At 38.7% G+C, this 72089-nt stretch overlaps 1 pseudogene; it reads left to right on the forward strand.

The window, feature by feature from the left end:
- The first annotated feature begins 24503 nt into the window (after positions 1-24503).
- Positions 24504-25427, forward strand: LOC114698315 (annotated as a pseudogene).
- The last annotated feature ends 46662 nt before the right edge of the window (positions 25428-72089 follow it).

Consider the following 72089-nt stretch of genomic DNA (forward strand, 5'->3'; position numbering starts at 1 on the left):
TGTCCTCCTCAATTTGTTTCTTTAGTGTTTTGAGGATTTTACGATTGAGATCTTCTGCTTCTTTCACTAAATTTATTCAAAGACTTTTTTGAAACATTTATGAACAGAATTGTTTCTCTGATTTCTTTTTCAGTAGGTGTGTCACTGGTACATAGAAAGGCTACATTAATTTTGTTTTGTTTTTTTTTTTTCTTTGAATTTTATGTACATGGGTGTTTTGTCTGTGTGCATATCTATGCAGGATCTCTCTCTCTTTGTGTGTGTGTGTGTGTGTGTGTGTGTGTGTGTGTGTGTGTGTGTGTGTGTGTGCAGTGCTCACAGAAGCCAAAAGGGCACATCAGATGCCCTGGGACTGGAATTACAGATGGTTTTGTGGATTCTGGGAATAGAACATGGGACCTTTGGAAGAACAGTCAGAAATCCTAATTGACTTACCATCTCTCCAGCCTTGTATGTTGATTTTGTATTCTGCCACTTTGCTGAAAGTGTTTATCATCTTGAAGACTTTCCTTTAGGAGGCCTTTGCAGTGGTTCTTGACCTTCCTAATGCTATAACCCTTTAAGACAGTTTCTCATGTTGTGGTGACCCCCAACCAAAAAATTATTTCATTGCTACTTCAAAACTGTAATTTCACACTGTTATGAATTGTAATATTAATATCTGATATGCAGGATATCTGACATATGGCCCACAAAGGGGTCATGACCCACAGGTTCAGAAGCACTGCTTTAGAATCTCCTACAGAGACTCATATCTAACAATGAGGATGATACCATCTAAAAATAAGAATATTTTCACTTTTTCCTTTCCTAATTGTGTATTTGTTTTTCTCTTGTGTTAATGCTCTACCTAAAATGTCAAGTACTATATTGAATGAGCACAGAGCAAGTAGACAGGAATTTTTCTTTCGTGATCTTTATGGAACTATTTATGGATTTTCTCCATTTAGTATGATATTGACTATCACCTTGTCATACAGAAACTTTAATTTGTTCAGATATGTTTCCTCTGTTCCTACTTGCTTCAAGGCTTTTATCACAAAATTATGCTGGATTTTGTCAAAGACCCTTTCTGTGTCTATTGAGGTGATCACATGATTTCTGCCTACTATTCAGGGATTGCTATGGTAAGGTTGTCGGGCTCTAGTGGAGACATTGTCTTGGCTCTTACTGATTTTAATTTTACACTGGCATCTAGGCATCTGCATTTGGGATGATCATAATTCTAGGTGCTGATATCTGGTTTGGTCTTTGTTTGGGTAGATACTTTGTTCTTTGGTTTCTGTTGCCCTCTCTGGTGTTTAGGAAAGTGTGATGGAAGGAAGTTCTTCTGGAATTCTGACAGGTGTCTTCACTTGGGATTTCAGGTAGGATATTTTTCTAGATATTGGGAGCTGACTCTTAGGAACAAGAATGGGCTCAAAGCCATAAGGGGACTGATGGAGTCCACAAAAGGATAGCAGGGTGTTCCACCAGGATTTGCTTAGTTCCTTTAGAATGGGTTAGAGACTGTGGAGGGGCCACTAAATGTAGTCTTTTAAAAAGCTGCGCATGAAACTCTGGGATTGGACTTGAAGAAGAGGAGAAGGGGTAAAATCTGAAGCTGGCCTACCTGATTCACTGGCCTTCTTGCATCTCAGGCAGGCTTTGCAGGTGGGTTCCTTGGGTATGCCTGTGGCAGTTGGAGGCTGGGGCAATGTGGTGAGTTGTGAAGGAAGGTTATAGGAGAAGATCTGCATATTGCACTGGAAATGGGTACAGGGAGGGAGGGTGAGACTCATAGATTGGAGGAGGGGAGGGAGAGGTGAAGATCTGCATTAGCTGACTGATCGTGAGGGGGGTAGGGGAAGTGCTTTGCCTCTGCCTTTACCAAATACTGAAGTTCTTTTTGGTGGTATTTTCTTCTGTGCTGTTTAATGATATATATTCTTGGACATGAGCATAAATATCAAGTGGGTTTAAGCCTTCACCAGTTCTTCAGAATCATTCCCTGAAGGAATATTCCTCCTACTGACACATACTGTGCCCCATCTGAGGACAGCAAAGTCAGTCTCTTTCCACAGGACTGCCATCTCAACCCACAGTGAATAGTAACACTTCCAAAAGGCAGCATCATTTCCACGGTGGGGAGAGTTTGTTTCCTAATGGAGGAAGATTATAGGTTTACCTCCATGAAGTTGCCTGTCAGGAGTTCTGCAAAGATACCACCTCAGGGTGGCATGCTTTTTACCAAGAAAACACGTGTTCTTGAGTCTCCCTATACCTCTGCCAGTAGTTCCCCAGTAAGAAATAAGAGAGGTAGTAGTCACTGAACTAGAGGAACTAGAGGCCAGGTGGAATACAGAGTACCGGGGAGCAGAGAAATCCTTCCTATGGAGTTAGAAAAATCAAAAGAATAAAAAACCACATAACCCAAAACACATAACCCACTATAGCTTCACCGTCCCATCAGAGTCATTTATGAAACACAAGTTCAGTAATTAAGAACTGTAAGATCTAGAACTCGTGATGCTCCTGCCTCTGCCCTTTCAGCAAATCCTACCAGTGTGTGTCACACTGACTCCCCATGGGATGCATTACCTTCTTGTAGGAGGGAATGGTGGGTGGATGGTGGTGGGGAGGCTGAAGGGGCTGGAGAAGGAAGGAGGGGAATCTGTGATGTATGTAAAATGAATAAAAACTTCTTAATAATAATAAAAAAGAACTGTAAGACATCCACTCGTTATTAAGTGTAAAGCAGGGGCCCCTTCATAGTATTCTTTGAGAATGTACTGGCACATCACAGTGCCAGCCTTACTGGCCCTGCATCCAATGGATATCTGTGCTCAAGAAAACCTCCAGTAAAACTCTTCCCAACCTCATCCAGTGATGTTTCGTCACCTAACTTTTGTAAGGCCATTTTTATTTGTAGTGTCTTTTACTTCTCAGTGTTATAAATCAGAGCAGGAGGCACAGAAATATCAGCATGTGGCAAGTGCTTTCTTTGATTCTTCTGAAAGTTCTTAGTTTTATTTAATTGCTTTGCCTTAAAAATCACTGATAACTCATAGAATCTCACTACGTTTTCTAACAAGAGAAAATAAAATAGTGGTCAAGGAAGAATCTTGTCACAGAATGCTTGTCTTGTTGCCCCCAATTCTAAAAATGTCCTTTTGTCAGAATTTACTGAAATCTAGGTAAATCTTTTAGGTAATTGCCCATATTAAACTTTGTCACTCATTAATCCCATGTGATTCTTATGTGGATGGCAGTTTCCTAAGAGGGCAGATGTCACACAAAGGAACACAGAGATACTTTAATTATACAAGTGTCTGTTACCACAATTATGGTGATCTTTTTGCTATACACTTAGATATGAATGTGAGGTATATCTCAGCAAAGCTAGGCTCTGGTTTTTCTTTTTGCTATGAAGTGCTGAGTGTTAAACACAGGACCATGTGCATGCTAGGCAAGCACTCTATCTTTGTGATAATTCTCCATCCCAATAACATTTTAAAGCATCCATTTTTATATTATACAAACAAATGTTAACTAAATACACATTTAAAGTAAAAGCACATTGAAAGGGAAGTGCATTCCCTTGCTTTAGATTGGGTAGCAGCCAGGCAAAAGGCATGCAAAGAGCAGGCAGGATCTGGGGGAAATCAATTTTCTTAGGTTTTGCTATTTTGCCTTGAGTACTCAAGAAGCTAACCTTTAATCAGGATCTCAGATTTTTGTGCTGATTGCTGTTGAACTGACAAGGGTTTTATCCTGCCCCACAGCCATATCTCACTGGTAGAAGTGCCTATTACAGCTATCCTCCCGAGGACAGTGTTAAATAAATCAGTGAAAGTAGCCATGTCCAGACATGATGAAAGTCCTGTACAGTGGTGTTTTATAAATATAAACAATTACATTTCCAAACCACAGTGAATTATTCCCAGGCTACATAGCAGGCCCTCAGTCCAATCCAATGTTGAATCAGGAAAAATGGATTCCAGCTGTAGAACGCCATTCTTATTCTTTTTTTTTTCTGAGAAAGATTGAAAATCTGTACTGTTGCATATCCTATAGATGTGAATTTAAGTACCATTCTGGAAATTTAAAACTGTTGAGACAAACACTTTAGAAGTACCACCGTAGTTGACAATTCCTTTCTCCACATAAAAATATATGTAACTATACAGGTGGAGATTTTGGTAGTTACTCATTATTTGCACAATTAATTTTATATAGCCCCAAGACTGCTACACATGTTATGTATGTCAGTGTCTATTTTGATATATGGTCTTGATTCACATTCAGATGCTTTGGGATACAGGCAATGGAGAGTGTAAGGTAAGTTGGAGCTTGACATCAATGTCATGGGCTCCATTTAAGAAGATGCAATTCAAACAATTAATATATCTTGAGAGTCTCTTTATATGGGGCAGGCAAAGAGTGGATGCAAAAATGGGTAAGAGATAGCCATTGCTTTGAAAAGGCTTTATAATGGCAGGGAATACAAGTTGTCTGATGATAATAATGAGAATAACAATAGGTCCCTTTAACTCAGTGTTTACTGTTTTCCCAGCACTGTGCTTAGTCTTTTGTGGGAATTGTCTCTTGTATTCTGTCTAAAGACCTTATATTCTATATACTGTTGTGACCATTTTGCAGCTGCAGAAATCGTGGGCTACAGTGCTAGGATTCACACTCAGATATCCTTGACTCAAAATATTTCACTTCAATACTTAAGAGTATGCCCCAGGCCCAGCTCAGTAATATTTTGGAGAATTTTTCATCCCATATTACTCTGTTTGGGCATTTTCTGCCTTATTAGTATTTTTCTTGTATATTACGACTTCTGATTTTTGTTTTTATGGTGTGTGTGTGTGTGTGTGTGTGTGTGTGTGTGTGTGTGTGTGTGATTACTTTTCTTTGTTTTGGGCCTGTTTTCTAAAGAGAAGAAAATGGAGGCACAGAGTTGGATAGGTGGGGAGGTGGGGAGGGTCTGGAAGGAAATAAGGAAGGGATACTGTGATCAGAATAAGTTGTATGAAAATTATTGTTTTAAAATTCAAAAAATAGAATAAATTTTAGCTTTAAACCACTGTGCTATGATTTGGGTATAAAACATCCTCAAAAAGGCTCATTTGTTAAATGAAGGCCTTGTTCTCAATGCAGCAGTGTTCACAGGTGGGATTCTTAGGAAGCAATTGGGTCATAAGGACTCTAGCAGTGAATTAATCAATTGGTAGATTCATAATTTGATGGCATTATTGGAAAGTAGTGAAAATTAAGAAGAAACTTCATTTTTCTCCGTCTATCTCTATCTCTATCTCTTTCTCCTACACATTCTCTATGCCTGTCTTTTCCAGCCATCTTGAGCTACACAGCTTTGTTTGGCTGCAGTCTGCTAAAATCTTCTGCCTTACAACACCCCCAAAACAATGGAGGCAACTGATCAACAGAAGCCACTGAAACCTTGAGCTGAAATCAATCTTTCTTCTGTCTTAAATGTTTCTCTCAGGTAGTTTTTATTCTGACAGAAATAACTGAATCATGAAACAGCTAAGTAAGAGGAGGCAGGATACAACATGAATGTAAAATATGCAAGAGATCTCCAAAAATCACCCAGTTCATTTTTTCAAACTAAATGGACTTGAATACGAGGAAAGCCAATTAAAGATCCTAAAACTGCACTATTCCAGATGGCTGTGGCAAGGAAGCTGGCACAGGGCTCTGACAGTCAACACAGGGAACAAAGCTAGCTAGCATCCATGACTTCATATGTTCTCTATTTGTCTTCTCTTAACCAGTTAAGGAGACTGAGATTCTTTAAAAACCATTTAATGTCAGTGCTACTGAAAAAATAAAGAAATAAAAAAAAAACTTCAAACACTCTCTTTTTTATTTCTGTCTATTTTTTGAACAATTTCTTAACAACAGTAAACAAAGTATGGTACATGGTGCGTGTAGGAAATTGAGAGATGTATATAACATGATCCTATACCTAGGTTATTTTCTAAGACCCAGGTCAACACATTTTTTTCTCTACAACTATTCAGATGGCAAATGATGTTGAGCTCCAGTCATATAATTAGTTTGTATGTGGTACTTACAAAGACAAATGACAGTTTGTTCTGATATAAGGTATCTGCTACTGGCTGTTCAACTCTGATATTATAGGATAAAAATTAACCACACATAAATATAAATGAAGTCAATTTGACCAATAGCACCTTATTTATAAAAACAAAGAATTGAATTTGACTTTTCAACCAGAGTTTCCCAACTTCTGCACTAAGGCCTAACATTGGCTGTACATAAAAATCACCAGGAGAACCTAAAATGCTGATCCCTATATCTCAACATTAGAGGTTTCATTTAATTGCTACAGCAAAAAGCTTAGATTGGAACTTTTAAGGTTCCCAGCTGACTTTAGTGTGCTCATAATATTAAGATCCACTACTTTAAAAGCAAACAAGCTTATTTTTAGCATGAAAACAGGCTAGAATGCAGATATGGATAGGTGTTGTGGGAATGTAGAGAAAATTAAGAATTGACAAAAAACAACTGACTAAATGTAATATCCTAGATGAGATGCTCATAATTTCAGAAAGAGAGAAGAAGACAGCCGAGGAAGCACAAGGATATTACTACTACAAGCACAATACTACTGTTCATCTTCCAAGTGTTTCTTTAGGTGCTATATATACAGCAAAGCACATGAGCCTCAAAATATGCTCTGGGATAAGTATCATTGTTGTTATTTAATAGAAGACATAGGTAAGGTCCAGAGACATTAAGAAAATTTTTTTTTATTTTTAGCTTTTTTGTATTGATTCTGTGTGAATTTCACATCATGCATCTTGATCCCACTCTTCTCCCCATCCCTTTGCATCTGCCTTCTGCCCTTGCAACCTGTCCCCCAGTATAAAACGAAATAAAATTTAAAAGAAAATAATCTCATTGTGGAAGCTATAGTGTGACACAGTGAGTCACACAGTAAACCCCTTTGTCCATATATCTTTACTTGCAAGTGTAAGTGCAATGAGTCATTGGTCTGGTTCGAGGTCTCTGGTTTCTACTACACCATCATTGGGACTTCTCTTGGATATCCTGTTGTTGTTTTGTGTCTTGGAGATCCTGCAATCTTTGGGAATGCAGGACCAGGCCCTTCACATGCTCCAGCAGATCATAGATGGGGTGAATGTTGGGGTGGGCCTGGTTGTGTGTCTAGGTGGTTGCTGAATTGGTCTGCACACCCACTCCCCCTCATCCTCAACACCAGGGTGAGCTCTCCAGCACCACCCTGACTAGCTCAACCTATGTGGTAAACAGCAAGGGACAAGGCGGTTCTCCTGCTTTCACACCCTTGGGGGCTGGTTCACCTACACCTGTACCATCAGGGCCAGCTCTACTGTGCCTCCCAGGTGAGATGCAGGGCCTGCTCTCCCAAGCATGCAGCTGGGGAGGGGCAGGATGTGCTCTCTGGCCTGTCACAGGTGCAAGGGGTGAGGGGGGCATCTTTCCCTCGTCCTTACCACAACATGGCTTACGAGGAGTGGGGGCCAGCACTCCCACTCTCAACTTAGGGCAGGCTCGGCACTACTGCGCTGCCCAGGCAAGGTGCAGGGCCTGCTCTTCTGAGTGATGGAGCCAGTGAGGTTCCAGGCCAGCTCACTGGTTCTCAAAAGAAATTTCCTTTTGATAATGGGCCAAAGTGCTCATACACACACACACACACACACACACACACACACACACACACACACACAGAGAGAGAGAGAGAGAGAGAGAGAGAGAGAGAGAGAGAGAGAGAGAGAGATGGGGGGTTAAATAAGTAAATCATGGGGTCAACAAATACATAATACCAGACAGGAGTTACTTTTCTGGTAACAGGAAAGAGGGTGCAAGGATAACTCAAAGAAGGAGTGCATGGGTAGATTTAAGTTTTGGTAATGTAATCTTTCTTACTAGGTGGTAGTTTCCTAGTTGTTTATCATATTTGGTTTATATACATTTAAATATGGTTGTGAGTCAGTCACGATAGTATGCCATGAGGGTGTAAATAATCCAAATGTTTGCAGCAGTACATGTGGAAAGGGGAAAAAAGGCAGAGAGAAGAGGGGAGAGAGACAAGGAATGCAGAGCAAGGGCTGGAGTGTTTGACAAGTGCTATCTATTCATCTTGGGCCCCAATGGCTCTATATCAAGCTTCTTTGTCATACACAATCAACCCAACAATAGTAGTATGGGGACTCACTTGGGCTTCATGTTCAGGAGGATCTTTGTGCCTTGAAGAATTGGCATTAACTAGGCAGCTGTAACCATGGGGACAGAAAGATGAATAACAGTGGGTGATGGACTGCTCTGATTTACGTGTACTTCCTATTTCCCACTAGCATCATCCAGAGCAGGTCCAGGAAATGTGGATAGCAGCATGGTGCCACAAGATATCCAATTACTGGCTTTCTGCATGCTAGTTTGCCGTAAATGATTGGAGTTATCTGATTTCTTGGGAGAAAAACAGATACACTGTGGTGGATCGTGACAAATTAACACAGACCCCCTACTCTACCTGCTAATCGGATCCCTATTTCTTTTCATTATTTCTCTTTTACCCTGACACCAGAGCTATAACCAAGGGCTTTGAAACAAAAACTTTAAAGAAATTGCAGTTACTCACAGCTACATTTCCTTTTTGTTTGTTTTTGTCTCATTTAAAAACTGTATTGAGAATTTCATGCATGAATATAATGTGTTTTGATCAAGTCCACCCCAAGCTTTTTTCCCCCCAATTCCTCTCATACCCCATACCCCACTTTATGTACTTTTTTCTAAATTTAGTGTTGCTGTTGTGTTCATGTGTGTAAGGGAACATGGGCAGCCTATCAAGGGCCATATATCATGAAAACTGACACTCTTTTCCCTAGCAGACATCAATTGCCAATAGCTCCTCACCTGGGGGCTATGAAACAGTTGTTTTCTGGATGTTGGCAGGGCTGTTACACACATGAGCTCAAATGACTGTGACTACATGCACAAGACTATCATAAGTTTAAGATGGCCCAAATTCCAACACAGATGGAAGGAAGGTCTCACAGAGTCCCACCTCTAGCTGAGGAGCTATTGGCAAGAGATGGCTGTAGACAAACAAAAACAAAAAAACAAAAAAAACCAAACAAAACGAGTACAATAGAGATAATACATGGAATTATTAGAAGGGTTTGGAGATAGAGGTAGGGTAACAGTGTGTGTGGGCGGGACATCATATGACAATGGAAGACTGATGATCAAAATACATTGTATAATTATATGAAATAGTGTAATGAAACCAATCGTTTAGTAAAACTAGAAAGGGTAAAAAAGTGGGCTTAAAAAACAGACCATGTGAGTATCAAAAATATTTTTGGAAACATGAAATTGAAATTACAAATTGACCTTCATATAGGATTGTTTGGTATAATATAGTAGACTGGGATTCAAAACTATTGCAATATATAAAAACACTACTGTTATATATAAAAACAGATCACATTTGAAGTAACAGCTACCTTTCTTATTTCTTCATTTGATTCAGTACCCATAACAAACATAAAGGGAGGCAAGCTGACTCTTTGCCTGACAGCACTCCAGAAACTGAGTTGGGGTAACAGAGAGGAAGTCTCTCCCAATTCTTGGGACTCAAAACTTCCAGGGCTCACTGCAGTTCCTGTCTCAGCAAGTTGGGCCATTGTCCTTTCATGCCAGGTGTCTAAGTTGTTTGGATCCCAAACCCTGCCATCCACACACAAAACCTTGACTCCTGGATTGTCAGCTTCCTACTTACCCACTGCTACATGAGAGTCTAAAAGGTTTATTTTTGTTATAACATTAGTTGTTTTATTCTTCTTTGTGTCTGTGCAGCTGATTTTGTCTTTCTTTTCACTTTTTATCTCCTGAGATTTAGGATCTCTCTCTCTCTCTCTCTCTCTCTCTCTCTCTCTCTCTCTCTCTCTCTCTCTCTCTCTCTCTCTCTCCTATATTTCCTCTCCTTTTCTAACATCAACCTGAGAAGACTATTTAATAGTAAGATATTATTGAAAATAGCATTCATGCAAACCCAACCTCATAGAACTGGGGGATTTATAGCAATCAGCCTAGAATTTACCTCTACTGAAATCCCAATGGGAATATTTTTGCAAAAGTACATGAATATATATAGTGTCACGGTCACATTGTATATGGAGAATATTGGCTTTCTTGGGGTTCCTATGCTTGTCGTATCACCAGGCCTCAAATGATGGCTCCAAGTCTGTTTCTGGCCAAACATGGCCATTAAACAGATGTCCCTGAGATAGAGACATCTAGCAAGCCAAATCAAAGGGTAAAGTAATTCCCCCTAGGAAATCATGGCAGAGAAAATTATCTTTATGGCAGGGTTAGAGCAGGTCAGCTAGCTTAGCCGAAGAAAGAAATTGGCAGAGACAGAATACAGGTGGCCTCTGTTTCTCTGCAGAGCAAGTGAGTGCCAGGTGTGAAACCAGCTTAGGTTTAAAACCCATGGGCATACATCTCTCACAGAGATGCCTACAGACAGCCAAGAAAACAGCAGGGAAGCACGTTTGTGCTCAAGGGATGTGGAAGGTAAGAGTAAGAGAAGCAATCATTTACCTTACCGATTCTGAAAATAAACTTAATATTAAGAACCACTGCTCACTGAGGGTTAAGAAACAGATACTCTTCAGAAAAGAAAATTGAGGCTCAAGGAAGTCAATTTGATTCTGGTGACATCAAATTGGTTGCTAAACAAATGATCAGAAGTGGTCTGGGGCTGAAGAGATGGCTCAGTAGATAAAGTGTTTGCTGCACAAGCTTGTGGACCTGAGTTCAGATTCCCCAGTGGCCACCTTCAACATCTGATCGCCTCAGAGTTCACCTTTCATCCTAGCATTGGGAAATGAAGACAGGAGGATACTGGTGTTTTCTGGCTAAATCAGTGAGCTCCAGGTATCACTAAAATAAGGTGGAAATCAATTGAGGAAGACACTCAATATTAACCTCTGATCTCTGTGTGTATTTGCATTTATACACACAAGTGCTTGAGCATAGAAGTACACACACACACACACACACACACACACACACACACACACACACATTCCCCCACCCCCAAATTACCTAGTTTAGTATTACTATCAAATAAGGCAGAGAACAGAGTGGCATTACCCTCAAGGTCCTGGCATGCAGGAATAAGATGCATGAAGTAGGGAACCAAGTTTGTGGAGGCTCCCTTCCTGGGGTAGGCCAGCACTAGCATAAGGCTAAGAGTGACTGTGTCATAAAACTGCAACCTCACTGGCCTCATCCTAGCCATTTGGGTTTGCCAGTTTCTACAAAACGAGAGAAAAAGCCCTAGGTTTGAAAGGAACTTTATACTTGAATGGGTGCATTTCAGCTGATTTCCCTTCTAATTTTAACTGACTAAGCGTTGAAGACACAAATTCAATAATTATATCATTCTTAAAGGTTAATTGCTTTTCAGAAAACAACCCCAACTTGTTAGAGACGTAATATAGTAAAAAAGTTAATTTCTCACTTACAATATAGTCCAACTAAGTGTTTAATAGGCAGCTTTTCCTACGATGACCCTTAGACTAAACCCTCTTCCATCGTTTTCTAGGGGTTCCTGTCTTCTGAATATAAGCATAAGGTGAGTAAACTGGAATAGAAGGAGAAACCAAAGGAGAGATTTTACAGGAAATATCTGAAAATTAAGCATATTTTTATCCACGTTGAAGTTACCAGGATGCAGCTAGTTATTTGGTCCTGCCTAACCACAATGCAGTCTAATAGTTATACAAAAGACAACATACTGGTTCCAGATGGTCATAAAAAATTAGTTGGTTTTCAGTTCACATTCCAATGTAGATGGGGAAATCTCACAAGTCTCCACCTCTAAATAAGATCTGCAGAAAATTAGGTCTGTTCAAAGAGGAATAATCCATCTACTCCAGGAGCAATTCTCTGATAGGTTATACAATCCCAAGTGGCCAATCCTAAAAAATATATCCATATGGGCAACACTAAGTGGACTCAGTTTGTCTTTTGTGTGTGTGTGAACATATAAATACATATATGTTTTTATTTGGGAGGGATTGAAGTGGGACATGGGAGGATTTGGACAGGGAGAAGTGGGATGGAAATGATGTAAATACAGCTTTCATGTATGAAATTCTTAAAAAAGTAGAATAAATATTAAAAATATTAATCATAATCATACATATGTATATATACATATATACATATATATTCCTAAATATAATCTGCTCAGTGTGAAAAACTCATAGTATGTCTTCAGAGCTGACCATTTATTATTAGATAATCAATTGCTGTGCTCTTCCCTGGGGAAGACTATTTCTCCCATTCTCGGAGTTCTTTAGTTGCCTTTGTGTATGATTGAGGCCTCATGGGCCTACCTTCATCCATCCACTTTGGCATGTTGATTAGTGTCATCCTTTTTTCAGTTCATGTTTAGGCATCTGGTGATACTTTATGTGTGTAGTTTCTGAAATTACTAGGAGAGGCAGTCTTACAACAAACCTCCTGATCCTCTGGCTCTTGCAATCTTTCTGCCCTCTCTTGTGCACAGGGTCTTAGGTATGGGATTTCTTTTGTCAATTTATCCACTGTGATTGGGCTCCAGAATTCTGCATTTGTGGTTTCCTGTAATACTTTCCATATGTTGGAGGAAGAAGGTTCCTTGATGAGGGGTAAGGACTACACTTATCTGTGGGTATAAGGACAAGTATTTAGAATGTAGTTATGAATTACGCTGGTCTAGCAAAGTAGTAGTTGTATGTTCTCCTCCAAGATCTATGACTTAATTATCCCCAAGGAGTTGGCTAGGTTTTCATGTAACAACAATTAAAAAATTTTAGAAAAAAAATGCCATGAATTTGAAAGATAGCAAGGAGGAATATATGGGAGGGTTTGAAGGGAGGAAAGTGAAGAGAAATGTGATAGATTTGTATTATAATGTCAAGACTGAAAGAAAAAGTATTAATCAGCTTTGTTACAATGATACAACACAGGCGTCTGCCATGTCAGTACAAATGTGTTGTAAGAATCAAATTTATTCTGAATCCAAATGGAGCAATAGCAACAGGAAGTTAATAATAGAGCTGAGATTGCTTCTTGGCCTTTTGGCTAAGATCAAGTGTACTGATAGAGCTGAGATATTTTTAAATGTACATCATAGTGCATGTATAAGGTATAAAGCATGGTTTTGTTGGATTATTATGTTTTCTTTAAGGTTTGAGTGTATCCCATGAACTTTCACAGACTGGAAGGTTGGTTGTCAGGGTGGCATTGTTGAGAAGTAGCAGAGCATCTAGAGAGATTTGGATTGAACTAAGGAATACTAGCAGTAAGAGAAATAGTATTCCTCAGGGATGAACACCCTAATTGGCTATCTAATATCACATGGTCAGCTCTGACATCAATATAAGAAAGCTAGGTCTGGATATATGTAACACTAAATGGACCAAATATAACGTTTAAAGAAAATGAGGCCGTGAATTAAGAGGTAACAAAAACAATAAGAGTACATGAGAGGCATTAGAAGGAAGAAAGGGAGGTGGGAATGAATAGTTTTTTAAAATAAAATAAAAGTGAGACCTGGGTCCAAGTGATTTGGTCACCAGTGGTAAAGTATAACCCTCCAAAGATATTACCCATGGTCTTGCACAGTGACTTACTTCTCATGGAACCAAGTTGTTATAAAGGCGCCGGCTCAACCCCCAATCCCAGATTCCTGACTCTTGCACTCAGCTACTTGCTTGTGTATTTCATTTCATATATGGTGTGGTTTCTTCACCAAAGGCCAAGCGGAAGAGAACTTGAGCTATAAACTCTTTTCCCCAAAATACTCAGTTTTAACTATTTTATTATAGCAATTAAACATGCCTACACACATGCACACACAGATATGCATGAATACACACATGAACATTAAGGTTAATGATATAGTTTACTTAATAGAGCACTTGCCTCACCTATCTTAAGTCCTCTGTTTCCTTCCTAGCATCACATAAAACTGGCATGGTTATGTATTCTATAATTAAAGCACTTGGGAGGCAAAAGCTGGAGAATCAGAAATAAATAATAAATAATGAGTTCAAGGCCAACTTGGGATACAAGGCCCTATAACAAAATAAATAAAACACTAATATGAGGATAGATATAGAGAGTAAAGAAGTTACTATTGGGAAGTAAATGAATACATCAACTTCTCACATTACTCACTTCTTAAACATGTTTATTTTTATTATGTGTGTATGATTGTTTTGCCTGGGTGGAGCTGGACATTTTTTTGGGGGGCACCAACCAGCTCCCAAACAAAGACAGAGAGACTTATTATTAATTTTGAATGTTCACCCTTTGCTAGGGCTTGTCCTACTAGTTCTTTTAACTTAATTTAACCTGTTCCTATTTATGTACATTTTCCTACTTCTTTCATGTCTGGTTGGCTGGTCCCTGTCATCTCCCTGTCGTCTCCCTGTCATCTCCTTTTCTTTCGTCCCTGAGCCTAAATTCCTCTTCCTACTTAATCTCCCTCACTATTGGCCATTCAGCTTTTATTAGCCCAATCAGATGCTAAGCTTATGCAGGCAAGGTGAAACAGCAGCACTTCTTTGCATAGTTAAGCAAATATTCTGCTAAATGTCCCCCTTTTTGTCTAAATAAAAAGAAAGGTTTAAGCTTTAACTAGTAAGACTATATACAATAAGAACAATTATCAAGTAGTAATTAAATTTACAATATGCAGTCCATTAGCATTTGAAAAATTCAGAGAAAATACTCCATTATCCTATCTTGTTGAGTCCAAAGTTGTTTATCTAATTTACATTCTATCCTAACTTGTATTTCCAACCCAAAATAATCATTTTAGACCTCAAAACATTTTCTCAGATAAACAAATAAAGCTTTTATGTTTCTCAACTTTATAAACTTTATAGCTCTTATGTAAGTTTCTTTTCTGAATTTTGTAACAAGGAAAACTATAACTATCTCATCTTCAACTCCATCAGAGACCCAAGAAGGATATAATCCTGAGTAAACAGGAAATGCAGAGCAAGCAACTTCAAAAACTATAGAAATGACAGATGCAGCTGGCTGCCTAGACAGTCACCAAGCTTCCTCTGCACCATTGGGGTATCCATCTTTGGCCTACAGGCCTAGAATATCTGACAGACTTTTCTATGAAACAGGAATTTCCAAGGACTGTCCTATTTGTCTTGGCAAAGTTCCCCAGTCTTTTTCCTTTGTGTCCTGCTTGCACAGTATACTGTCAGCAGACAAGGCAAGGACAGTTTCTTGCCCAAATGGCTAGCTTTGCCACAATGAAAGTGAATACCATATGGATGTTTTTTGATGCCCATCATCCTTTTGTGAAGTAGGTTGGTGCTGTCAGGAGCTGGCATGTCTTTATCATGAGAAGCTTTTTTTTTTTTTTTTTTTTAATCAAAATGCCATAGTCTCAGTCAGATCTCTGAAGCATTTGAGGATCAGGGTATAATTATCTGTTAGGCATATCTGAATTATACAAATGTTGTTTAGGCTTAACTTTGAGAATATATATACGTTAAATCTGGACATATAGTTTATCCAATTAGTTGAAGCTTACCCATGTTAGTAAAAGCAAGAAGATTAAGAAGGAATATCTCAGTCTAGTGTTCAGCTGTAGTCCTAAGTCATAGAGCATAATCATAATCTATGGGAGGCAAAACCAAGTTTTAACATTGTAAACAATTTGATGTTTCTAAAATCAACAATAAAGGGAATACTCTCACATTACAAAATCTGGCTGTCAGCAAGATACATCCCTGTATATGAATGCATGGAGATGCAGCTTTCATACCTCAGTAAACCATCAGTTTTTTAAATCCTATCACTTATAAACCTTGTTTTTAGGACAGGAATTATGATATAAAATATATTGGAGACCTAACGTCTCCTTGGTGGACCCACTCCATGTGATTACCTTTATTTAAGATGGTGTTGAAGTTATATGACCTCCCTCTTCTGCATCCTTAATCAAAATGGTGGCTGCCCATGTGTTGTACTTAATATGGGAGCAGACCACGTGTTATTTCACAGAACAATTCCAATTTGGAATTAAAAGTTTTAAGTTAACTATTTGTCATAGATTTTTAACCATATCCAGTCTTTAGCTGTTCATTTTAGTTAGGTAGAAGAGCCTAAAGTATGAGTGGCCAGAGAGCCCAGAGGCAAATTCTGAGCCCAGGCCACTAGCTGTAATAGCAACAGATGAACTGCTACCAGGACACACAGAACATGTAAATGCAGGCGTTCAAAACCAGTCAGAAACAAGCATTCAGTGGCCACATACATTTATACACAAGAAAATATGCAGGCACAGACACATCCATACATACAAAGTAGACAGGTTTTTTTCTTTTTTTCACAGAAAGATAGACAAAACTTTCTATGGGGGTGGAAGTTCCCAGGCAGAGGGAGGATCTTGCTGTGAGGTATGCTAAGCCATAGCCCTGGTGGGAGACAGCAGGAGACCAATGTGGTGGTATCCTCTTCCCCATAGCAAATTAATGAGTGCCACCCCTATAAAGAGGGGAAAGCCATCCCTATATGGAGGGGAAAGCTGGAAGGGAAAGGGGGACACTCACAGGCTACAGCATGGCACAGAGGAAGGGGCAAGAGACATGTGGACACTTTGTATGGTGGGAGAGCATGCAAAAGCAGGGGGTAGGGAAGGGAGAGGGGCAAGAGTGCAAAGCCCAAAAATCATGGTGAATTTGGATAAATTTTGTAAAAGATACCCCAATGGTATTTGAGATCTGGCTTAGACACGCAGCTGTCCATTTCACAAGCCTGTGCTAGAACTTGAAGTCTAAAGAAATTTATCCACTGTGATAGGCTTTTTGGTTGTGTTTATAGAGGAAGATCCAAAACCTGAATGTCTTGGCATCCCAGGGATCCAGGGAGGATTGGATTGAGTGAGAATGGGGGTTGAAGTTGCCCCTGGCATGTATTGGCAGGGTACCCCCAAATTGGGAGGGGTCCTGGACCCCTAGAGCCAGTGACTTGAAACAGGCAACTTACTGGGCCAAAAGCTGATCTAGTTTGGAGATCAAGTATAAGGAGAGGAGGGCTGTGGGGTGAGGGGAAACTCAGCTACTCCTGGCCAATGCACCAGATGAAAGGTTTCTGTACCCCAATATTGGGCTTCTTCATGATGCAATAAATCAGATCAGGCCAAATTAAAGGTCCAGATTTAATGAGCAAAGCAACTCCGGGGTGACGCTAGGGGAAAGGAAACAGGAGAGAAATCACATGGCTGGTCCAGAGACGTGTCTTAAATACCCTGTGGTCTTGAGTATCTCCAGAGGAGTAGACCCTTGGTGGGCTTTCTGAGGGGAAGGGTCTGGAACGGCAGGTATGGGGCCAGAACAGTGATTCCCAACCCCAACATTAATCCATTCTGAGGGTAGTGCTCTCATGACATAATTAACTTCCATTAGGCCCCACCTCTTAAACGTTTCACTTCTTCAGAACTACTATACTGAGGAATCAGCATTCTAGCACGTGAGCCTTTGAGGGACACATTAAAAGCATAGTTGTTGCTGCTCTAGTTGGTGGCACGAACCTGGGAGTGTGGGGCCTAAAAATGAGGTGGACTAAAGTTTCACTGAAGTCTCATGCAATAGCCAATGCTGATTCAAGGCATCAGACAATTTATACTCTGAGGATTAAAAAGAGTCATGATTAAAGTATGCAATCACAAAGACAAGCTGCACGTGGCAAAAAACATTTTTCCATAGAAGCATATAAACAAATAATAGCCAGTTATAATGAAAAATCTAAGTAAACCCACTTCTATATATTCCACCTAGGAGGGGCACAAAAGTACATTTCAAGAACAACCTGTGTTATGGAGGAACGAAGGTTACAAGACTCTTGTTTATTTGGAGTTTTCTCACAAGCTCTCAGAAATCTTTTTACACAGTTCATTCATGGACTGTGTTCTGACAATAGAGTGATTATTCTATTTGCATTTATTTCAGAACTTCTCAATATGGTCCTCTTATATGTTTTTAGCCAACTACTATGCCTGAACACAACTGTTTTGATTAACATAGCTTTGTAATATAATTTAAAATCAGGGACTATGATGTCTCCACTTGTTTTTCTTCTCAGAACTGTTTTGGCTATATGGATTTTAACATGTTTCTTACCAATTTGGGGATAATTTTTATGTTTGTGTGAAGAATGCCACTGGGACTTTAGCAGGGATTATGTAAATCTGTATATTACTTTGGTGTACAGAATTAAGAAATAGTAATTATTTCAATCTATGGAAATAGTTATATCCATTTATTTGTATCTCCCAAATATGGGTTTTGAACCTGATTCTAAATGGCTCAGAAATTACTGGCACTAATAACAGCTTCTATTTTCCAACATCAGGTATAATTTTCTGTATTAAGCAATGAAGCTAATAATAGATACTAGATACAATCATAGGTAATAATGTATTATAATAGGCATTATGCTAAGTGTTTTGCATATGTATTAACTCATTTATTCTCATTTTAATGAATTAAATATCAAAATTAAACCAAGTTTGGGGATGAGGAAAACAAGACAAATTATTAAATGAAAAACTTGTCTACAGTTTTACAGTTCCTGAGTAATGAAATCAGGAAGATTTGCAGTTCATGCTGTTATGAAATATTTTATATAAGACACTAGCATATTTCTATCTCTATAAACAGACAGCTCTGGCCCTAAAAGGACTTGACTCACATAGAAAGAGATGTTGAGCATCCATGTATGAAATATTTATGTAAAAATTGAGATACACTATTTTTAGTGATCAGAATATGTAGTGTATATTAACATTATAAGGAAATTTCGTAGAATTGATGAGAGTAGCACAGAGTTTAGAAGACACTGGTGTTGATATTCAAAGCGTTTAATATTGCTCTATACTGTAGCTTATAGAATTAACCAATGATTGCAATATGTTGGGTTGTCAACTTAGGAGCAACTTGATGGAAGAACACAGAAATGTATACATTTTCCTGGCAGAGCATATAAGAAAATGTTCTTTAACAAAGTCTCATATCCTTTGGATATATAATCTATTTAAAGCTGCTATTTAAACAAATGTTTGTAGTGACATTCTTCATAAAATTCAAAGTATGTTAAAAACCTAAATTTCCACCAAGTAATAAATTAGCATATTATCATATTTGTAAACAATGTAAAATAATTTTGCCTCAATAGATGGAACTAGAAAAATCATTCTGAGTGAGATAACCCAGCCCCAGAAAGACAAACATGGTATGTATTCACTCATAAATGGACATTAGGAGTAAAGTATAGGATAACCGACGTACAATCCACAGCCCCAGAGAGGCTAAATAACAAGGAGGGCCCAAAGAGGGATGCATGCATTTCTGTGGGAAGGGGAAATGGAAGAGATCTCCTGGGTAAACTGGGGTAGATGTGGGAGGCAAGGGGAATGAGGGGATGAGAACATGATGAGTAGACTGGGAGTGGGAGGTGGGTTGGAAGCAAGATGGAAGGGGAGAGTAATGAAAGAGAAGGGGGTCAGGCATTTCAGGATTAGGAAGAAACCTGATGCCAGGGAAACTCCCAGGAATCTATAAGGATGACCCCAGGTAAGATCCCTAGCAATAGTGGAGAGGGTGTCTGAACTGACCATTCTCCTGTAATCAGATTGGTGACTACACTAATTGTCATCATAGAGCCCTTTTCCAGTAACTGATGGGAGCAGATGCAGAGATCCATAGTCAAGCACAGGACTAAGCTCCAGGAGTCCTGATAAACAAAGGAAGGAGGGATAGTAGGAGCTAGGGGAGTCAAAGTTATGAAGGAGGAACACACAGAGACAACTGACCTGAGCTCTTGGGAGCTCATAGACTAATAGCTGGGGAGCCTGCATGGGACCAACCTATGTCTTCTGCATGTGTGTGATAGTTGTGTAGTTTGGTCTGTCTGGTATACTTCTAGCAGTGAGATCATGACCTGTCCCTGGAATGCTTAGCTTTCTTTTAGGAACCTGTTCCCCATGCTGGATTACCTCATCCAGCCTTGATGCAGGGGGAGGAGCTTGGTCCTGCCTCAATTTGATATGCCATGCTTTGTTCAAGCCCATGGGAGGCCTGTCCTTTTTTGAATAGAAATGGATGGGGAGTGAATAGGAAGGGGAATGAATAGGAGGCTTGGGGGTGGGGAGTGAGACCAGGAAGAGAGGAGGGAGGGGAAACTGGTAAGTATGTCAAAAAATGAAAAAAAAAATGCCTCAAAATTAAATTCTTATACATGTTGTAATATGTAGAAGCCTTGAAACATTATGGTAATTAAAAGAAACCAGATATCATATAAAATATCCTAATATCCTATACAAGTAAATCTATTGAACAGACAGCCCTTGGAGGTTCCCAGGGGCAAGGAGTATAAAAAATGAGGAAAGACTGCTAAAGATTGTTCTCATATCATAAGGGGTTATATATTAGTGCATTGTCAACAATAGAGATTCTGAATGTCCTAGTTACTGAAAGGAAAGAGGAGAAGGAACCAGGGACCAGATAAACACCTTCAAAACCATACCCCTACTTCCTCCAGTTAGGCCCCACTGCAAAACATTACCATTGTCTCCAAAACAAATGACCCAATGAAGGAAAAACATTCCTGTTGGACAGATTCATTCTCAAACCCCAAAAGAACTGTCTATCATCACAGGGTCCAAATTTTCTGTTAGGGATTACACTTTGTAGGATCATATTGAGAATGACATAACTTAATAAACATAAAGTGCCTAGACAGATTCTTGCACATAGAAAATATGCAATTATACTAGATAATTTCAATGTAAGAAGCCACTTTTCCTGCAAAAACATCAGTTCAGAAACTATAATACAATTGATAAGTTTAAGTCAAAGAGCCATATTAGATTTGTTCTATACTAGAACATTCAACATGCACATTTAACTATGATGAAAGATGTTCTTAATCATTTCTCATTTTATTCTTTCCTTCTTTGTTTAGTAAACACAAGATCTTGTTTACCATTAAATTCCAATGCGTGTGCATGTTCAGGCTTTAATTTCTTCCAAGCCTTCCTCTCAATGTGACCAACATAAAGATTTTTTACACATTTTGCTTGTTCAATTCCATTCCTCATTTTATGCTTATAAGGTGGGTTCTGCAGTTGACCACCTATATGCAGTAAAAAGTTAGTACAAAATATCTCTGGGCATCATCTTCCCAAACAGATAATTATCCTCAGCTTGAAACATGTAAACCTTCCTCACACTCAATTTACCCAAGCCTCCAAATGATAGAGAATGTCCTTTCTTTGCTTTAGTTTATTTGAGATCATATCTGCCTGCTTTTCCCGCAATTTATTGTGAAGTTATACTATCCACACATGTCGCTATCATTTGTCTAAATAGTAGGCACCTCAAGGGCAAACATCAGGACTAATCATTCATCCTTTCCAAAGATATAAGACAGACAATGATATACAGAGTAAATCATCTTTAGAAAACATCTCTGTGAGCCAGCCAGTGTGTATTTCAGACAAGAAGAAAATGCCGATGCTAAACAACCTTGATCTTACAGGCTGCCATTATTTTCTAACAAAATCACTGTTACAGGATATGGGAAGATGACAGAGATGGAGACTCTCCCAAGTCATTGTCATCCTCCCAGGTTTAAGGCCAATGCACTAGGTACCAATGTCTATCAGTAGTCAAGGTAGGAGAATATATTTCTCCACTAAGTAATTATGGGACCTCAAGTAAGATTTTTAGTCTTTCAACTCCCTCCCCAACACAATGAGAATGATAAAAATACTACTTACTTTACTAGAGTCATTGAATTTTTTAAATTATTTGTAAATCAAGTATTATATAATCTGATAAATACTATGTACTCAAAATGTTTACTGCTCTCAGGATGATGACAATGATGATGATAATATTAATATGGTATCAGTTGAAGGTTTTCTTCTTGTTTTTTCATTTTACATGCCAACCATGGTCCCATCTCTCCCCTCCTCCCACTTCCCCCTACCTCCTCCATATCCCACCCCCCTTCCACTCCTTAGAGAGGAGACAAGATGGTAAGGCCTCCCATTGGGAGCCAACAAAGCCTGGCCTTTGAAGTTGAGGATCAAGCCCCTACCTCCTGTTTCAAGGCTGAGCAAGGTATCCATCCCTCCATAAGGAATAGGCTCTAAAAAGCCAGTTCATGTACTAGGGATAAATCCTGGTCTTATTTCCAGGGACCCCACAAAAAGACCAAGCCACACAACTCACCCACATGCAGAATGCCTAGTTTGGTCTCATGCAGGCTCCCCAGCTGTCAGTCCAGAGTCCGGAAGCTCCCACTAGCTTGCTTCAGCTATCTGTGGATTTCCCTATCATGAGCTTAATCCCCCACTTACTCATATAATCCCTCCTCCCTCTTCGACTGGACTCCAGGAGCTCAACCCAGTGCTTGGCTATGGATCTCTGCATCTGCTTCCATCAGTCACTGGATGAAGGTTCTATGATGACAATTAGGGTAGTCACCAATCTGATTACAGAAGTCCAGTTCAGGCACCCTCTCCACTATAGCTAGGAATCTTAGCTGGGGTCATCTTTGTGGATACCTGGAAATTTTCCTAGTATTAGGTTTCTCCCTAACCCCATAGTGGCTCCCTCTATCAAGATATCTCTTTCATTGCTCTCCCTCTCTGTCCCTCCCCCAACTAGACCATCCTATTCCCTCATGTTCTTATCCCCCATCCCCTCCACTAGTAGCATTATTTGTAATAACCAGAACCTGGAAACAACGTAGATGCCCCTCTATGTTGGGAAGACAAACACAGCATGTACTCACTCATAAGTAGATATTAGATGTAAAGCAAAGGATAACCAGGCCACAATCCACAGACCCAGGGAAGCTAGATAACAAGGAGGACCCTAAGAGGGGCATGCACAGATCACCCTAGGAAGAAAATATAAATAAGATATCCTGGGTAAATGAGGGGCAGGGATAGGAGAGGGGAGAAAGTTTTTTTCAGAAAAGAATAGCCATTGATACTTTAAAATTAACTGTCAATCATTTTACCTAGAAATATATACGAATTGCGAATTTTGGATTGGTTAAGAGAGAAAGAGAAAGGGGGTGAAGAGAGAAAGAAAGAGGGGAGCAAGATAAGCTATCTCCCAGGATCCCTTCTGAGGAACTGTAGCTGAAAGGCGTTGTTAAAATTGTTGTTAGATTGGATATATAGAAATAAAAAGACAGGCTCACTATCTCTGGGCTAAGATGTTGGTCTTTCAAACCTTTGAATAGTTCCTCTGCTTCTTTCCTCTGGATGGAGGCAGTATACAAATTGCCTTGGCAATTAGGTTCAGGAAACTTGCTTTGCCTCTCTGGATTTATTTCTGGAAAAAATCTGAGTATAAAGAAAGATCTGTTACTGTTTCAGGAAAAGATATACTTCTAAAAATAATAAAGTTAAACATAATGACTTAAGTGACTGTGCTGTTCCTTAAGCATTGTTCTTATAGATGGAAACAGTTCTCTATCACCTTGGTTCGTTCTCTCTCTCTCTCTCTCTCTCTCTCTCTCTCTCTCTCTCTCTCTCTCTCTCTCTGTGTGTGTGTGTGTGTGTGTGTGTGTGTATTATGTATGTGTGTCTAGATTCCTGTCTTTGCCTATCTCTCACTGTTATTTTTAAAGCAATGGGAGTGTTTAATTTATAGACATTAAACATTTGTAAATCGTTAAAAATTGAGAGCCATAGCATGGGCTTCCTAATACTGTTTTGCTGTGTGCTCCCAGCAGTTTGGTTTGCCTAAGATGTGTCTTTTTTTGCACTTTGTAATCATAACATAATGGTACAATGTAGATGGAGGGAAATAGGTTTGAGGATCATAAAAGTCAGGCTCAAGTCCTCCCTTTGACACTAGTGACTTATTTGAGTTGGCTCTATTTTATTAAAATCTTTTGGATTGTGTTTCACTTAGAAAATGAAGATAAATGATACCTATCTTACAACATTTATGAGAAAAATATATTTAAGGTTGCTCATCACAGAAAATAGACCTATATCATTTCATTTCCCACTGCTTGATGATGGATGCCTTACTCATTTTTTATTCAACCAGTCAATAGGTAGTTGTTGAATGTCTAAAATATGCATCTACTTAGTTTATTATAAAGATATATTTTAATGCTATTTTTGTTATTTATTTACTTATGTTTACAGATACCATCAGGTGTTAACTGTTAGTCTTATATCTCTTACCTTGTCTAGCAGGGAACTGGATTCTTCTTTTCCTTATTCTTCCTTTCTATTATGGTCAGCTTATTATTGTGAATTAGCAATTAAGAATGTAATAATCTATTATAAATGAACATCTTTATGTTCTTGCATAATCCTATTTCAATTTGTGTGAAAAATGCAGTAAAATGGTAAAGTATTCAGAGCCAGATAAAAATCTTTCCAATAACAATATCATTTGTCACAGAACTAGAAAATCAATTCTAAAATAAATGTTGGATGTAGCTTAATACCTGATTTAAACTATTCTGAAAAAAAGTGGTAAGAAAAACAGCATGATGTTGACTCAAAATTTTGTTTGCAGGAAAATGGAAAAATGGAAGATTATTATGTTAAGAAATAATCAAACCTCAGAAACAAAATTATTGCTTTTATGACCATATATAAATTAAAAATAACTACACTAAGTTGAAATGAGTGAAAGAGGTAATATCAGAGAAGAGAAAGGGAACAAGGGGAAGGAAAGGAAGACTAAGAGAGGGCAAGGAGGGGTCAATATCTTCAAAATACATCATAGGCGGCATGTACAAAATGGTCTTAGTAAACCCATTACTTTGTATAACAAATGTGAGTGAACAAAATACTCTATTCAATACTATGGATATTTCCTTCTTAACCCTGGCTAATCCAGATGAAAACCTAGGCCCCTTTGGCTCTCTGAGCAGTACCATAGCAGTTGGAAAACACATGCTCCTGATAGAAGGTGGCAAGAAGGGAGCCAGGAAGAAAGTGGTTGATCCGTTTTCTAAGATTGGTATGATGTAAAAGCTCTGGATATCTTCAGTAATAGAAAGATTGGAAAAACACTGCTCACAAACACTCAAGGAAGCAAAATTGAATCTGATGACCTCAAGGGTCATGTGTTGAGCCTCAGAATGACAAAGTTGCATTTAGAAAATTCAAGCTAATTACTGAGGAAGTCCTAACCTAGACTGGACTTCTGGCTGAATGGGAATTACAGATAGTACTTATTACAGTTTGAATGAGAAATGTCCCCCCAGCCCCCAGATTTTGAGTACATGTTCTGTAGCTTCTGGCACTACTTTGAAAGGTATGAAATCTTTATTAGTTGGGTGCTCACTGGTGGAAGCAGGGCTTTGAATGTTATACCACTCTTGGTTCTAATTTATGATTTGTGTTTTCTGGTCAGCCATGAGATGAGAAAGATCAGTCACTGTATGCTCTCACCACCATGGGCTGAGCTGCTCCATTTTGCCTTCTTTGCATAATGGATGAAAATCTGTCCAAGTTCATGAATTACAACAAATATTCCCTCCCTAATCTGTTTTTGGTATACCTCCAAAGAGATGAGAACCATAACTAAAGCAAGAGAAGTGCTGTGCTTTGTGATTAATAGGTTTATAGGATGCATGGGAAAGTATTTAGACATTTCTGACAAGAGAATCCTTTGAACTACTATAAATGAATATTATCTAGATCATGCAGATGTGAGTTCAGGTGACCAGAGGATTGATAGGAATGTGCACGGTAATATTTTGTGCATGAGGTTTCAGGCGAGAACACCAGCTCCATTGCGAATCGAATTAGAAGTCATTCATATTATATTACGGCAAGGAATCTGTCTATTTTACACCATGTCCTGAAATTCTAAGCAATGCTGAAGGCAAAAGAAATGGACTAATTTATCTGTTGAAAGAAATTTTAAGACAGAATAATATTCAATATGTAACATAGTCACTACTGTCTTCTTTTAGCTATATTTATAGTGAGAACAAGGAGTGAAAATAGATTAATGGATTAATAAAATATACAGTAGGGTAAAGAAAGGAGGGCAAAATCATTTAAGGTTTCAAAGCAACTTTTGAAAAAGCAGTGCCACTTGTTAAAGAGATTGGCACCTCTTAATGCCATGCAATTCCCACTTTGAAAATAAGGCAGTTTCTTGAGGGCATGACTCCTCCAATTGAAAATTCTAGGGTGTGAAAATGCACTTACACGGAAATATTTAACTTGAAAACAGAGTTCCTTAAAGAGGAAAAAATCCATTAAAATGGGTAATGGAACTGAACAGAGTTCTCAAAAGAATAAATAAAAAGTGTTATGAAATATCTCAAGAAAGTGTTCATTCATTGTCCCTAGCAAGTAGGAAAATGCAAATCAAAGCAACTTTGAGATTTCATCTTACTTTGGTCAGAATGGTCAAAATCAACAAAACAACCAACAACAATGCCAGAGAGGATATGGGACAAAGAGACCCTTTCACTGTTGATGGGATTGCACCTGACCCAGCTACCCTGGAATTGTGGAGTACTCTCAGAAAGCTAAACATCAATCTATCATGTGTTCTATCTGTCCCAGTCCTTGGAATATACCCTAAGAGCTTGACATCCTACTCCACAGCCATGTTCATTGTTGCTCTGTTCACAATAACTAGGAAATGGCAACCACATAAATGTCCTTCAACTGACAAATGGTTAATGAAAATGTGGTACGTATACACTGTGGAATGCTATTTAGCTGTATAGAAATGTGAGTTCATAAAATTTGTTGGTAAATGTATGGTACGAGAAATGATCATAATAAGTAAGGCAACCCAGACCCAGAAAGACAAACATCGCATGTTCTCTCTCATCTGAGGTCCTTAGCTCCAAACCTTCAAATGTGGGTTGTTGCTGGAGGGCTTCTCTCCAGGTTCCAGTAAGCCCCGCTGTCCCACAATCCACTTATAAAATAATCACTCAGACGCTTATATCACTTATAAACTGTATGGCCGTGGCAGGCTTCTTGCTAGCTGTTCTTTTATCTTAAATTAACCCATTTTTATAAATCTATACCTTGCCACGTGGCTGGTGGCTTACCAGAGTCTTTACATGCTGCTTGTCCTGGTGGTGGCTGCAGTGTCTCCCTCCTCAGCCTTCCGCTTCCCAGAATTCTCCTCTCTCCTTGTCCCACCTACTTCCTGCCTGGCAACCTACTTCCTGCCTGGTCACTGGCCATCAGTGTTTTATTTATATAGAGCAATATCCACAGCAGTGGGTATATAACCTGGAGTAACTGCAAAGATTAGGAACGTGAAAAGGGAGCATTGTGAAGAGGGAGCAAAAGAGAAGGGAATAGCAGGGTGAAAGCAATCTGAAGGAAGAAATGGGAAAAATGGGCGTGCTTAATTGGGAGGGAGAAAGAGGGTAACAAAAAAGTAGAGAGGAAGAAGAGGATAAAATAATAATAAGGATGTCTGAAAATCCCATAAGAGATAATGTTGTCTATTTTCCAAAAATTACATATAACATATATATATGTGTGTGTGTGTGTGTGTGTGTGTGTGTGTGTGTGTGTGTGTGTGTATACATACACATAGATACTTTAAATGAAAATTTTCCCACTGAATTGGCAGTGGTTATGACTGAGTGCCACATACTATCTAACAAAAACCCAAACACCAGGCACAAGAAGCCACTTTATCATTTATTGTCAGGGGAAATCCAAAAGACTATTGAAACATTATAGGTTATTGCTGTTGCCCATGTTTTACTCCTATAGGTTTAAGGTAAGTCTCTATTACTGAAGACACCATTTACTTTGGTCACAGGACCTGGAGGATCAGAAATCTGACCAAAAACTTCTTCCAAAGGAAGGTAACAACAGTACTCCAACTGAGCTATGATGTCTATGAAGTATAAAATATAAAAATGACCACCATGGCACAATAAGCCTGAGTATGCAATAGTGGCACTCATATCTTTGTGATAACCAATAGCTCTCTAATTTGACATAAGGAAGGCTTGCTCAACAAGATACAAATCATGCCTGATACCTAAAACCTAAAAAAATACCCAGAACTAATGAGGTCATGGATCTTGGTGGAGAGCCTACAACTACCGCTTTACTAAACCAACATAATTCCTAACTGTCTTCTAAATATTTACCGTTACACTCACAGATAATTGTAGTTCTTACCCCTCAACAAAGAAACTTCTCTTTTCAACAGATGGAAGCCATTAGAGAAAACCAAACATTATGTAGAGAACAAATGATAGTGTGATACCAAGCCCTCACTGATTCATCTACACTACAACTCCAGTTCCCAAGACTCAGGGAACATCATGGAAGAGGGGAAGACTGATTGTAAGAACCAGAGGAACAGGATTTCTGTTGTGATCACATCTGAAAATGTCAGGGAAGCTATACCCATGAAGTTTCAACAATATGGCTAACAAGACAAGACCTAAACAAGAACAACACCAACATACATGCTAACATGGAAGTGGAGAATCTTATAGAGCTCCAACTATAGATAGAATTACAGACAGCTTAGGAATTTGGAGAGCAGAGACAATAATTTTCCCCCAGGGAAGAATCCCTTAACTTATGCCCCCAGTGAAGAGTCCCCAGATCCAATATCAAGTGAGCAGCCTGAAATATCTAAAGAGTACCTGAAAAAAAATGGCCATGGGTATGCCTTGATAAAAAAAAAATGACAACTTAGGGAAGTTTTTCCAAGTTCAGACACTCAGACACTCAGAGGCTATAATCATGTTCCAATGAGCTCAACAGCATGTTAAGTTGACAGAAGAACTTGGCATTATTCATGTGGAGCCAGTTATATAGGCATGAAGAATATAGGAGTTATGGGGTCATGGAGTCTGCACCTAAGTTTAAAAAAACTTTTGTCAGGCATTACGTATCAAGGCCAGTATTTCTGCATATTTCTATTAAGGTGAAGTATGGTTTTTAATGCAGACCCTAGAAATGTTAATGTCTGCCAAGAAAAGCTTCAGGCACCAAGTGGAACTATCTTAAGAGAAATATCACATGTACCACAAATATCAAGGCCATACGAGTGAATATATTCAAGCCACAGCTTCCTTCCGATGCTAGCCATGATTTGCTACAGTATTTAATATTTATCCTCTTTGGTTCTGATATTACTTCCATTCAATCTTTTCTTGCTATCATTCATTCCTCTCACTTGGAATGAGAACGTTTGTTTGTTGGTGCTGTGTATTAGAAGTATGTGACATTCTTTTTGTTTTTCCCAGGCCTCCTGGTTAAGTGATGGCCTTGAGGTTCATGAAAGACTTTGAACTTTGGACATTTGTAGTATTGGCACTGTCAACTCTCTTAGTACGACTGAAGTTGGACTGAAAGCATTTTGTATCATGAGAACATTGCCATGATCATTAGCATTTTGCATTGTGAGGACATTTGCCATGGCCATTAGCTGGGCAGGAGCAAAATGTTATGGTCTGAATCTGAAAAGTCCCGCATATAGAATTATGTTTTTATTTCTTGGTCTCCAGCCTGTGGCACTAGTTAAAAGTTCATGAAACATACAGGGAGGAAAGCCTGCCTAACATAAATAAGTCCCTTGGGGTGACACTTTAAGGTAATACCTACTCCTGGTTCCAATCATGGTCTATGCTTCCTAATCAACACCCCCATCAAGATCTACTGCTCTGTAGCCCTACATGCTGTCAGATGGTGTATTTCTAATTGCCTTCCAGGACATGATGGACCCTCCAAAATCTTTCCTCCCTTAAGTTGTTTTTGTTGATATTTTGACAGAGCAAAAAGAAATGTATTGAATATAATAGCAGAATGTGATCACAACCAAGACGAGAATATCCATGGCATATAATTAGATGTTGGATTTTTTATGTATAAAATCAGGGTGACAATTTCTAGTGCATGGGTTTACCGTGAACACTGAGTTGGTGAAAGGAAAACTTATGACACCTACAAAGTACAAGGTAAAGTATATCCAGTTAGGCATTGAAAGACTTGAACTACAAAGTTTGGTTATATGTGGAATGTAGAAAAAATGTAAAACTTAGAGAACAGAGTTATAAGGGAGCATACAGATTCTGTGGTATAGGATATGAGGTGATGTTGGTCAGTATGTTAAAAACTTGTAATTATAAGAGGAATAAATTCTGGAAACCTAATGTATAGCACTGTGGATATAGTTAATAATATCCTGTTGTCTAAGAGTGTAAATCTTTGTTTGTTTGTTTTGCATCCTGACCACAGTTTTCCCTCCTCTCCTCCCATTCCCTCCCCACACCTTTTCTCTGCCCTCCATCCATTCCTCCTCTGTTTCTGTTCAGAAATAGGCAGGCCTCCGATGAATCAACAAAGCATGGCACATCAAGTTGCAGTAAGACTAAGCTCCTCCCCTTGTATTAAGGCTGGGCAAGGCAATTCAGTATGAGAAATAGTTTCCCAAGAGCCAGCCCAGGCATTACGGACAGCCCCTGCTCCCATTGTTAGAAGTCCCACAAGTAGACAAAGCTACATGCTGTCACATGTATGTAGAAAGCATGGGCCAGTCCCATGCAGGCTCCCTGGTTGTTGAACTCTGAGTTCCTATGAGCCAGGTTAGTTATTTCTGTGGGTTTTCCTGTGATGCCCTTGACCCCTCTGGCTCCTACAATCTTTCCTCTCTGTTTTCAACATGATTCTAGGAGCTCTACCCACTGTTTGTCTGCAGGTCTCTGCATTTGTTCCCATAAGTTACTGGATGAAGGCTCTCTAATGACAAATGGGATAGTTACGAATCTGATCACAGGAGTTGTCTAGTTCAGGCTATGAATCCACTATTACTGGGAGTCTTAGATGGGATCATTCTTGTAGATTTGTGGGAGATTCCTTTGCATCAGGTTTCTACATGATCCTAGAATCCTCCCCTTTCCAGTCATTTCTTTCAGTGCTCTCCCTGCTCAGCCATCCTCCAGCCCAATCAAAAGGGTAAATCTCAATTATTATTACCACATAAAAGAATTAACTTTGACTGTGATAATCATTTTGCATTTTAGTACTAAGCATGCTAATACAAGCCTATCATTCTAGCACTTAGAGGCAAGTAAGAGGACCATGAATTTGTGAACATCTGTATGAATAGTGAGACCCTTTCTCAAAACATAATAATAATATACTTATCATTAAAATAAATTTTAAGATCATATTTTATACCATGAATATACATAAATTCTGTGACTTTTACTTCAAGGATGTTGAATAATAAACATTTTTCAATGAAAGCTAAATAAAAACCAACATGGTTATGTATTTAACTCAAGTATTAACTAAGCCACAGTCATACAGTTAATAAATGACCAATATGAGACCAAATCCAGATTTTTCTACCTCCTTTTAGCATATCATAGTGTATCTATAGGTTTCCAAATCTGAAAACAACAATAAAACAAGGAAGCTCTCTAGTACGTAAAGAAAGGGTATAAGTTCATATGACAAACGTGACTGTGTTGTTTTTAAGTGCCTTATAGCTCATAGTCTTACAAACCGATGCCATCCTCCAAGCCCTCTTATAGTGTAGAACTTATATTTATTTTATTGCTGTGTTCAAGGTGCTTGCAGTACAAATCCATGGCTGTTGAAACTGTATTCTAAGCTTAGTGCAAAGGACAGTCAGAAAAGATCTCCAGTGTCTTTTAAAATAATATATGACATCCTCATCATCTCCCATTGCTCTAGGGAACCACATTAAAGCTTCCAGCCCTGACAGCTAATGGCCAATCCCTTGGGGCTCTGTGGCTTGCTTCATGAGATTCATGATTGTCTGGGTTACAGAGCATAAAAGCAGAGTGAATGCAATTGAGAATTCTATTTTCCACACACAAAACCTGCAACGTTGCTCTCTAAAGACTCTTCACTGGATAGTTGATGCTGCTTCTCAGAAATTTAATTTCAGGGAAGATCTAAAAAAATGATACACATACCTCAAGTATAAGAGGCAGAGAGGAATGGGGTCAGTGGTAGGTAGGTAATAGAAGATAGTTTCTTTTGGAAAAAATATCCTGCTGGCCATAAGCCAAGCCTGGGTGGAGACTTGAAAAATGAAGGAAGTGTTAATAATTCATACTGTGTTATAAATTCCTCCAAGGAGGACTGTGTCACCATCTGAATTCAGGCTCTGGATCTAAGACAGCCTGCATATGAATATTGACTTTGCCCATTGATAGTTAATGGTCTTTGTTTTCACAAAGCTGATGCTGAAGGGCTTCCAAAGTCCCTATTGTTTGATCCATCATTCTCTGAATTCACCTTGAGAAATACATCACCAACTCTCAGGAAATGACAGAACAAATGCTTACTTTTCACAAAGTGTAGCTGTGGAGATAGGCATTGTATTTTTTATATTTTTACTTTTATTTTTATAGGCACCAACATTATAGACAAACCAGCATTTTCACTCTGAGATACTTTTACCCCTTAATCTTCACTAATAGTTGCATCTTTAAAAACTCAGATCAAACATCTCTTCTCCAGGATGATGAATTTATACTTTTCTTGGAATACTTTGTGTTTCAATTATCTGCTAATGTTGTATCATAAAGGTGTATCAATGTGGCAAAGAAATTTTAGGAGGTATGGGGATAGATTACTTGCATATCCCTATATTCATAGTCCTAAAGTAGAATATTTTTAAGTCATTTAAATTGATCCTTTATATGAGTTCATGGAACCAGAAGAATCATGGACCCATATCACTTCAGATATATATGTTAAGAAATGGGGCAGGGGTAGCTAGGTTTACAACTGCATAACTTCAGAATGGTGGTTTATTTGCCTCCAATACAACTAAAACTCTCTGTGGGCCGGGCGGTGGTGGCGCACGCCTTTAATCCCAGCACTCGGGAGGCAGAGCCAGGCGGATCTCTGTGAGTTCGAGGCCAGCCTGGGCTACCAAGTGAGTCCCAGGAAAGGCGCAAAGCTACACAGAGAAACCCTGTCTCGAAAAACCAAAAAAAAAAAAAAAACTCTCTGTGGATTCCGGGTTATCTGCTCCAGTGATTTTTCAGAGACATTGATCAAAGGAGCTACTAATCCAGAACATGTGGGCACATGTTGCCTTCTCCGTTTACTCAGCCTCAAAGAACAAAGCAGACAACAGTGTGGGAAGAAGGATAACTAATGCTGCTAGAAATACTTAGAGGCCGGAAGATAAATCATACCAAAGAAAATATAATTTACAATTAACACAAAGGATTTTGCCCCCTCTCTAGTAAAGAACATCCAAAGTAAGCAACCTGCCTCAGTGTCTGCTTGGTTCCTCTGGATCACAGGGCCTAGCTGTGTGGACTGGCTTTGTGTGGACTACCACTATTGGTACTGTGGAAATTTGTCAGTAACAGCAGAATAAATAGCCTTGGTGAGGGGAAGTCTGTTTTTCTATTATGTTCATAATCTCTTTCTGCCCTCAATATATACTTTTGAATATTATTTTCATGGCTGTTATAACCTTCATAAAAATTCATTTTAGAGAGAAGCAAAATGATAGACCATTGCACGTAGATATTCACTAATCTTACCCATGAATTCCTGACCCATAAGTAAATACTCTGGTATAACAGTGCAATAGCCTATGTAAAATTAAAAACCAACCAACCAACCAATCAAACAAACAAAAAGCAAACCCAAAACATCCCAGTCTCTAGGCATGAATACCTGAAAATTTAATTTGTTATCCTATATAGGAAATGGCATATGATCTGAATCAATGACCAAAAGATATTACTGTTTCTGTCATAGAGAATATCCTAAGATCCAAAGGTGGAAGACAGAGTGGCTATATATGTATTGTACATACAATTGTATGAGTCTGTTTAAAGGTTCTAGTACTCAAGAAAATTATGTTTCTTTTATGGCACTCAACCCCCATTTTTCCCTATAAGGTGAGATCCAAAAAATACAAGTTATTACCATTAACCTTAGTTGCCCACTGGAACTTGATGATAAGAACCTGTCTTAGGGTTATATTGCTGTGATGAAACATCATGACCAAAACTAACTTGTGGAGGAAGGGTTTTATTTGGCTTACACTTCCACATCAGTGTTCATCATGGAAGGAAATCAAGACACGAACTCAAACAGGGCAGGAACCTGAAGGCAAGGGCTGATAAAGAGGCCATGGAAGAGTGCTGCTTACTGCCTTGCACATCATGGCTTGCTTAACCTGCTTTCTTATGGAACCTAGTACTACCAGCCCAGGGGTGGCCCTATCCACAATGGAGTGGACCCTCCCACATCAATCACTAATTAAGAAAATGGCCTACAGTCTTGATTTCAGCCCAATCTTATGAAGGTATTTTCTCAAAGGAGGTCTCCTCCTCTTAGATGACTATATTTGTGTCAAGTTCACACAAAACAACACACACAGCACAAACCCTATTGCTTCCTCCTTGTTGGCTAGATTTTATAGTATCCAAAGGTTCTATGCAGACTGCTAGAGGAGAAAAGCCTTCAACAATATTGCTAATCAGTGAATCTTGTGGGTTAAAACAATGACTCCCAGCCAAGGCATCCCCATGGATGCAACAGTCTCACTACTGCTATGACGATAAACAATTGCTTTCCAATTAGATGAAAACCCACTCCTAAGGAGGAAATGCATGCCTGATACGGTAAATCTGATCAAAAGCCCATGTTTGGGAGTCTCATGAGCCCTTGAGATGAACGGACCACTATTTAGCTAAGTGTATATAGTATCAGGTAACCTCCTAAGTGCATATCTCTGTATCCATAAAATAGTGGATATCTGAGCCCTCATCAGAGAGACTTCTTTGTATGGTAAAAGGAGGTTACATAGAGACTACTGGCAGGTCAATGTGTAGAGAGTATGTGTGGAGTGCTTAGTCATAAATGAAAAACCTATTATCACAGCTCCTCCTGCCAAGACTCTAAGAACATCACATAATAGGGGTGGGAAGACTATAAGAGCCAGAAATCCAGGAGATATAGAGTATTCTGGGCATGACAGAACATGTGCCCTTATGAACTCATAGAAACTATGGTTTTTCTGTGTGAGATCTTCACAAATATGAAACCAACTAATATTCCAAGATGGAAAACAGAAAAGTTCTTGAACCCCTACCACTGTCTGAAGATCTATTTACAGTTTATGGCTATTAGGGGAAGACGAGTCAGTTTTCTTTGAGAGTGTGGCCCCTGATATATCTACCAGTGGATGGCCCCATGCCAATGCATATATGGGTATCACAAAATGAACTAAGTGGTTTATAGAAAAAAAGTAGACATGAAGTTGAGAGAGGGGTAAATGAAGGAGGAGTTATGGGGAGTAGTGGAGGATAATATGTTCAACATGTATCATATAACTATATGAAATTCTTAAAAGAATGAAATATCATATTAAAATACCGAATCCTTGAATTCATGTTAATATATTTGGAGGTAACTAGTTAGATTAGATTGATATCATGAGGACTGGAGACCCATGGTGGGAATGATGATGATATGAAATGAGGAAATTGCAATCTACCACACTTAGTCTGTTACAATACCCCAAGAAGGCCTTCAACAGTACTGAGACAATGTCATTTCATGGACTTCCCAGCTTCCAAAAATGTGGAACAAATAAACTTAAAAAAATTATCTATCCACAAACACTTTCATATCACAACATAAAACAAATAAAGCCAGTTTAGGTGCTGATTGAAAGTAAAGGAACCAACTGGAAGAAAAGGGGAAAGTTGCAGAAAGAAGGATTACTGATAATTTTGTTTTTGTTGTAGTTTATCCATTTCCCCTTCCAGTTCTGCTATTTTTTATATATTGATTAAGTTTGTGTAGCATAGTCTCCTGTTTATGGAATAACAACATGGAATTTTGATGGAACCTAAGGGTGAGTGCAGATCATCTCAAGATTCTGGATTTAGATTTGTCTATACTAGTCAATAAGAAGTTGAGCTATATTAAACTACCATTAAAATACCCACATGCATCAACTAAAGAAGGCATTACTGTAACACAAACCTTAAAAGGTCTTATGATAAAAAAAAGAGTCAGATATTGGGGTGAAAGCTGAAAGATCAGAGAAGCAGAACAAGCCACAGCCAACCTCACATCGCCAACTCCTCAACCAATCTTGTTTCCACAAATCCTCAGACTGAAAGACTCTGAGTCCTTGCTCCTGAGGGTCTCAGTTGAACAGCTGCTTAGTTCCTGTCTCCTCACACCTTATATACCGTTCTCCACCCAGCCATATCACTCATGAGATTAAAGGCATGTGTGCTTTCCAAGCAAAGGCATGAGATCTCAAGTGCTGGGATTAATGGTGTGTGTCACCACTGCCTGACTCTGTTCCCAGTGTGGCTTTGAACTCACAGAAATCCAGATGGATCTCTGCCTCCCAAGTGATAGGATTAAGGGTGTATGCTACCACTATCTGGCCTCTATGTCTAATCTAGTGTCTGGCTCTGTCCTCTGATCCTCAGATAAGTTTATTAGGGGACACAGTATATCACTACACATTACATATTATTTTTTGGCTGTTATATTAGGGTTGATTCACCATAGAAATTCTTTTATTACTTATATATGGGTGTATGCAAGTATATAAATATGTGTGTGCATGTATGTGTAGGGATACGTGTGTGCATATGCATGTGTGTACACATACACATGTATATGTGTGTGCCTATGGATGTAGAAGTCAAAGCAAACCTTGGGTGTCGTTTCTCAGGAGCTGTCCACCCTGATTTTTGAGACAGACTCTCTCCTTGATTCAAATAGACTAGGTGAGCTTGCCAACAGACCTCAGGAGTCTGTCTCTGCATAAGCATGAGTCGCTATGTTTACTCTATTGTGTAGGCTTTGAACATCAAACTCGGTCCTCTTGCTTGAAAGGCAGCTTAGCTATCTTTATAGCCCTAGATTACTTTTTGATTAAATATATAATGAAAAACACGCTTTTTAACAATGTCTATAATATAGAATTGTTACATTGAATTAATCAACATATATTATCTCACATACTTATTTTTATGGTAAGAATATTTAACATCTACTCACTAATTTTCAAAAATATAATATAGTGACTTATCTTTAGTCACTATGTTATAAAATAGGCCCCTTGAATTTGTTTCTGCTATGCAACTGAAGTCTGCATCCCACCTCTCTAGCCTCATCCCTCCCATTAGTCCCTGTTAACCACCCACCCCATCCTTTGTTTCTATAAGGTAATCGTTTTTAGATTTTATGTGTAAATCCTATCAGGCAATATTTGTCTTTGCTTCTCTTATTTCACATTGCATAAGGAACTGCGGGTTTCTCTGTGTTGTTGCAAATACCAAAAATCCCTTTTACTTAAAGGCCAAATAGTTATGTATTGTGTATATATACTTATGTATGTATACATTTTCGTCATGGAGTCACCTTATTGAATGGTACCTGGGATTATTCCATATCTTAGCTTCTTTGATTAATACCACAATGAATAAAAGACTGATGACATCCCTTTGGCATGCTGATTTCATCTACTTCTAAGAGTGGAACTGCTAGATAATGTGGTAGTTAAGTTTTTGAGTTTTCAGGGATTATCCATACCGTTTCTGCTTAACTGTTGTAATAATTTACATTCCCACCAGCAGTATGGAAGTGTTGTTTTCCTCAGTGTCTTCACCAAAATGTATCCTTTTTATAATTCTGTTAAAATGTATGAGTAAATGTCTCAGAGTTTTTTATTCACATTTATTTTATGACTGGTAATATGAAGCATGTTTTTATGTCTGCTGGCTGTTTATACCTTCCAAGATAAAATAAATCATTCACCCATAAAAAATAGGTTATTTGCTTCAGAATTAGTTTCGTTTCTTGGAGAGTTAAAGTATTTGTTGTCTCTTTTCTTTGTAATTTTCTTTCAGTGTAATACCTTTTTAATTTGCTCTTCTCTGCTTTGTCTGATATTGTTTTTGTTGGCTGTGCTTTTGGGCTCATATAAAAATTTCATTAACCAGACTAATGTCATGTATATTTTCACCTGTTTTTTTTTTCCAGTAGTTTTACAATTTCAGGCATTATAGTTGAGTCTTTAATCCATTTTAAGTTTACTGGCCATTTTATTAAAAATAAAATTGTCACACAATGTATTCTGGTCATGGTTTCTTCTCCCTTATGTCCTTCCAGATCCTTCCCAACTCCTCATTCACTCAATATTATGCCTTCTTTCCCTTTCTGTTTAGAAAAAAATGCCAGACAAATTAAAAAGAAAAAAATACAAGAAACACATGCAGAGATACACAGAGAAGCACACACACACACACACACACACACACACACACACACACGAAAACATAAAATCAGAAACCATCATGTACAAGCAAACGATCAGTAAGAAAAATTCCCAAGAAAACCAATATGTGACAAAACAGTCTACAAAAATACCATTGATGTTTTTTGTTGACAGTCAACTGCTGGAGATTGTAGTGTGGTTAATATAATCAGTGATACTCCATTGGGGAAAACTATTTTTTCCTTTACAAGTAGATTTCCATTGGAGATAGCTTCTTGGATAGCGCTGAGAGATTGTGTCCATTTCCCTCTCTCAGCTCTGGGGGCTTGGACCTGTGAAGGGCCTTAGCATGCTTACACGATGTCTGTGAGTTCATATGTGCATCAATCCTATTGCATATGGAAGACACAGTTTCCTTGGAGTCATCCACCACCTCTGGCTCTTATGATATTTCTGCCTCCTCTTCTGCATAGCTCCTTAGCCCTGAGGGGAAGGGTTTGATGACAACATTCCATTTAGGACTGAATATCCCGAGGTCTCTCACTCTCTGCACAGTTGTGTGTGTCTGCCTTTGTTCTCATCTATGACAGGAGGAAGCTTTTCTGATCAAGACACTATTCTAGGGGTATAGCAGACCATTTTTAGTTGTCAATTTATTGCTATGTTCCTTTAGCAGAATGGCAGTTGCTTTCCCCCTAAACCCATGGCATATCTAGTCTCATGTTCTTGGTCACTTGAGCAGTTCTAGGGATGAGATCCATCTTGAGGAGTGGGTCTTAAATCCAATCAGATAGTTGTTCGTTACTCCCACAGTGTTTGTATCACTATTGCCCCAGCATATCAGGCAGGCCGGTCACCATTGTAGAGCAAAGAGTTTGCTTTCTAAATTTTTGTATATAGTGTTAACTAACAAACTCCGTTTCTTGAACATGAAAATATTCAATTTTCCAATGGCACTTATGGAAAAGACTGTTCTTAGTGTATTTTCTTGGCACCTTTGTCAAATCACTTAGCCTGGAGTGTGTAGATTTATTTCTGAGTTTTAATTTTATTCCATTTGTCTATATGTTTCCTTTGCTGTCAGTACCATGGTGTTTCGGTTACTGTAGATTTTATCACATATTAGCATCAAGGACTGTGATGCCTCTATCCCTGATCCTTTTGCTCAAGATTGTTTTGGCTATTGGCCACTTTGATAGTTTCATATGATATTAGGATGGCTTTCTTATTCCTTTCAAAATGACATTGGAATTTTTGGAGGAATTGAATTGCATATGTAGATTGATTTGAGCAATGCATTCTTTACTTGTCATCATATTGCTGTGACAGAAAACCTGACAGATGGAACATAAGGAATGAGAGCTTATTTTGGCTCAGTGTTTCAAGGTATGGCCTACCATGTCTGTGGAGGATTGGTGGCAGGGATACGAGGTAGCTGGTCACATTGAATAACAATATTCCCAACCCTAGCTTACTTTTTAAGTGGCAAGTTCTCAGCTCATTTTCACCATTTTATGAACTGGGGGGAGGGTTCTCATATCTATTAACCTAACCTAGAAAGTACCTCACAGACATGCCCAGAGATTCATCATGAAGATTTTTCTAAATCTCATTTAGTTGGCAGGTAAAATTAACCATCACAGATATTATAGGCATTTTAACAATATTGATTCTCCCAATTGATGAACATGAAATAGTTTTCCACTTGCTTGTGTCTTTTTAAATTTCTTACATTGACATTTTATAGTTTCCAATGTATAGTTTTTTTCTGGAGAAAATTTTATATAAGTGATTTATTAGTAAAATTTTCTGTGAGGTCAATCTGTGAAAGGAATAAGGAAAGCAAGAGAAACAATCTAAGCAAAAGTGTGATGTAGGGTGAAATTTAGCCTTAAAATTAATTTTATATTGAACTCTTGGTGTATAAATTGCTCTAAAGGATCTTTCCTTCCTTGACACAAATGAATGGAGATGTCGTACCTCTTCCCTAATCAACCATTGGCTATAGACTCCCTTAGGAATTAAATGCCTTCAGTAAGGCAGTTTCACTGACCCAGGGACAGTTCTATGAAGAGGTTATAGATGTGCACCTTTAGCATCAGCACTCACAGTAGCTGAATGAGGGCAACATACCAAACCATTAAAAGAGATTTTTGGAGACTGACACAGAAACTTAGTGTCTCCTAGAACTTTTCAGCAATTTTAAATATACACATAATATTTTAGGAATTCTTCCCATGAGAAGTTCCAGAGACATAAAGAAACTAGATTGCTTTCTGAAACTCTCTACAGATAAAGAATATGCATTTTGCCTCTGTCTCTTCAATTAAATACAAATTTCTCAAGCTTGAGTTGGAAGTTCCTGGTGCAGAATAGCAGATACTGTATGGTCTCTATTCTGGCTGAGACAGAGACAGTGCCAGTTGAGTTTCAGAAGCAGCACTTACAAAGGTTCTAATGATAGTCTCTCATGTACATGGAAGTGATATGGGAAATTAGTTCTCAGTGACATCAAGCCACAACTGTCAGAGATACATCTGGGTAAGTAGAAGAATTTGGGATTAGCTCTCATGACTGCAAGAATCTGAGGATATTTTAGGTAATTTGCGGGAGTGTTTAAAGAATTCAGCAGGGTTTACTCTGTATTATATAGTATCAGAAGGCAAATGTAATTGGTTATCTTAATAAATCCTACCCATGATTCAAGAATACTAGCCTGAGACTAAATCTTTCTGTTACTTAGTAAGAAAACAGCAATTATAAGGATTAGCTGTGGCAGAGGGGTATCAGATTATCTCTGTGGTTTAGAAAATATGTAGGTTTTAAATTGATCTATCATCTTCACAGTGTGCCTGTGTCTGACATTGATTGCCTAAGATATTGTTCATGTGGAGACAGAGAAGCTTAAACCTGGCTATTCATTCTAGACCATAGCATAGCAATGGAAGAAGGCAGACATTGATAAACAAGTCTGTTTTGACCCAGAGGCTGTGTAAATGGAGGTGTTTAGGTCAGTCTCCTAATTTAGATCTTGGCTGATAACTTTAGACCACTAGTTACTCCAGATTCATTGTATATGTTGACTTCCATGGGTTATTGTTCTATGGTCCAAATCACAGTATTCTGCATCAGATATCACTTCAACAAATATAAGTTCAATAAAAACCAGAAACTTTTTGTTCATATTTCTGTTGCTGCTCCTTAAATAGTAGTTGACACAAAGTAGACAAACATTAAATATTCATTCAATGAAAGGATGGTTGATGAATGGATGAATTAAAACATGAGTCTTTTCCAATAAAAGACTTTCTCTGTATAGAGCAACAGCAAAAAAAAAAAAAATCCCTCACTATCTGCTTTGAGAGATGTGACACATTATTGTTCATTTTATTCTTTTCGCTGTATCTTAGCTTTACTGTTTATATTACTGGATGTGCTAAAGATTCTAAAAGTTGCTAAATACTGAAAATTCATAAGGTCACTAATAATTTGAATTAAATATATTCCCTATTATCAAAATTTTATTAACAAATTATTTTATATAGTATATTCTGATCACTGTTTCCACTTTTCCAATATTTTTATTAGATGGAAACACTAATAAAACTGGATAATAAAACTGAAAAAAATAAAAAAAAACAACTAAAACCTGATTAACTTTATCAATTTTCTTCACATGTTATTCTGTTTCTTCCAAAAATGATCATCAACCTTTCAAGAATAGCTTTATTTCGTAGGCTCTTAGCTTGAGCTACAAGTTCTGTAGCTCAGCCAAATGTGAATGTGCAGCAGTACTCAAAACACTGAACATGGGTCTGCCAATTACATTTAGCTGAACTGAAGTATCAGCTGGAATACAGACAGGAAGTGCCTCATTCAGACACTGCAATTAAGGAACATTTCCTCTGAGTCAGACCCTATTTCCAGGGAGCAGAGATGACATACACAGAGTTCCATTTAATGGACTCAAGTTCAATCTCGTGGTCAATAAATGAGTTTGCCTGCAATTCGCACATGTGCGCACGTGTGTACATGCGTATGTGTCAGAGGGAGGCCTTTTGCTTAACCCACATAAAAGTACTCCCAGATATCATTCACTCTAACAGTAATAAAGAACAGGCCATCTATTTTTCTTAAATGTGCCTATGTTTACCCAAAATATTTTATTTTGATAATACCACCCACTTGCCTCAAAAAACACATACATACACCTAGTTATGCGCATGTGTGTACACACACACACACACACACACACACACACACACACACACACACACACGACTTGTCTACAAATCTGTTGCTCAGAAAGGTATCTACTTTTACTATAATTTTGAGAACAAGGAGGTTCTTGTTACTTAAAATTCCTAGAGATTTTAATAATATTGAGAAAACCAGATTGCTGATTTCATTGTTGGATATAAGAATGTTATAAGACAATATAGGAAACTGATTAGGCAGTGGAAAAGTGTGGTCAGTTGGAAAAGTAGGTGATAAGGAAAATAAACTTTCAATTTCTCAGTTTTGTTCAGGTACACTACTAGACACTGCCATTTACATATTTCATTTTTTATTAAGAAAATTATTTATTTTAAATACGAACCACAAATACCCCTCTCTTCCCTCCTCCCGCTCCCCCAGGCCTCCCCCTGCCTCAAGGCTGTGTGAGGTGTCCCATTATAGGTAGTGGGCTCCAATAAAGCCTGCTCGTGCACCAGGGATGGATTCTTATCCTACTGCCAGGAGGCCCCTTAAGCAGATCATGTTACACAATTGTCTCATTATGCAGAGGGCCTAGTCCAGTCCCATGGAGGCTCCAAAGTTGTTGATTCAAATTTCATGAGTTCTCATTAGTTTGGTTTGGTCGTCTCTACAGGTTTCCCCTTCATGACCTTGATGCCCTTGCTCATAGAATCCCTGTTCTCTCTCTTTGACTGGACTCCTGGAGCTCTGCGTGCTGTTTGGCTGTGGATCTCTGCATTTGTTTCCATCAGTTACAGGAGAAGGGCTCTATGATGACAGTTAGGCTGTACACCGATATGATTACAGGAGTAAGCCAGTTCAGGCATCCTCTCCACTATTGTTAGTAGTCTAAGCTGGGGTCATTCTTGTGGATTCCTGGGAACTTCCCTAGCACCCAGTTTCTCCCTATCCCCATGATGTCTCCCTCTATCAAGATATCTCTTTCACTGTTCTCTCACTCCATCCCTGTTCCAGCTCAACCATCCCATTCCCTTATGTTCTCATCCCCCATCCCCTACCCTCCATTGCCCACCCATCATCCCCAGTTTACTCATGGAAATCTCATCTATTTTCCCTTCCCAGGGTGATCCATGCATCCCTCTTTGGGTCCTCCTTTTTTTCTCAGTTTTGTTCAGGTGCACTACCAGACACTGCCATTTATATATTTCATTTTAAATGTCTAAATATATAAAACTCCCTGGCTCTGGCATTTGCTTATTATGTGACCTTGGGCAAGTCACTTCAAATCTTTGTATTTCAGTTTACTCATCCTGAAATGGTAATAATAGTATCTACCTTATTGTTTATTGTGAGGTCAAAAGGGATTGACATATTTCAAAGTACCTACAGTCGTGCCTGGTATGGAGGAAGTGCTAAGTAAGTCATAGATACCATAACTTACTTTCACTTGAGAGTAGTTTAAACCTTTCATGTTATGTCCCTCTCCTTCCTGGTGTTACAGACCAGTTCTTTATGAATAGAAAAGGTGTGTGGAATTTGGGTTGTCTATACTTGGGAAAGAGTCTCAGCACAGGGTCACAATTCCACTGAAGAATTCTAGGCTGTATGTGCACCAGGAAGCAGGAGCCACAAACAAGTCTATAATATCATATATAGGTATCACAAATACGTTATTTTGCTACTACCTCTTTCAATTTCAGTGTGTACCTGTATTCCTGATATTCCTTCCCTGGGAGAAATGTGAACGTCTTCCTTTTCCTACTAAAGTCATAAGGACAAAAAATGTTTGATTCTGCCAAAGTTCAACCTGGGGAACCAATGAGTTTATTGTGCTTAGTTACAGAACCCAGGTGAAGGTTCTAACCATGACCTCAGAGCAACCAACCACAATGGAGCCTTAAACCAACATCAATGATGGCTTCCCCATTACTGCATAGCGGATACCTCCTCCTTTAGTCTTCTCTAGCCTATATATTTTAGCCCCCAACATCAAGACCCCCAAGGCCTTAAAAATTTGGGCAAAATTACATCTAATAGAATGGGAGGAGTAGTTGAACACTCAGGTTGGGGTCCAATGACCCTCCCAACCCCCCTGCTTCTAGAAGGAGATGTCAACAGCAACAAGTCCTGCTGTGATGATATTTTGCAAGCAGACACAGCTGGTCATATGAAGATGGTTGTGATTTGGCTAGGATGATAGGTGCTGTACAGCAACCTATTAAAAGTTTCTATGCCAGACATGTCAAATTAGAATTAACAGGGGTAAGGCTCAAGAATATGAATTTTCTAAAAAGTATCCATGTTGTCTTGTCAGATTTAGAAAATAACAGTTCAAGATGTCCAATAAATTTGATGTTCAAATGAATATTTTTATTATTGTGAGTGCCATGCTAATCTCATAACATTTGTTGTTTAACTCAAATTCAACACTGCTTGTCCTGAATTGTATTTGGCAGAGTACACCCAAATCTAGTATCCTCTGAGATTAGAGAGCCACCCTAATAGAGAGACTCTGCCTCTGGAAAAGCTGTCTGTATAAGAATCAGTGTCAGGGAATCTGGAAATGAGTATAGTTATTGGAACTAAAGTAGAAGCCACTCCTTGGTCAGAGAAAGACCAAAGTACCTACTTCACTGTCACTGTAATATAGTCATGGAAGACCACAAGGCAGAGCCAGACAACATAAAGTCAACTGAAGAGGAATCATGTTTTATTTAACTTTTTTATTATTTTCAAACATGTGCTGCCTTGTATTTTTCCATCCCCTCTCCCTCGTAAAACTGCTGTGTCCTCTGCCAATCAGTCTCAAATTTATGACCTGTTCTATAGTTTGTATTGTTTTACACACACACACACAAACACACACACACACAAGGGCTGACCACTTGGGATTTGTCATTATATCAGAGGCTTGTCCCTGTAGAAAACTGATTCTTCATTTAGCTCCCATTGATTGCCTGTAATTTCTTTATGTAGTGGTGGGACCAGTTAGAAGACTTCATGCTCCATGTTGACATGATAAATAGAACTGCTTAAACTAGGAATATTTAAACTATCTCAATGATATGGAATTTTTCCCATAGCAATTGTTCTTACTGTACCTGCTAAGGGTAACTTTCCAAAAGTACATGTTACAGGGCCTCAACAATGGAATCACTGTTGGAACATAGTCCAAGAATGGAGTCATTTGAGGAGAACTCTGAGTGCTTGTGAGAAAACTCCAAGAAAACAAAACAAAAGAGTTTTGTGAACTCAGTTTCTTGAAAAACATGAAATGTGTTTTAGTACCCCTCCCAGATGTAGCAGATAGGAGTGAGTTTACTTCATATTATTCATTACAACTGGCTATTGTTATTTGTTTATATGCCTCTATAGAAAAACATGGTTTTGCTGCATGCCGCTTGTCTATCATGTATGACTTGCCCTTGTTATTGTACACTTTACTCACATGACTCCTCTTAACACTCACATGATAAATTGTCTGATGCTCTAAATAAACCTGGTTATTGCATGAGACTTTAACCTACCTCATTTATCAGCTCCATTCTTCCAGGTCCCACCTTCTAGAGCAGTGACAAATCATAAAAGAAGGGTTTAGGAGTAAGATTTTTTTTAAAAAAAAGCATCTCATGTTTATCCAATTCCAATCTCTGTACCCATTATTAGAGCTACCATAAAAAAGGTCTTTATAACAGGCACTATTTGTCTCTACCCTGACTCAGCAGATAGTATGTTTCTTTACTCCAAGGTAGCTAGCCCCTTTCCACTCCTACCCAACATGCTTTTCTCTGTATTTGTACAAAAAGCAAGCAATTCTACAAACATTGTAGTCCTGTGACCATTCTGGTTCATCAGTACTATTGCCAGGGTCTCATTAGGCACTAGTGCCCCTAACATGGGTAGTTATTAAAGCACGCTTACTAGCCTGAGAAGACGGGAAAGCTGAGTCCATTTGACTGATAAGAATATATTCTGAAATTTCCTTTTTGTCATAATGCTAAGTGTGAGCTGTATTTGCAGGTCTTGTTTTCCAGAGCCACACATCATCAATTGTACTGCACTGTTATCAACAGAGTGCAGACCAGCTCTGCTTCCTGGCTAGTGACTTATCACATTTTCATTATGACCTAAATGTCAGCACAGAAGAGTCTATTTTCTGATGGATTAAGAAGCTACTTATTCTGATGAGACTTCAATTCTCAGTCTTACCAGGATAAAAGGAATGCCTTTTAATGGAAAGATTGACAGAACACTGGTGCCAAAGGTTTGGTTTAATTACTATTTCCCACCAATTGTACTGAACACAAATCCCAGGCATAGAGTCAGACATTCTCTGGTCAATAAGGAAATTTTTGTCTTAGTTACTTTCCCAACTCCATCCTCCATCACAACCAAAGCCCTTTGGAGAATGGAACAGTCTACACCATCAGCTTATGATGAAGTGACAAACCAAGCATTCCAGAGATTAATTGGCTACCAGTAGTAAATAATGGAAGTAATGAAATCACTAAGTAGGATGAAAGCATACATAAAAAGAAATACAGGCTCTATTTTAGAATAAATAAAAAAAGAAATACAGGCAAGCACATTTTTAAATTTCAGAATGTGTGACAGAATAGAAGTCTGCAAAATGCACAAGTGGAAAATGTATACATAACAAACATTTCTCACACTAAGGTGCTTTATAATTCTGCAGCATATTGACCAATTGGGCATGCATGAGTTATTGGTATACTCATTTTTTTCCTCATGCTTTTGTGAACTCTGCACTCATTGAAGGCATGATCCATGTCTTATTCATCTCAGTTTCTAACTTACAGAAGTCAATATAAGGCTTTGTTTTAAAAGAATTTTACAAGTGCTTATAAAAGTACTGGCAGAATATTGAGAGATGAGTGTAGATAAATTTCTAAATGGCCTTATTAAATAAAAAACACAGAGCCAGAAATTTGGGTTAAAGCCTTAGAGAGATCAGGGAAATACAGAAAGCCACCAGCTAATCTCACCTCACCAACTCCACAGCTTCTAAGGAGTGTGACTTCCTGTCTACCCAGGCTTATATGCCTTGCTTTTCTGCCCTCTCATTGGCTCTTGGCCCAGCTACCTCACTTCCTCTTCCTACACAGCCCTGTCACTGTCTGTCTGCCTGTACAGACCTCCAGGTCTCTATGGTTGGTACTGAGATTAAAGGCGTGTGTCACCATGCTTGGTTCTATTCCTTAGTGTGGGCTCGAACACACAGAGATCCTGCCTGCTAAGTGATAGGGTTAATGGAGTGTGCTACTGCTGCCTGACTTCTTTGTTTACTTAAAATGGCTGACCTTTTCCCCCTGATCTTCAGGCAAGCTTTATTTATTAACACACAAATAAAATATCACATTTCAGCACAAATAAAATATCATTACATTTCCCCTTCTTTTGTCTAATAAAAATTAAAAAATAAAAAATTTATAACTAATATAAGAAAAAGTATACAACAAGTACAATAACTGTAGACAGTATATACAAGAAATAAATAGGTCAACAATGTTGAGTTCATTTGTATTTGACAAATCCAGAGAAAATATTCCATTTTCTATCCCCTATTTTGATGAGTCTAAAATGTACCTAATTTACTTTCTATCATAACTTATATTACCAACAGAAAACTATCTTATGATGTCTTTCAAACTTATACACTTAACACCTCTTAGTGAATTTTTTCTGAATTTCTTAACAAGTAAAACTGTAACTACAATATCTAATCTTCAACTCCCTCAGAGACTTGAGAAGGAAATAATATTACCTAGTAAAACAGGAAGTGCAAACAAGTGACTTCCAAAAAATGAGTAATGAGAGAAAGAGCCAGCTGCCTGGACAGTCACCTGAGGTTTCTCTGTAATTAACACATATTTCTGAGAGAAATATTAGGAGGCATTATTATAAAGAGCAGTCACCAGCCATATAGATTGTACAAGAACAGAGCACAACAACTGCTTATATTTCAAAGACACCAACAGCTTTACCTTTAAAATGGTTAACAGACAAGCCTGTATGGGTTCAGCAATGGCCTTTAACAACAGACAGAAAAATGATCGAGGGAATAGGCCTTGCAGAGTTGGTGAGGTGAGGTTAACTGGTGGTTTTCCATATTTCCATGATCTCTCTGAGGCTTTAACCCAAATTTCTGGCTCCATGTTTTTTATTTAATAAGACCATTTAGAAATTCATCTACAATTGGCACCCAAACATGGTGGCAACAGTTTCTACCTAAAACCTGAGAAAGCTTTAAAAATAAAAAGATTATCTCTGTTCTTGATCCAGCTGGGATCAAGGTGAGTTCCCCGAGTTCCACATCCTCTCCAGCATAAAGTGTCCTCAGTGTTTTTGATCTTAGCCATTCTGACAGGCGTAAGGTGGTATCTCAGAGTTGTTTTGATTTGCATTTCCCTGATGATTAGGGATGTTGAGCAATTCCTTAAATATCTTTCAGCCACTTGAGTTTCCTCTGTTGAGAATTCTCTGTTTAGTTCTATAGCCCATTTCTTAATTGGACTGTTGGTCTTTTTGATGTCTAATTTCTTGAGTTCCTTATATATTCTGGATATCAGTCCTCTGTCAGATGTGGGGTTGGTGAAGATCTTTTCCCATTCTGTAGGCTGTCGCTTTGCCTTGTTGACCGTATCCTTTGCTCTACAAAAGCTTCTCAGTTTCAAGAGGTCCCATTGATTGATTGTTTCTCTCAGTGCCTGTGCTACTGGTGTTATATTTAGGAAGTGATCTCCTATGCCAATGCATTCAAGACTACTTCCCACTTTCTCTTCTAGCAGGTTCAGAGTAGCTGGATTTATGTTGAGGTCCTTGATCCACTTGGACTTAAGTTTTGTGCACAGTGACACATATGGATCTATTTGCAGCCTTCTACACATTGATATCCAGTTATGTCAGCACCATTTGTTGAAGATGCTTTCTTTTTTTCCATTGTACACTTTTGGCTTCTTTGTCAAAAATTATATGTTCATAGGTGTGTGGGTTAATGTCAGGGTCTTCAATTCGATTCCATTGGTCCACATGTCAGTTTTTATGCAATACTAAGCTGTTTTTATTACTGTAGCTCTATAGTAGAGCTTGAAGTCAGGGATTGTGATGCCTCCAGAGGTTGTTTTATTGTACAGGATTCTTTTGGCTATCCTGAGTTTTTTGTTTTTCCATATGAAGTTGAGTATTATTCTTTCCAGGTCTGTGAAGAATTGTGTTGGTATTTTGATGGGGATTGCATTGAATCTGTAGATTGTTTTTGGTAAAATTGCCATTTTTACTATGTTGGTCCTGCCTATCCATGAGCATGGGAGAGCTTTCCATTTTTCTGACATCTTCTTCAATTTCTTTTTTCAGGGACTTAAAGTTCTTGTCATATAGATCCTTCACTTGCTTGGTTAGTGTCACCCCAAGGTATTTTATGTCATTTGTGGCTATTGTAAAGGGTGATGTATCTCTGATTTCCTTCTCAGCAGGGAGTCTAATTAGCGAGAAAGAGGAGGGTTTATATGAGCGAGAATTGTTGAAACCAAGGTTGGATAAAGCACAGGGACAAATAGCCAAAAGAATGGAAACACATGACCTATGAACCAAAGGCTGAGGGGCCCCCAACTGGATCAGGCCCTTTGAATAGGTGAGACAGTTGATTGGCTTTATCTGTTTGGGAGGCATCTAGTCAGTGGTACCAGGTCCTGGGCTCATTGCATGAGACAGCTGTTTGAAACCTGGGACTTATACAGGGACGTTTGGCTCCGTCTGGGAGGAGGGGACTGGACCTGCCTGGACTGAGTCTAACAGGTTGATCTCAGTCCTCGGGGGTGGCCTTGATCTGGAGGTGGTGGGAATGTGGGGTTTGGCTGGGGGGAAGGGGAGGGGGCCAGGAAGTGGAAGAACAAGGGAATCTGTGGCTGTTATGTAGAACTGAATAGTATTGTAAAATAAAAGAAAAAAATAGATTCTAAAACAGAGCTAAAAACAGCTTCCTAGTTGTGTCTCTCAGGCAAGCCCTGAGCTACAGTATGGTGGGTTCACAGCAGTGTTTGGGCTTGAACTGCAGCATGTCAGATTCCTGCTGCCAGTACACAGAGACATCTCCAAGCTGCACAGTATGCTGCATGGTAGATTTAGCCTTTTCTAAAGAGAAAGAAAGAAAGAAAGAAAGAAAGAAAGAAAGAAAGAAAGAAAGAAAGAAAGAAAGAAAGAAAGAAAGAGAAAGAAGGAAAGAAAGAAAGAAAGAAAGAAAGAAAGAAAGAAAGAAAGAAAGAAAGAAAGAAAGAAAGAAAGAAAAAAGAGGTTTCTGGGCTACATGCTGCTTGGATAGAATCATAGACCCACTGCCTCCCAGAGTCAGCAGACCGCACAGCTCTCAGAGCTGGCAGTGAATTATCTCCACCATGTTGAAAAGCTGAGATGGGTGGAGTCAGCAGCCAAGGCTGTTGCTTCAGTACTAACCACTGCACTTTAAAGCAGCAGATTCACAATAAGGCAAATTCAGATGGAATAAGACTTTAAATAATTTACAGTGGGTGTAAAAATGTACATAGGTTTGGAAGAGAGAAGAAAATAAGTAAAGGAAGTTATATAAAGAAATAGTTTTAAAAAATAAAGTCTTTAAAGAGACAGGAAAGGTAATATAAAAAATAAGTCACATAAAGATGTAAATCATACAGAGAGTCTGGATTATGTTGTCTTGGGGATTTTTAACTGCAGAGAGACATTTGATTGTAAAAACTGCTGATTTAAATAAATATATATATATCGTTATATTGAAGTCAAATTATCTTGACTTTCAAAATTTGGATCTAAGGATATGTTGCTTTGGAAAGGAGGTTCTGCTTTTGTTTCCACAGGAAGCAAGAGGCTATGGATTTGTTCCAAGTTAAGATCAGATTTGATCGAGCCAGACCTCCTGAACCTTAACAGATTGTACCTATCAACCCGGGTTATAGCCAGTCTTTCCAGGACTTAACCATTATCTCAAATTTTCTCAGGATCCTCATAAGACTACCAGCACCCACAATCAGCAGGAAGTAGCCTAGAAAATTATGCCCACATTCCCAAAATATAGATTATGGATGTTTGTCTTTGTTTACATTGTTTGTTGCAAATTGATATTCATCATAGTCACTATCTTTCTAAAAGAAGAAAGGGAGATATGATATGGAAATATAGGATATAGATATGATAGGATAAAAGGGTGGATTGTTGAACCTGCTTTTAAAGAGCAACTTGTTTAAAATGTTTTACATTGGTATAGATTTTAGTTTGTTGATACAAATTTAAAGTTAATTTTGTTGTACTTTATGTATATTTCTACTCTTGTTTAAGGTATAATGTTTGTGCAACTCATTAAAATTGTAAAGTTTTCTAGGTATACACAGATATATTTCAGATAGATAGGTAATCTTCAAACACTTCAAAGTCCTACAGAATATGGCATTTAAAATGTTTTAAAAATTTATACTCCTGGACAGTGAGAAGACATGCCTGCTCCTGGCAGCACCAATTTACTTCAAAGAGAAAGATGGGCATCAAAGACACTCTATATGGAGTTTATCTTCTTATTGTCAAAAATAGCCATTTTGGGAAAGAAACTGTTCTTGCTTGGACTGCTTGACAAAATATATCAACTGGACATGCAGAACCCATAGGAAGGTGACCACTGAACTTTGCAAGGCAAGATGGTACTTCAGTTTCCTTTTCACAGAGGAGACTGCCAGATAATCTACAAAACACAGAAAGAAGCAACTGAGAGTCTCTAGGTCTATGAGCTGAAGATGGATGGATGCCCCAGTGTTGCTTTCAATGACTTTCCAGCCAGCCAGCTGTCTTGGTCATTCTAAATTTTTGGAAGTTGCTTACAATGTACTTCCTGTTTACTTAGGGGTCTTTGATGTACTTGAAGACTAGATAGTTTTAATTATGATTTTCCTTGGTTATGATAAAAGATAAATTACATTTGAAACTTTAGACTCACAAATATACATTAGATTATTCTTTAATTTTACAAAATGCAAATAGACAAGATATTGTTACTGTAATTCTTGCTTGATAACTGTTTTATTATATGTAATTTTACTAGGTTAAAGTTAAAACCTTCTTTTTGTTTAGCTAGAAAAGAGGAAGTGCTATGGAATGCGTATTGCTTTGATTGGTTGATAAATAAAATGTTGATTGGCCAGTAGCCAGGCAGGAAGTATAGGCAGGATAAGCAGACAAGGACAATTATGGGAAGAGAAAATCTGAGTCAGGAGTCACCAGCCAGATACAGAAGAAGCAAGATATGAAGGCAGAACTGAAAAAAGGAACCAAGCCACATGGTTAAACATAGATAAGATTTGTGAATTAAATTAAGTGTAAGAGCTAGTCAATAATAAGCCTGAGCTAATGGCCATGCAGTTCATAATTAATATAAGCCTCTGTGTGTTTACTTGGGGGATGTGAGTGGGAGAGATTTGTTCTGACCGCCAGTAGGCTGGGACATAGGAAATCTCCCAACTACAGATGACCAGAAGCACAGGAAGCATAGGGCAAATTTTAAATCTGGACTGGCAGCAACAGTTAAATTCAAAACACATATACACTACATAAATGGCAACAAAAGAATATAAAATGAGTAGACTATAGATTTGGTCAATGTTTGAGCAGAACATAGACTTTCTATACCAGTAAGAATCAGAAAAATTCAAGCCCTTTTTGTTACCTTGCCAGTGAGAAGATTTGTTTTAAATAAAAAGACATTAGTAAAAATCAAGTGAAAAGTAAAATACTACTAGAATTCTTGTTTGGTTCTACATCTGCCTTTTTGCTATTTTCCCTTTTTTCTGCCTTTGCTTATGAAATCATGTCTACAGTATTTAAGGAAAAAATTCCACAGGTATCCACAATCTGGTTGAAAGTTATGTCGCATGTTCTATTGATTAAAGTATGTCTTATTTCCAGGAACCACTGGCTACTAGGTCTCTGATAGCAATGCATTTTTTATTTCTCCAAAGACCTAGAATAATGTTTGGCTCACTATAGAGACATAACAGTATTAGTTGATTTTCTATTTTATGGTAACCAGAAAACCAACTTTTAGGATTAGAGAGATGATTTAGCAATCAGGAGCACTGGCTATTCTTGCAGAGGACCTGGGCTGAATTCTCAGCACATACAGGCAACTCAAACCCACTTGGAAAAACACCCACACACATAAATAAAAAATAAAATAAAATAATGCACTGAAAAGAAAAGAACAAAAAACTAACTGCACAGAATGCTGGAGATGATCCATTTCTTGAGGAAATGGTTTAAAATTGGCTTTTCAAAATACATAGCTAGGTCTGGCTCCTGTCAAATAGGCAAGTTACCCTTTGGGGATAGTTTTTCACTGCTTGGTGGAAAAGTAAACATTTCATGATTAAAGAATAGAAAATGTATCAACTTCTGAAGTAAACATTTGAAATGAGTGACATAAAACTCCTTTGTGAGCTAACTGATTGTTTTTAAATCAAGAATAACAAGCTATAGAGGAAACTTGAAATTCTCTATTCCTTGATTGTTAAGAAACAGTATCAGGAATCTGGAATATTTCAAAAATTATAAAAGGCCACACACAATGGTGAGTTACTAGCAGATGGAAAGAAAGTAGAGAGCAACTAATCAACAGTAGGGATGAAGAATCTTGTAAAGGAAGTAGAGCTCAGAGGGTCAAAAATTGGGGACAGCAATATTAAAACTTCCAAATCCATAAACATCTGTGGATGAGGTAAATGGGATTGCTGTATTATTGACCTAAAAGGAAGTTGCTATTGAAAACAACAACAAAAAAAATCCTAAGAGGTAGTAGGAAGAAATTTTCCTGAGATTTAGGTGCTTTTTCAAGAAGAAACTCCAAATTCCAGAATTTCCAAGATTTTTCAATTGCTCTTCTGATCCCTGCCTTCTACTGTTGATATCTTTGTGAGATCTTCTCTGGATAATTCAGTAAATCTAGGCCACAAGTGAGATGAGTAAATCACCAATCATTATACAGGCCAATGATTTGAATAGACAGTTCTTAAAAGAGGAAATATAGAGAGTCAATAAATATTTTAAAATGTTCAACATGTCTAGCCACCAGAATGAAAATTAAGGCTACTTTCAAATTCTATCCCACCGCAGTCAAAATGGACACCATAAAGAAAACAAATGACAAGAAATTCAGATGAGGATGTTAAAATGTTGGCAGTAGTGTAAACTAGTCCAACAAATACTGGCAAGGATGTTGGTGGGAGTACAAACTAGTACAGCCACTGTGAAAACCAGTGTAGAAGCTTCTCAGAAAACTTGAAATAGAATTGTAATATGACCCAGCTATAGCCAAAGAACTGTACATCACAATATAGAGATACTTCTACACTCATGTGCTTTCACAGAAGCAAGAAAATGGAATCAGCCTAGATGTCCCTAAACAGATAAATGGATAATGGAAGCATGATATATATATTTCATTTGTAAGGGAAAGTTAAATTATTTGTAGAAAAAGAATGGTACTGGAAAATATTATATTGAGGTAATTCAGACATCCAAAACAAATACTACATTTTTATCTCATTATATAGAGCCTATCTTCTATTAAATATGTATATCCTGCTATAAATTAATATAGGGAAAGACCAGGAAACTAGAAACAGACCTGCAAGACTGGACAAAGGGCTTTTAGAGATGGGCTAAGGAAGATAATAGAAAAAGTAGAAGAGAGAATATAGGGATCTATGGGTACAGGGGAGAAAGGGAAGGCACAGAGATAAGGAAGTAGTATGAGGGCCATGAGATTCAACAATTATTAAATAGGTATGAAAAATTCCTTGGGAAATCTTTTACTTTTTAAGCTAATTTAAAAAAACCATTTTTAATATGACATTTTATTCATTAAATGTATATTGGTCACAGACCAACTCACAGCTCCCTGCTCTCCAACATCGTATTCTTTTTATTTCATAATTCATTGACTCCAGTTTGAGTCACCTGATGTGTGATATGCAGATGTCCTATTTGTGGATGAGTATTCATAGACACTTATTCTTTGCACTTTGACCTGTTGTGATTTTTTATTATTATTATTTTATTTTATTTTACAATACTATTCAGTTCTACATAACAGCCACAGATTCCCTTGTTCTCCCCCTTCCTGCCCCCCCCATTTCCTCAGCCCACCCCCCATTCCCATCTCCTCCAGAGCAAGGCCTCCCCCAAGGACTGAGATCGACCTGATAGACTCAGTCCAGGCAGGTCCAGTCCCCTCCTCTCAGATTGAGCCAAGCGTCCCTGCATAAGTCCCAGGTTTCAAACTGCTAACTCATGCAATGAGCCCAGGACCTGGTACCACTGACTAGATGCCTCCCAAACAGATAAAGCCAATCAACTGTCTCACCTATTCAGAGGGCCTGATTCAGTTGGGGGGCCCTCAGCCTTTGGTTCATGGTTCATGTGTTTCCATTCGTTTGGCTATTTGTCCCTGTGCTTTATCCAACCTTGGTTTCATCAATTCTCACTCATATAAACCCTCCTCTTTCTAGCTAAGTAGACTCCCGGCGCTCCACCAGGGGCCTAGCCATGGATCTCTGCATCCAGATTCCTCAGTCCTTAGATGGGGTTTCTGGCACGACAATTAGGGTGTTTGGCCATCCCATCACCAGAGTAGGTCAGTTCCGGCTGTCTCTCGGCCATTGCCAGCAGTCTTTTGTGGAGGTATATTTGTGGATTTCTGTGGGCTTCTTTAGCACTTTGCTTCTTCCTTTTCTCATGTGGTTTTCATTTACCATGGTCTCCTATTCCTTGTTCTCCCTCTCTGTTCTTGATCCAGCTGGTATCTCCCGCTCTCTTTCCCTTGACCCTCGCCCTTCATTGCTCCCACTCATGTCCAGGTTGTTCATGTAGATCTCAGCAATTTCTTCATCATTGGGCGATCCTTGTGTCTTTCTTGGGGTCCTGTTTTCCAGGTAGCCTCCCTGGTGATGTGAGTAGCAGTCCAGTCATCCTTGTTCCACATCTAGTATCCTCCTATGAGTGAGTACATACCATATTTGTTTTTCTGAGTCTGGGTTACCTCACTCAGGATGATTTTTTCTAGATCCACCCATTTGCCTGCACACCTCATGATGTCATTGTTTTTCTCTGCTGAGTAGTATTCCATTGTGTATATGTACCTCATTTTATTTATCCATTCTTCAGTTGAAAGGCATCTAGGTTGTTTCCAGGTTTTGGCTATTACAAGCAATGCTGATATAAACATATTAGCCATTGTACTGCATTGTAGTGCAGAAAGAAACTTCTCTGTTGCAGTCTGAGAACTGCATTAATCTACAAGTGTTAAAGGACAGTTTTATATTATGTCCATTTACCTAAACAATGATAGTAGGGTCATCTCTGGGACCCGTGAGCTCCCCAACTACAGATTCTAGGCCAGATTTACAAAATAACGTGGTTTTAAATAAAAATTAAGGAACAGCACCAAAAAGGTATATCATTTCCAAATTTTATTTATTCAAATTTGTAATCTTTGGTACATTTCTCTTTCACTTTCTTACACTGATGAAACTATCCTCCGTGTTCTATGGAGCAGTCCACATGGCAAGGAACAGAGGCCTCTGTTCTAATGTTCTATTTTACTTTCTGTTGCTGTGTCAAACAACTTGACCAGGAGCAAACTTGAAGAGGAAAGAGTTGATTTGGCTTACAGATTTCAGTCCAGCATCAAAGGGATACAAAGCAAGAATTTAAGGCAGGAACTTGAAAACAGGAACTGAACAAGAGACCTTGGGGCAATACTGCTTAGTGGCCTACTTCTTGTGGCTTAATTAACCTGCTCTTTTATACAACCCAAGACCACCTGGCCAGGGTGGTGCCTCTCAAAGGGGGCTGGGGCCCTCTTATGTCAATTAATAAATAATGCCCCACAGACATGTCCACAGACCAATCTGATGGAGGCAACTCATCAGCTAAGGTTCCCTCTTCCTAGGTTGCTGGGAGATGTCTTTCTGTATGCTGTGAATATATATTGTTCCCATTGGTTAATAAATAAGCTGATTTGGCCCATGGCAAGGCAGCTTAGAGGTAGGTGGGAAATGCGAGAGAGACAGGAAAGAGAAAGGTGGAGTGTAGGGAGAAGCTTGGAGCCACTGCCAGAAGAAGCAAGATGTAAAATTACCAGTAAGCCATGTGGCAATGCATAGAATAATAGAAATGAGTTAATTTAAGATATAAGAGTTAGCTAGCTGGAGGCCTGCCATAGGCCATACAGTTTGTAAATTATATAAGCATCTGTGTTTTTACTTGGGTCCCAGCGGCTGCAGGACCACGGGCTGGGCAGGATCAGAGAAACCTTCTGGCTACACTAGGTGTGTCAAACTAAGAACTAAAGTTAATTACAATAGTGTCTTTCCCCCAACAATTTGTAGGGAGCTGAGCCCTTCTGTCCAATAAACCTCAAGAAGCTTAATTCTGTCAACAGCCAAATCTGGTTCCAATAGAACCTGGAAGTGACTGTGTTCTTGGCTGTTACTTTGTTTGTAGATGAGCCAGAGAGCCAAACAATGGCATCCCCAGATATCTCACCCAATTGCACTATGCAAATAATGGTGCAATGTTGTGTGCCATTGACACTTGGGGGTACCTTGATATGTATAATATACAGTTGATATAATAAAGTATATAACCTCTGGGCTCACTGATACCTCACAAGGGTAACAACAATGTGCAATGCATACCATTTTGAGAATACAAGTGACAAGTATTAGATTATAATAATGACCATTACATGCCAGCAGAAAAGGGAAAACTGCTTTCAAAACAAGGTCTTAGAAAGGTCCTTTGTCCTTTGTTACCAAGGATACATAATTAAATAGTATCAAGGACAGAGAACAGATTTTCAACCAAGGGCCAGAGGTTAGAAACTCAACTGGCAGCCTTGTAGAATCTCGTAGTTTAATCAGCTAAGACATCTCTCTTTACCAGAGACCTAGGGGGACATAAATCTCCCTTATGACCTCCTTTCAAAGCCTTCACTTGAATGATTAGAACTTGGATAGGAAGGGTAAAATGGATACATTCACTCTGGGTAAATGTTAAACAAAATGTATGAATAGTTTAGTATGGAGTATTAAAGTGAGCAGTGTGGTAATTGGAAGGTAGAATGGCTGCAAAAGTTTGATGAACTAGTTCTTTGTTTTCTGGACAAGAATTGTGTGTGGTAACATGGAGTAGCATGATAATGAGAGCTGAAATATCAGGAATGCATTCCCTTTCCCTGTGCTCTAGCTGGACTAGGCTCTGAGCTTGTTCTGTCAAAATGGGAATGGGGAGACATTTGTGAAAGTTGAGCTCTGACTTATATATTTCCTAGTCTTTCAAATAATGATGTCATGGTACAATGATTTTATGGTACATCTTTGAAGACTCTAGTACGGTAACAGTCCTCTCCCTTTACTATTTGTAATAGTAACTAATCCTGTCACATTGTCATTTGTGCCTTTCTACCATGCCAAGACGTAAGTATCCTATGGCTTTTTATTGTAGGAGCCTTACAATAATGTCATGATATAGATAATGCAGCCATTGTCATTGCCACTTTATGGATGAAGAAACTGAGAGTTAAGGAATTTAATCAAGTAATATAAAGGCATAAAATCTAGTCAATGGCTGAGCTCTTGGGAAAACTGTCTCTTTGGACTCCTGATGCAATAGCCTTTAGAAAATTCAGTCTGTGATATTTCAGGACTACTTAGAGAAGAAAGTGTTAGAAATGTCACTATTAATTACTGCATACACATATGAGCTCTTTCAAAAATGAAAGGTTTACTTTTCCTTTCTGACCTATAGTAAAGATATAAATGTCCTCACATATACAATACAAATAACCCCTAAACACAAGTGTTCTTTGGCATTGGTTCAAAGAACCTTTCACTAATAATTCAGTTTTTCAAAAAAATTTTCAAATGGTGACTGAGAAGATATCACAAGATGTTCCTGTAATAAAAAGTATCATGCTCATACTGTTTGCATATGCTTGGTCTAACTAAGATAGGTGAACATTGAAAATACAGGACTTTCCAAATCCTTTAACAAGATTGTGTATAATAGAAGCCTCCAAGATGACTTAAAATATGCAGCTCTCTGAAATACATTTTACAATGGAATCCATTTGTCTAAAAGGGTTTTATAATATTAATATATATCAGAATATTGTTAATAAATCATAAAATTTTGGTCCATAAACCACATATATAATAAATGTCTTACTACTAATATGTGTGTCTTCAGTTCAAGAAATTATATTGAAAATAAATTGACCCTAACATTTGTCAAATCTATTAGACTATGTGGGTTGCTGAGAGCAGTGGGAAAAATGCGTTTTGGAACTATTTTTGGCAATGCTTATTTATAACTTCCAATAATAAAGAAAAGCCATTCTAACTGCAAGTAAAACAGTAGTGTTTTGGGAATATGAGGTAAACAATTTGTTTCTCTACTGAACTGTCTTGTCTACCCCAAAATGTTATTTGAGTCCTCTGTGTAGCCCATAGACATTAATGCTAAATTGTGACCTATTATTGGCTCAGTAACTCCTGGAGTTCTAGACTCCAGTTAAAGACTCCAGTTAAATGTACCTGCTAAGACTGTTACATTTTGAGAAGGAGGGGGGAACAGAGGGAGGGAAAGACAGACAGGGACCTCTGCAAAGTCTCCATCAATTTCCTGGGACTCTGGGGTCATCTGAGTTTGAATATAAACATAATTCTGCAGTGGTTTCTTTTTATTTTCCTCTTTTTTCTTATTAAGAGATTTTCTATTCATTTTACATACCAACCACAGATTCTCCTCTTCTCCCTTCTTCCACCCCCAACCGACCCCCATTCCCACCTCCTCCTATAAGGTATGGGGAGTCAGCAGAGCCTGGTACATTCTGTTGATGCAGGTCCAAGTCCCTTCTCCTTGTACCAAGGCTGTGCAAGGTGTCCCACCACAGGCACTAGGTTCCAAAAAGCCAGCTCATGCACTAAGGACAGGTCTCGATCCCACTGCCTGGGGACCCCTTAAACAGTTCAAGCTAAACAATTGTCTTGCTTATCCAGAGGGCCTAGTCCAGTATGATGGGGGCTCCTCAGCTATTGGTCCAAAGTTCATGTGTTTCCACTAGTTTGGCTAGTTTTCTATGTACTTTTTCCAATCATGGTCTCGATATCTCTTGCTCATAGAATCCCTCCTCTCTCTCATCGATTGGACTCCTGGAGTTCTGCCTGGGACCCAGTTATGGATCTCTGCATCTGCTTCCATCAGTCTCTGGATGAGGGTTCTATTATGACAGGTTATTCAGCCATCTGATCACTAGAGTAGGTCAGCTCAGGCACCCTCTCGACCATTGCCAGTAGTCTATGGTGGAGTCATCCTTGTGGATTCCTGGGAACCTCCCTAGCACTCTGCTTCTCCCTATTCCCGTGGTATCTTCATTCATCATGGTATCTCTTTCCTTGCTCTCCCCCTCTGTTCCTGTTCCAGCTCAAATGAGAGCTTAGGGAAGCGGGAAGCCCCAGTGGTTTCGGATGCAGCCAGCTGTACTTCTGTTTTCAGTCTCATCTTTTTGAAGAGATGTTCCAATTCCTTATAGCAATTGTCCCCCACACTTTCAATCACTCGAGTACAAAACTTCAAGTTACAAATATGATTTCCAGAATAATACAGCTCAGAGAGACTGCAGAAAACATACAACTTTGTTATGTCCCAATTTAAGCCCAGGAGGAATTGTTTTTAAAAGATAAGGGTAACAGTGTGTGAGACAAGCTTGGACACTGAGTCTTCCTTCCTCTAAGAATTAATAACTTTTGCCAAATATGAAAATGGAAATGCTTAAACTATAATGATGATACTCAGATGATTGCCTATGGGCCAACATCAGGAGCGAAATGACTGTATAAAAATCAGCTGAGGTAATTATTGAAAGTATACATTCATGTTATCTCCCTTCCAAACCTGAAGTTCTTCCAGTGATTCAAATGTCTATCCAGGTTGGAGAACAAGTCAACCAAATGGATCAGAGGATCACTTCTAGACCTTTAGAGACTCCTTTATTTTAAAAAGGGCAACATAGATCTGATATGTGTACATTTATTTCACCATGACACAAGCTAGAGTCATTTGAAATGAGAGAACCTTAACTGTGGGACATTTGTTTGACTAATGATGAGGTGAGAGGACCTAAACCACTCTACTCCTGGGCAAGCAGGACTGCACTGCATAAGAAATCAGGACAAGCAAGCTATGGGGAGCAAGTCAGTAAATAGTGTTCCTCCATAGCATCTACTTCAATTCTTACCTCCAGATTCCTGCTTTGAGTTGTGCCCTGACTTCCCTTAATGACAGATTGTAAGGTATAAGTTGAAATAAACCTTTTATTTCCTAAGTTGCTTTATGCCATGGTTTAATCAGAGCGTTGGGAAGTAAACTAGGAAAACAATTCTCTCTATGTTCCTTTAAGGGCAGAATTTTCTTCCTGTTTATGGAACTGAAAGTGATTGTGTTAAGAAAAGTAAGCAATACTCTGAAAGTCAATTATTGCTTTGTCTTTTTTTCTTTTAATTTTTTTTTTAATTTGAGGATTTGATACACTGCATTTTGATGATTTTATGCTCCCAGATTCAATCACCACTCCACACTATCCAATTTTGTGTCCTTAGTTATTTTTTAACCCACAGAATCCCATTAGTGCTGCCTGTACACAGGTGTGTGGCCATCCACTGGATTGGGAACTGACTAGGGACCACACCCTTAAAGAAAACCCACTCTCCCTTTTATGGAAGTTCTTGCTTTGTCACTTACATAAAGACTCTAGATGAAAAACAATCATGAATGTAGAAGGAATCTCTTTAGAAGGAAGTGAAGTAGAAGGTGGGGTGGAATATAAAAGAACATGATGGGGAAGAATATGGTCAAACAATATTGTATGCACATATGGAAAGATCATATGAAACCAATTGTTTTGTTTAACTGCTAGCAAAACTAAGTGTTATCAGAGGCAAAAATAAACACACATCTAACATCTATTATATGCTACATACATAGATTTTCATTCAATTAAGTTTTCTCACCTGAATCAAAGAACTAAAAAATGATTTCCTTGACAGTCTTATCAATATTTTGACTATGCTGCATAACATACCTTTCCAAATGTGTAAGACTTAAAGGCCTATAATATATACATTGATTATGTTGAGGTTTTAAGGTTTAGTTCTCTTGGTAGTTCATAAAGATTACTAATAGAAAATATTCTGTGAAGGACAGATGAATTATCTAAAAGTTCAATATATCCAAATGTATCATGTCACTTTTCATTGAGATGTGAGCAAATGTCTACTCATATCAGATAGTGTACCTACAAATATATCATGTCACTTTTGTGAGCTAATTTCTACTCAGAGCAGATAGTGTACCAACAACAGACCAAATTAATGATTCCTGCTAAGTCTAAGTTAGTGAACCAGTGAGTTTATTAGGGTTAGTGATGGGAGCATGAAGGCTTCAAGGCAGCAGCATCACTTAAAATCTGTACCTTAGCATGGGTGAAGACTCTTGAACTCTGTGTCCCTGGATCTCCTTGTAAAACTTGAAGGGAGTTTGACATGTTGGAGAGTCACCCTCCTCTATACAACCTTGGGAAAGAACATTGGGAGTCTTGTCATTTTTAGGACTTCCCAGACACTTCTTATTTTTCACATGCTAAGTATTACAAGTTTCATTTACATCCTGTATTTTAGGGAACCTCCATCCAAGATGTAATGTTTGAATTTGAAGAAAATTCCTATACAGAAAAGCTACAAATGGCTTATCACTAAGATAGTACCTTCAAAAGTCTACCAGGATAGTTTATGTCTGAGTCTGTATTAACTTGAATACATTGAATATATATATGTATATGTGTGTGTGTATACACATGTCAGTGACTATGTAAAGCAAGTCTATATTTCCAACAGTTACATCAAAGATACATAGTAGTAAACAAATAAATCACTGCTGAGATTTGGAGGTTAACATGTTTTTGTTTTTATTTTTATTATTTATTTATTTTTCATACTGCATACTGCAGTTTTCCCTCCCTCTTCTCCTCCCATTCCCTTCAACACCAACCTCCCCTCTGCCCCACCTCAATCAACTCCTTTGTTTCTGTTCAGAAAGGGGCAGGCCTCCCAGGAGCATCAACAAAGGATGGCATATCGAATTGCAGTAAGAATAAGCACTTCCACTTGTATTCAGACTGGGCAAGGCAATCCAGGATGAGGACTAGGTTCCCAAAAGCCAGCCAAAGCATTAGGGACAGCCCCTGCTTCCACTGTTAGGAGTCCCACAAATAGACCATGCTACACAACTGTCAAATATATTTAGAAGGCTTGGGTTGGTCCATTTCAGGCTCCCTGGTTGTTGGTTCAGACTCTGTGAGTTCTTATGAGCCAGGTTAGTCGTTTTTTGTGGATTTTCCTGTGATGTCCTTGACCCCTCTGGCTCCTATAATCCTTCCTCTCTCTCTTCAGCAGGATTCCCTGAACTTGGCCTAATGTTTGGCTGTGAGTCTCTGTATCTGTTTCCATCAGTTACTGGATGAAGGCTCTCTGATGACAATTGAGGTAGTCAACAATCTGATGCTGCTGATGGAGATGGCCAGTTCAGGCTACATATCCACTATTGCTTAGGAGTCTTAGCTCGGGTCATTCTGATAGATTCGTGGGAGTTTCCCTTGCATCAGGTTTCTATCTGACTCCCTAATGTGCCCCGTTTCAGTCATCTCTGTACACCCCCCAACCCAGTCCCTCAGTCTCCCATCCCCACCTGCTCCTAGTCCACCCAGGAGATCTCTTCTATTTCCCCTTCCCAGGGAGATCCATTTGTCCCCCCTCCTTGGGCTCTCCTTGTTACCTAGTCTCCCTGAGTCTATGAATTATAGAATGGTTATCCTTTACTTTACAGTTAATGTCCACTTATGAGTAAGTACATACTGTGATTGTCTTTCTGGGTTTGTGTTACCTCACTTAGGATAGTTTTTTTTTCTAATTCCCTCCATTTGCCTTCAAGTTCCTGTTTTAATAGCTGAGTAGTACTCCATTGTGTAAATGTACGTCACATTTTCTTTATCCATTCTTTGGTTGAGGGGCATCTAGGTTGTTTTCTGGTTCTGACTGTGACAAATATTGCTGCTATGAATATAGTTGAGCAAGTGTCCTTGTGATATGATTGGGCATCCTTTGGGTGGCATATATCTGAGAGTAGTATAGCTGGGTCTTGAGGTAGATTGATTCCCAATTTTCTGAGAAACCACCATACTGATTGCCAAAGTAGCTGTATAATTTTGTACTCTCATCAGCAGTGGAGGGATGTTCTCTTACTCCATATCCTCCCCAACATAAGCTGTCATCAGTGTTTTTGATCTTAGCCATTCTGAGAGGTGTAAGATAATATCTCAGAGTCATTTTGATTTGCATTTCCCTGATAACTAAGGATGTTGAGCAATTCCTTAAAAGTCTTTCAGGCATTTGGGATTTCTGTCAGAAATGGGCTGAGTTTAAGTTTAAGAGTTAGTCAGTAGTTAGCCTGAGCTAATGACCAAGCAGTTTTAATTAATATAAGCCTCTGTGTTTTTACTTGGGTCTGAGCAACTGCAAACTGAGTGGGACACAGGAAAACTTTGGGCTACATCTTATTTACCATGTCCTTTGCCTTACAGAAACTGCTAGGTTTCAGGAGGTCCCATTTATTGACTGTTGCTCTCAGTGTCTGTGCTATTGGTGTTATATTTAGGAAGTGATCTCCTGTGCCAATGTGTTCTAGGCTACTTCCTGTTTTCTCTTCTATCAAGTTCAGTGTAGCTGGATTTATGTTAAGGTCCTTGATCCACTTGGACTTGAGGTTTGTGCAGAGTGATAGGTATGGATCTACTTGCTCCGTCTACATGCCAACATCCAGTTGTGCCAACACCATTTGTTGAAGATGCTTTCTTTTTCCTATTGTATAATTGTGGCTTCTTTGTCAAAAATTAGGTGTGGTGAATTTGTTAGCACAGTACAACTTACTCTCACAGAAGAAAATATGTCACATTAAGAAATTTGAGGAGCTGGAGTGATGGTTCAGCAGTTATGAACACTGGTTGCTTATCCAAAGAACCTGGGCTCAAATCCCAGAATCCATATGGCAGTTCACAACTGTCTGTAACTCTGGTTCCAGGGGATCTGGCTTCCTCACACAGACATACATGCAAGCAAAACCCCAATAAACATAAAAAATAAATCATAAAAAGAGGAAGAAATTTGAACTTCATTTAAATATAAAGCTTCTGAAGGACTTTTAGCAGGAAGAATGCCGGAATCAACTATACAGTTTTCAAAGATCATTCTGACTACAAATATGAATGTATTGGAAGAAGTCAGCTTCAGGTAGAGAACTTGTCAATGAAATTAGAGAAAACCTCTGCAAGCATCATGATCCCTGACCTCAAGCTCTACTATAGAGCTACAGTAATAAAAACAGCTCAGTACTGGCATAAAAACCGACATGTGGAGTAATGGAATTGAATTGAAGACCCTGAAATTAATCCACACACCTATGAACATATAATTTTTGACAAAGAAGCCAAAACTGTACAATGGAAAAAATAAAGCATCTTCAACAAATGGTGCTGGCAAAACTGGATATCAACGTGTAGAAGGCTGCAAATAGATCCATGTCTGTCACCGTGCACAAAATTTAAGTCCAAGTAGATCAAAGACATCAACATAAATCCAGTTACTCTGAACCTGATAGAAGAGAAAGTAGGAATTAGGCTTGAATGCATTGGCATAAGAGATCACTTTTTAAATATAACACCAGTAGCACAGGCACTGAGAGAAACAATCAATCAATGGGACCTCTTAAAACTGAGAAGCTTTTGTAGAGCATAGAGCAAAGGATATGGTCAACAAGGCAGAGTGACAGCCTACAGAATGGGAAAAGGTCTTCACCAACCCCACATCTGCCAGAGGGCTGATATCCAGAATATATAAGGCACTCAAGAAATTAGACATCAAAATGCCCAACAGTCCAATTAACAAATGGGCTATAAAATTAAACAGAGAATTCTCAACAGAGGAAGCTAAAATGGCTGAAAGACATATAAGAATTGCTCAACATCCCTAATCATCAGGGAAATGCAAATCAAAACGACTCTGAGATACCACCTTACACCTGTCAGAATGGCTAAGATAAAAAACACTGAAGACAACTTATGCTGGAGAGGATGTGGAGCTAGGGGAACTCTCCTCCACTGCTGGAGGAAATGCAAGCTTGTATAACCACTTTGGAAATCAATATTGTGCTTTCTTAGAAAATTGGGAATCAACCTCCCCCAAGACCCAGCTATACCCCTCTTGGGCATATACCCAAGGAATGCTCAATCATACCACAAGGGCACTTGCTCAGCTATGTTCATATCAGCATTGTTTGTAATAGCCAGAACCAGGAAACAACCTAGATGTCCTTCAACTGAAGAATGGATAAATAATATAAATAATGGTACAAATACACAATGGAATACTACTCAGCAGCGAAAAACAATGACATCATGAGGTTTGCAGACAAATGGATGGATCTAGAAAAAAATCATCCTGAGTGAGGTAATCCAGACTCAGAAAGACAAACATGATATGTAGTCACTCATAGGAGGATACTAGATGTAAAACAAAGATGACTAGATTGCTACTCACAAATCCAGGGAGACTACCTAGAAAACAGGACCCCAAGAAAGACAGGGATTGCACAATGACAGACAAATGGATGAAATCTACATGAACAACCTGGACGTGAGTAGGGGAAATGAAGGGCAAGGGTCGAGGGAAAGAAAGGTTAGGGGAGTGGGAGATCCCAGCTGGATCAAGAACAGAGAGGGAGAACTAGAAATAAAAGACCATGATAAATGTAGACCACATGAGAATAGGAAGAAGCAAAGTGCTAGAGAGGTCCACAGAAATCCACAAAGAAAACTCCACAATAGATTACTAGCAATGGGTGAGAGACAGCCCGAACTGACCTACTCTGGTGATAGGATGGCCAAACACCCTATTTGTCATGCTAGAAACCCCATCCAATGACTGAGGGAACCAGATGTAGCTAGAGTTTTCCTGCCTTGCCCACAGTCAGGACAAATCTTTGTCACCCACTAGTCCCACCGCCGCTCAGACCCAACCAAGTAAACACAGAGACTTATATTGCTTACAAACTGTATGGCCATGGCAGGCTTCTTGCTAACTGTTCTTATAGCTTAAATTAATCCATTTCCATAAATCTATACCTTGCCACGTGGCTGGTGGCTTACCAGCATCTTCACATGCTGCTGGTCATGGCGGCAGCTGGCAGTGTCTCTCTGCCTCAGCCTTCTGCTTCCCAGAATTCTCCTCTCTCCTTGTCCCACCTACTTCCTGCCTGGCCACTGGCCAATCAGTGTTTTATTTATTGACCAATTGGAGCAATTTGACATACAGACTATCCCACAGCAACTGGATGCAGAGATCCACGGCCAGGCCCCAAGTGGAGCTCAAGGAGTCCAATTGGCAAGAAAGAGGAGGGTTTGTATGAGCGAGAATTGTTGAGACCAAGGTTAGATAAAGCACAGGGACAAATAGCCAAACGAATGGAAACACATGAACTATGAACCAATAGCTGAGGAGCCCCCATGGAACTGGATCAGGCCCTCTGGATAAGTGAGACAGTTGATTAGCTTGATCTGTTTGGGAGGCATCCAGGCAGTGGACCAGGACCTGTCCTCAGTGCATGAGCTGGCTGTTTGGAACCTGGGGCTTATACAGGGACACTTGACTCAGCCTGGGAGGAGGGGACTGGACCTGCCTGGACTGAATCTACCAGCTTGAACTCAATCCCCAGGAGAGTCTTTGCCCTGGAGGAGATGGGAATGGGGGGTGGGCTGGGGGAAAGGTGGGGGGGGTGGGCGAGGGGGGAGAACAAGGGAATCCGTGGCTGATATGTAAAATTAAATTAAATTATAAAATAAAAAAGAGGGAAAAAAAGAAATTAGAGCAAATGGATGCCTTCAATCAACAAATAAGATTTTTTTCTAAATTTCCATGTAGCAAGTATTGAAGATATAAAAATAAATGGTAAAATATAGATCTTTTACATATTATTTAAAAATCCATTTTGCTATGAAGGCGAAAAACATAACAAAATATAATACTATATAAAAACATGCTGTGTAACAGAAACATAATATACATGTATATTTTCCTAAGAATCATTCTAACAGATGTAGGCAGAGTTAAAATGCAGAAAGACTGAGCCTGAGGAGTTTAGGGAAGGAAACAGATCAAGCAACAGACACACCCTGAGATATATTTATTTTTATAGATAAATCAAAGCTTTGAATTAGAAGACCCTTAACATATGAAGAATGTTCCCAGGAGACCTGTGAAAGGGCACTCACTGAAAATTGGAGAAGCTGATGAATTTAATCCAACTTAGGTGTATACAATGTTTAATTCACAGAAATAAAATTTAAGGGCCACTCATTTGATTGTGTATCAGTTAGTCATAACAAATTGAAACAATGCATTAGGACAATTTGTCTTAACCAATAGCACTAACCTGGGAGAAATAGGATGTGAACATGATAATGTTCTACTAAAATTACAGTAGAAAATGTTAACTTGGTTAAGGCTCAAGTTTGCTAAAGAGATATCTGTTATTCAGAAGTCACAGGCAAATTGTGAAGTGTTTCTATCATGTCTGTTTGTTTACGTGTTCACTAGAGGTTTTGCAACTAAAATCTGTGTAACGACCCTTTAGTGATTCAAGTGCATTTTTGCAGACATTCAGATGACTGTCAGACTATCAAACTTTATATAAATAATGGGCAAAATCTTTAACTAATATTAAAGAAAACCTGAACAGGCTTTGCAAATGTGCCCAAACACAAGCAAAGAAACATTCATACATAGAAACTGCTTTCATCCAAACTAAAAAGTTCTAGCCTTTTGAGATCTTAGGGACATTTGATCTGTATGCCAAGTCATATGTGTTTGCAACTTCCACCCATCTGTAAGCCTATTCTGTCACAATTAGGGTTTAAATTCTCATTATCTACTTTTGAGTAGTGAAATAAATTTTTGTACCAGAAAAAAGAATCTTTTCATCAGAAAATTGCTCAGGATGTGTCCCTGGGTTCACCCAGTCTCCTACAATATGGTTACTGGGAATTATATTCAACTCAATTCAGTACCTATGATGTAGGAGTAACATATATTGCAGACCAAACCATGTAGCATCAGATTAAATGCCAAGTAGTAGAGAGTGACTGAAGCTTCATAGCTACTACCCCATCACTCTACAGAGTGAAAACACATTTTCTAAAAAGAATGTGGATATTTTCTTAGTGTCCTCTCTTGAGTTTCTTTTTTTTTAATTTTATTGTTAATTTAATTTTACATATCAGCCAGGGATTCCCCTGTCCTCCCTCCTCCCGCCCCCCCCACCCTACCCCCAGTTCACTCTCTATTCCCACCTCCTTCAGGGCAAGAACTTCCCTGGGGATTCAGCCCAGCCTGGTAGATTCAGTTGAGGCAGGTCCAGTCCTCTCCTCCCTTCATCCAGGCTGAGCAAAGTGTCCCAGGATAGGCCACAGGCTCCAAAAAGCCAGCTCATGCACTAAGGACAGGTCCCGGTCCCACTGCCTGGGGGCCTCCCAAACAGTTCAAGCTAATGAACTGTCTCACTTATCCAGAAGGCCTGATCCAGTTCCATGGGGGATCCTCAGCTATTGGTTCATAGTTCATGTGTTTCCACTAGTTTGCCTATTTGTCCCTGTGCTTTTTCCAATTATGGTCTCAACATCTCTTGTTCATACAATCCCTCCTCTCTCTTGCCGATTGGACTCCCAGGAGCTCCACGTGGGGCCTGGCCATGGATCTCTACATCTGCTTCCATCAGTCACTGGATGAGGGTTCTATCATGACAGTTAGGGTGTTCGGCCATCTGATCACCAGAGTAGGTCAGTTCGGGCCTTCTCTCTCGACCATTGCCAGTAGTCTATAGTGGAGTCATCTTTGTGGATTTCTGTGGACCTTTCTAGCCCATTGCTTCTTCCTATTCCCATGTGGTCTTCATTTATCATGGTCTCTCCTTGTTCTCCCTCTCTGTTCTAGTTTCTATTTTATGTTTCTCTGTGGTGGTATTGTGTTCCCCAAAATATTGTGCATCCTAATAAACTTATCTGGGGTCAGAGACAGAACAGCCACAATATTAAACCTAGAGGATAGGAAGTGGTAGCATACGCCTTTAATCCCAGCACTTGGGAGGCAGAGCTAGGCAGAAATCCATGTGTTCAAGGATACAGCCAAGCATGGTGACTCAGGCCTTTAATCACAGAAAGCAAGCCTTTAATCCCAGGGAGTGATGGTAGAAGGCAGAAAGGTATATAAGGCATGAGGACCAGAAACTAGAAGCATTTGGCCTTGTTGAGCATTTGGCTGGTTAAGCTTTCAGGCTTTCAAGCAGCAGTTCAGCTGAGAGCCATTTGGATATGAGGACACAGAGGCTTCCAGTCTGAGGAAACAAGATCAGCTGAGAAGTTGGCCCGGTGAGGTTAGCTGTGGCTTGTTCTGTCTCTCTGACCTTCCAGTGTTCACCCCAATACCTGGCTCAGATTGGATTTTATTAGTAAGAACTTTTATGATTCATGCTACATTTCTCTGTCTTTACATATTGCTGTTTCCTCAGGTTTACATCTGCTGCTATATAATCTTGGGCTATGACATCAACTCATATAGCCCTAACTATTACAAATAAACTGAAAAGTCCTGAGTTGCATGAGTTCCTCAGATTTTTCCCCATGAATACAGTCACAACCATTTAACAGCTTATTGGATATTTGTACTTAAATATCTTTTTTGAAATGAGTTCAACAGTTCTGTAATTGAGTTCTTATTATTCTCTGCTAACTTTATCTCAAATGTCGCTATCTTTTTAGATGATTTCTTTCTATTTTCATGACAGCAACTGTTCCCTAGCGGTGCAAAATGAGCAATCATTAGACCTAAACTTTCACTCCCAGCTATCTCATACTACCATTCAAATAATCTGCTACATTTGATCTATTCTGCCTTAAATGCTGTTTATCTTTGCCCTATACTCATTCTTAGCATTAGAGTTTAGGCCATTAGTATCTTTCATCTGTTACTATCACCTATAGACTTAGTCCTTCAGCCCATCATCCATGATTCAACAACCTATATAAATGTATCTTTATTTACTCATATCATTTCTCATTTTACTATGAGCCACTCAAGGGCAGAGGTCACACATATCTTATCTGAGTTTTTATCACTAAGACTTTGCATAGTGTTGGGCATAGAATAAACCAGTCAAATGAATAAATGCATTCCAGGGAGGTCATTGCAATAGTCCTTTTCAATTTAATTCCTAAAAATACCCAAGGTACATCAAATAATTAAGTGA

This window comes from Peromyscus leucopus, chromosome X, assembly GCF_004664715.2.
Source record: "Peromyscus leucopus breed LL Stock chromosome X, UCI_PerLeu_2.1, whole genome shotgun sequence".
NCBI lineage: Eukaryota > Metazoa > Chordata > Mammalia > Rodentia > Cricetidae > Peromyscus > Peromyscus leucopus.